A 60948-nucleotide genomic window follows, 5' to 3' on the forward strand; every position below is an offset into this window, starting at 1 on the left:
GAGAGAAACCGGTGCTCTCTGGATGATTTGCTCATAGGACGAATCACCCACCAGCTCGCAGCCAGTTGCTGGTGCACGTGTGGCCCTTTGCCAATCCATTGAATGTCAGACGCTGTCTCCCCGACAGACCTGGTCTTCACCTGAGGACGGCTGTTTGCGCTGTGGCCGAAACGTCGTGAGAATTTAATTTTATTACGTTTTATTTTTTATTATTTCATTATTTCCCTTCTACGTGACTTTACCGATAGAACCAAGAAGATGAATCCCTGCAGTCACGAAAGCTTTAAATCGAAATTTAATGGTGTTTCGCCTTTAATAAATGCTGTGTGCGTAATCATGGAGCATTATGACTCAGAATGCACCTGGCAAGAGCCAGCAGGCACTCGTGAGTGGTAAATCACACACTGAGCGCCCCTCCTCGGTACAGCGGAGGCTCACCGCCAGGTGTGATGCATGTAAGTATCTACGTTGAACTTCTTTCGCACCGTACGTAGCCAACCGTGCAAAATGCAGCGAATGCAGTCAGAGCATTAGCGGTGGCTTCCAATGCAACATTGCAACTTCCACTCCCCTCCTCTTTCACAGTCCACATGTGCACATCCTTACGAATATGAACACGCACAAAAGAACCCTGCATTTGGCCTTTATGGCACGGCTCACGACATGGCTTGGACTGACCGCCACCATTGCTAATCAGCCTCATCACTTCGACTCTCCTCCTCAACTCACTCACAATCCACATGAGCACATCCTCGTGAAAATAAACAAACAGAGAATCCCCATGTGGTCTTCACAGAGGAGCGATGTTAGAAGAGTGCTGGCACAGCGCACGTGGGGGTGGTGTGGTCAGAACCATGCCCGGCCACCTTTCATCTCCACAGCATTTATGTTTACGCACCACACCAAGCGATGATGTAAGGATGAGCCAACTTACGGGGGGAGGCTCAAGGCCAATTATGATATCATTCACCACTGATGTTATCCGTCACTAAAACCCTCCCCTACTTGACATCTGTGAAAAAGAGCTAAATATCTCATCGGATGCATTCAGGATAAATATAAAGATGATTCTGAATGGAACTTAGGTTGCTGGATTTATAGTGCAGTGTGCTAACCATTGCCCCACCACTGCTCACACGTCTAAAAAACGACCAATCAACAATGACCACAGTCGCGATTCGCCACGATGCTTGTGCCAGGCTAGGTGCACTTTGAGACCACGTGAAGCGTCAAAGGCTTGCTGGCAGGAGATCATGGGACAGAGGCAGGTGCTGTGGGTTAATTGACTGAGATAACTACCAAAATACTACCAAGACTACCAAATACTCATATTACCAAACATTCATACGACTAAATGTACGCACGCACACACAATGCTGCTGTCAGGCTCGATTGACTGATGCCGTGCGTTTCTGCGGCGTCGCGAGACGCACAGGTCACCGAACTGAGCACACAAAGGGTTATTGCATCCATCCGCTGCGGTTTGAAAAAAAAAAGTCATTTTACCCAAAAGTGTGTCACGGGAGGTGACCTGGAAAGGCATCAACCCTGACAGCCACGATTTGTGAAAGGGTCCTCCACGCCTCCCCTCCCCTCCACCACTGCCCCCACCCTCACAAGGCGGTGGCCATGCTCAATAAGCGTCAAGACACTTTTTGGGTTTGATACGCTCAGAAGAATCTGCGTTTATTTCCGTCAAAGCTTTCGCTTAATTTCCAACCCTCGCAAATGTCATCGAACATATCATTTTAAAACATTTCCTTTTTTTAAATCGAATTCACTGCAACAAGATGCTACGCGTGCTTTCTGGTCATCCATACCATTCACCTTGTTGCTTTAAATTGGATTATCAGTGCAAAGAGACCGGCAGATTTTGTCCAAAACTCTAAAGTCGAGCAAGTGCATTATTATTTTGAAGTGCAAAATGTGAAATATATGTATATACATATGTGAATTATTTAAACCTTTTTCAAAGTAGGACCTGCTACGTTGGGGTGGCACAAAGAGACCAGCGTTAAACAAATTGTGAGCCATGCGAGGTGATGTGCTCCCACCAAGGCTATTCACGAAAGCATAATTTGAGACAGCGTTAGCCATTTCAAGTTAGACGGTCCATTACAGAAAAAAAAGCGGGATTCAATTAGTGACAGGAAATTATTTGAGAATTGAACAACATACGGAAATCGGAAAAGTTTGCACTGAAAAATGAATACGAGCGACACAAAGGGCACGGGCAGCAAATGTACCTCCACCAAATGAATCGGCGGACAGGCGCCACTGGGAAGACACGAGAGAATGAGTCTCCCTCCACCTGCGGCAATGATTGTGAACGGAGCAGGGTGGGATGCTTTTGTTTAAAAAAAAGAAATCTAGATTAATAATCAAGAGCTACATCGCGTAAATATAAAAATGTGTCGTTAAATCCGCCACCACCCGACACAACCAATTAGTAAGGGTTGTCACGTAAACAGAACATGCCAATTTTTTACTAGTACAGCACTAACTGGTGTGTTGGAGAGCCACTCCACAACATTTACAATTAAAGTACGACGTTTCGCCAGTAAATACAACTAGCATCATCAGGTTGACAGCCAGATTTGTGGATAATTCCTCCTGTTATGGGGAAGAGCTACATACCGATGTGCTGTAAGAATAACGATTATAATTGGCGGAAGCTACCTGCTGTGACATGTGGTTCATACACATGGACACTGACAGGAAACTGGAATGAAATACAATTTCAAAAAGACATAAAATTGCATGTAGAAGTGCATGCATGCTTTGCAAATTACACTAAAAGACAGAAAGAAGAACACAATTCAAATCAGATACTTATTGACTGTTAACGCCAAGTGGGCTTGGACAGGGCACATTACGACATCCAGTGCATGCTACCTCGTGTGGCGATAATAGCGATGGAAATGCAGCGATGAGATCAGTTGATGTCCAGGAGTGAGATGGATTCCTGAATAACGGGAGGGTGAGGCATGGGGGAGGCCTTCATCCAGCGGAGGATAGACAATGGCTGATGATGATATTGATGACGATGATACCATGTCCGCTAAACCCTTAGCCTTGAGCTCAAGATTAAAAGGCACTGAATACATTTTTTACTTAAAAATACATCTGGCCAAATCCGTTTAACGCTCAATTGAAAAGCCTAATGCACTCTACTGATCAGTGAAACCGGACTCTGCATTAGTGAGCAAGAGAGCACCACAAACAATGTAATTATGCTCATATGGGTAAGAGATACAAGCTCGCTGACACAGTGAGAGGTGTAATTGGACTCTGGAGGTGGCGTGCACACACGCTGGTCCGCTACGGGTTCTCTAGCCCACTTGCTGGAGCCTCTTGGAGCCAATGTACTCAATTGTTGGCTCCCTACCAGCAACATTTGCATTCATTTTAATGACTGCACCTGACACAAAAAAGTACATATTTGTGTTTAAGATTGATGCGTCTTTCTTTGTTGCCAGACTAAATATTGGTCAGTTCTTGTTTGTTACCTAGCAAACAAGCCTATGCAAATGCTCTATCGATCAAATGTGCAGTCACATTAGAGCTGCCTCTGCTAAAGGCAGAGCCGGTATGAGTGATATGGCGTCGTTTAATGTGTACGGCATCACTCTAAAGAACACTGCCTGGAAGCTTCACGTTGTCTGCATGAACACATTTTTGAAGTCGTCCTGTTATGCTTGTAGCCGGGCGTGGTAACAAATGCGGCTCATCCAACACTTTGTAAGCAATAATTGTTGGATCAGCCAAATTTGTGAAACTCCCACAAACCCATTGAGCTGTTGAGTTGGCCAGGAGATGTCAGCACAACAAGTGGAGTTGAGTCCAACTGTGTGTAGACTTGAATATCATCCCTTCGTTTGCGTGAGTTTTCCCTGACGTGCCAAGAGGATGAAGCGATGAAATCAGCTCGTGTCCAGTATCGCTGAGCCATCATTTGTGGCCAGGTCGCTTCTGAAAAAGAGCTGAATGGCTCAGTAGGCCTTACCTGGTGAAAAATTAACCCGTAAAAACAAAGTTTTTCACTATAAATCCTTTATATGCGTGGCGGCTAGAGTCCTCTCATCCTCTGGCTTGAGATGGCTGCCACCTATGGGTCAGATGATTGCCTGCCACCATTAAGCAATTGGTAATTAAATATAATTTACTTTTTCCTAAAAAGTGTAACATTTTGGAAAACATTTTTTCACGAAAATAAATTGTCACGCACAACGAGTCTGTGTGCAAAATGTCAGCTTGATTGGATCACGGGAAGTGGGTTAAAAAACGACCGAAAGATTTGCACGGTCGTAAGTGTGCAAGCAAGCAAGCAAGTGAACTTAATATAAAGGATTTAAAAATAAAAATAGTGGTTTATAGTTAGAGGTGATGGTGGTATGGGGAGGCCTTCATCCAGCAGTGGATTGCCCGTGGCTGCTGTTGACGATGCTACATTCCTTCCACAACGCAAACACTCCTCACGCTGCGAGGTGGCCATGAGATGCCAGCACAGACATGGATTTGTGAATTTCTCTGTGTGGAGATTTCAATGGGAAAGAGTCAATCTTTTGTCAGGAAATAATCTTCTTCATTTGGGAGATTAATATAGCACTTTGCTACTTGGCTTAACAGCTTCATGCTTAAATTTCTGCCAAATGAACCAGACGTGGGGCAAGATCATGCACGCGGTTGTCTTCAGCCAAAGGATGTGAACCAGTGCCATTCCTGACTCCAAATTGTAAAGTGTTGTTAAACAATATAACTTTCATAAAAAAAAAATCTAATTTCACCCCAGTGGTATTTCATTTAAAGTGCAAAATTAACTGAAGGGTTTACCGAATTTTGCCATGATTGGTTTCTCAATGAATATCTACTTTAAATGGCTATAACGAAGGGGGGGGGGGCAGAAAAGCTTTATGACGATTTAATGACTAAATAATGCAAGCAGACGCACGAGTTGAGAAGCATTTAAAATCAATTAACGTGAAGCTGCAGCCGGTGAAGGGATGAATTTGGTCACGGCGATTTGTGCTGAGTTAGTCCAGTAGGTGTAGCTAAAGGCATTCGCCGCAAAGCTTCGAAGCCAATTGGCCATGAACCAGGACAGAGGATCGGTTTCATTTCAGATTCGATCACGGTTCCTTCACATCCTTGCAAACCTTTGTCATGTTTTTGTTTTAATCAGACCGTGTTTGGTTTAATGTATTGCGGCTGCCCGAAGCAGGTTTTGTTCATATATATATATTTTTTTAAATTACATGTTGTGAACATTTCACCATTGCCTCCTAAGCGCCACATGTAGTTGCCTTCCTTTACAGAAATTCTAAGAATGTACTTCTCGCATTTTTAAAATGTTGAGGCGCACATCACCTATTGTCATTAGCCCTCCCCAGATTTTAGACATAAATAAAAACACTTTTATAAACTAGTCAACGTTTGTTCAATTTAAAACGCTTTAAATACATATATATTGTGCACTTTAAATGTCGTGATGTAACACAGGGTTGCCCTTGGATAAGAAGTGATACTTCACGCGGATCTCAACGGGTTTATTTCATCTCCTCGTCAAACAAAGGAGACTGCCCAGGGCCAAATGAATGTCGGGGCTTCGAGGACTGCTACCCGGGACTTTGGTTCATGATCCCCCCCCCTCCACCCCCCCAAAATAGACAAAGTCAATACACAATACTGTACTGTAGCACTGGGATACATCCTATAGGTAATTGGGTACTTAAAGTCACGGCATCAGAGTATGTGCTACTTCCAGTAATGGCTGAAATTAAATAGTTGTGTTCACTTCATCTTTGATTTAGATTTACGGTGTGTATGCATGCGTGTGTGTTGAACTTCTTTTGCACCCTACGTAGCCAGCCGTGCTAATCGGAGGTGCGGGGGAATAACAACAACATACTAAACACAAAAAGCAGTTCTAAAGAAATGAGTTTTCAATCGAAATTTAAAAGTGCATAGCTCTAGTGGCTTCATAATATCGGAAAGGAAGAGCGTTCCAGACGGCCGCAAAAAGAACATCTGAAAGCGTGCGTTGCAGCGACGGTTTTTGTTCGATGGCTTCGCCAAAAGCGGCTGCGAGGATGAGTTCGCGTGATGGTTTATTCCCCCTGACGAGATCACCAAACGTACCGTGGTTCGTTTGTGGCAATCACTTTGTGCGTAATGAGAATCGCATACCAAACCGAAGCTGTAATTGGGGTGTGGGTGGCCGTGAAACAGTCAAAGGAAGGAGTTGGATGTACAGAGAGGGGGCCGCCAACACTCGAATGGCTCTCGTGTACCCATCAAACGTAATTCCAGCCCTGTTCATGGCACTCGCATCGCCAGTTATAAACAAGTGTGAAATGAAATACGTTATCGCTGCATTCACGTTACGATTTATATTCTTCATGTATTTCATCAGTGCTGTGAATTAGTATATACAAAGACAAATATCTCCCGAATAGCCTTAACAGACTGTTGGGGCAAGTGCTGTTAGCGAGCACCTATGAAGGCCGGAACGGTACACGAGGTGGTGGGTGACCAGCACCACGCCCGACAACCTTTGTCTCCCTAGTGGCGATGTTTACACATCACTCTAGGTACTCATTTGTGGCTGAGTCTACCTAGTGGAGGCCCAGGACTGGTTCAAATAATCGTCACCGGTGATGGCTGTGAGTGGGAATAGCGCAGCGCACCCACAACTACACTAACGCTCCCCACATATATATATACACGCACACACAGTGTGTCTGTAATGTTCCCATGAGATTTTAATTGTGCATAGAAAAAACCATTACTCTCCAACGCAATGGAACTTAACGTTTTTGATCGAAGTGGCGCATTGAAAACAAGATGCACGCATTGCGCGGCGTGTGTGGTACATACATACAGGGGGTTACTTTGTGCATTGTAACAATAATAATAATAATATACAGCCCTTTGTCAACCCACTGCTGTGTCAAGGCCTCCTCATGCTGAGTCAGTCACAGGGGTTGTGTGAACATGCTTCACCACTCTGCTCAGTGCAAGTTGGTGACGGACGTGGAGCTTGAACCGGTTCAGATAACGCTCGCCGCTCACATTGGCCGATGTCGAGAATAAATCTCTGGTTGCCGGAGGATGCACACAATGCGTCAATCAGTGCACCACCACTCCACCGCTATGTGCGTACATGTGCTTGCGATTTTACTACTCCCTGCCAGAATAAATATGTGCCTTGAGAATGTTTTTTTTCTTTACATTGTCCCAGCAAACAATTGCTTGTTACGTTCCCAAGCGACCGTGACGTGTTTCTGAGTTCAGAACGAACGCTGCTGCGTGCACAGCAGGTAGCCCGGCTGTGCGTGATGGCTACATTTATTTATAAATTGTGGGAATTAAGTGTCGGTTCTTCACGCGCTCGATTGCTAAGCTGCTGCTAAACTTCAGCTAAACACAATGTACCATGATGGCCAAGTCGAGCAGCGTTCAATTTGCACGTCGCGTCACGCACCAAAATCCATGTGCTCACCTGGGTTACTTGACGTCAAGACAAGAGTGTGTTTGTGAGTTTGCATAGGTCGGTATGGTACCACTCCACTCACCTTGAATACGTTTTGACTTTACAACTGCTTATTTAATTGTATTGTATTCATTGGCATGAGTGGCCCAGTGTCTCAGGGGTTAGATCACTGAGCCATTGCTGCTGAGAGCCTGGGATCGAATCCTATTTTCAGCCTCGATGGACCACTCTGGTCTGTGCTCCTTCAATAGAGGATCACCAAAACGACACAAACCCTCTCCTGAAGCCCTCTCCTGGCTAGCACACGTCCCACATTTGGCATTAAATTCCTGAACATATTGCCATATGCAAGGATAGAATGGCCACTTGTGATTCAACTGGGGTTGCAAGTGTTGTGAGTTGGTAGCTTCAGTCCATTAACCAAAGATTCCGAAAAAAAAACGCAATAGATTTCATTTATATTGCAAAGTCCCAGCTCTGTGAATATAAAATGTCAGTTTGACTGACATGCGAATCATATTTTTGTCTCTAGTAGGATGTGTGGGGGATTGTAATGCCCCCTAGTGCTGATAAAACATGTTTAAACTCGCCTTTTGCCCGTCCAAGGACGGGTGTATTGCAATAAATCTGAAACTTGCAAGCGAAAAGCAGACCGCGACGTGATATTCATTGTATTAATTCGTGTGCAATTTGTAAGGGCGCGGTGACACAGACTTATTTCATTTAAAGGTTATAATCCCTTGTTCATCATGACGTCCTTTTTACTTTGATGTCTCCATAGCGTCACGGAGATCGCGTGACGTGAGGGTTCTGCCTTTGTGGTGAGGGTTGTGAGTTGACGCCGAGGAGGGGGGAGGAGGCGCCTCGCCCCCCCCCCCATGTGGAGTGACGTCACCCACTAATTATTATGAATGGGGGGGGGGGGTGTCCATTTGGAGGACGTCACCTTATAATGATTATTAATGAGGGGGGCTGTTCGATGTGGAGTGACGTCACCTGCTTATGAGTATTAATGAGGCGGGGAGGATGCTCCATGTTGAGTGACGTCACCTGCTCACGAGTATTAATGATGGGAGGGGGGGGGGGTCCATCTGGAGGACGTAGCCTGTTCATGATTAATAATGAGGGGGGCTGTTGGATGTGGATTGATGTCACCTGTTCATGATTATTAATGAGGGGGGCTGGCCGACGTGGAGTGACGTCACGCGCGGGACACACGGACATTCTTGGCTCATTATGTAGTAACTCACTGGCGTTCTGCTGACTGGTGGGGCTGGTGCAGTAGCTGTTCATTGGCACCTACTTGTACTTGCATGTGAATAATAATAATACATGGTAGTGGTGGTAGTTGTGATGCTGGTTTTAGTGAATTTGTGGATAGTTTTAGGATGGTAGCATTAGAGAATGGGGTGTTTTAAGTGCGTAATGCATCACTCTACAAAAGGGCTGAGAATACAATGTTTAAATCAGGACATAACGCCAATAACAAAATTGGAGTAACATTGAGAACGAAGACAAACAATAATTCGAATAGATATTAAACATATTGTCACGTGTAGAGTGTGTGGACCAGAGGTCACTTGAAGGGATCTCACAGGGAGTTCTGCGACATCCGCTTGTGTGGTCCGTTCTCGAACACTGCGAGAGATCCCAATGGGTACATCATCTCGTGATAGTGCCGCCGAACGCACAATCTGAAAAAATTTTGAGATAAAAAAGTCAAATCGTAATCATTCGCAAGTCAAAATTTACGACTCCTGGTTTTGGAAACCCTGCTGCAATCGTCACTGTGTCGTTTGTTGTTATTAATTGGAAGTTGCAGGAATTTTTAATTAAAATGTGGGTTTTTGGTATTTGCTTGGTATTTGTTTCATTTAGCCAGGCATGGCAGATATGATAATTAAAACATGTGCCAGCCAGCAATGAATTCTAATCTCGACGGTGTTGCATAATATAATTAGAAGGAATATTCTTCACGTTAAGTTATGTGTTCTTGTACACTCCAAAATGTTGGCTCTAAGCATTGCTTATGATTAATTTTATCTGATAAGAAATGTGAAATGTTTAAAACATGAATACACATTGAAGTGAGCGTTTCATGAATCACCTAATTAGGCAATAATCCTATTTTAATTAATGTATCCCCATAACACGGTTAGTTTATGTTTTGTCATTTTTCTTATTAAGAATTCTGGTGGCAAGTGCACCGCACTCTGACCAAGGCGACTCGAATTCGATTCCTGGCCACGGTTAACAGCCACTGGCGAATGACGCTTGGACTTGTTCTGGGCTGCCTCTTCATCAGAGGTCGCAAACGGGTTTTGATTCCGTACCCGGCCGCACCAGGGTCGCAAATGGGTACCCGTACCCGTACCCTAGCCGAAATGAGTGACAAACGGTGACTCACCAGTGACTCACGGCCTACCCGGACCCGTACCCGGCCGCACCAGGGTCGCAAACGGGTACCCGTACCCGGCCGCTAAGCACTTTGAAATAATGAAGCAGTAATAGTAATAAGAATGCATTTTACTTCTGGGAGCCTCCGTGAGTTTCAGGACTCATTTTCAGGAGGGTCCTGCTATGTTGGGATGTTTGGCTCATTCCATTCATCAAAGTTTGGCTTGTTGTGGGGGGAGAAAGAGACGGAAACACCCCACCACACATAGGATGGGGTGACACCCAATAATCCAATGTAGAGGCAGACCGAAACTGAATTTCTGGTTTCGGATGAATAACCGAAGTTACCGAACACAAGATTGATTAAATATGTCATGATGCAATGCTACTTTAATATAAAAAAAAATCTAGAACTAATCATTCAGAGCCTGCAGTAAGAGTTGCTAAATATCAAATCTTTGGGTGTTACTTACTTAGTAATTATATCCAAACAAACGAATGTTATAGTTAAGGAACAGCAGTTTTTTCCGCATTCTCGCCCAGCAGGTTGATGCTGCGCCTTGCTGGCACCAGAATCGACTTTAGTGACGTCATCCCAGACCGCGTGTTTCGACATTCTTCACGGTGATTAACTGCTCCGTTTATTAACTTTAATTTTCTACTTCACTCAGATTCGTAATTTCGTTATCACTCATTCAATACGGAACTATTAACTAACTGAATATAAATATTGTCAGATTTCGAATCTCAGTACCAACACGCGTGTAGACTGAAGCGAACGCAACACATCAAGCCAAGGCAGGCAGGCGGCTGGGCACAGACAACAGAGGCACTTTGTTGTCGTCCCGCCAAAGAGGCTCCACCCACGGATGGAAATGCAGGCTGGTCGTATATACAATAGCAGACCATGGTTGCGGCTGTAACCTCGCTCCCAAGCTGCTGCTGCTGACGTGCGTGTGTTTGCAGCCTATCGCATAGGATTGCCTAGTGCCGACTCACCGGCCGATAGGCAGAGTGATAGACGTAGCACTAGCGTTATATTCCAAAAATTGATCTTCGGTTGACGACCGAAAGTCAATATCAGTTTCGGCCGAAACCGAAAGTTAAAAATTGACTTTCGGCCGAAACAGAAAGTATGCCGAAAAAGGCCATTTGCCAACTTTCGGCGCCGAAACCGAATTTCGGTCGGCCTCTAATCCAATGACTGTACTTCCATTTCGAGGCCACCACGCACCCAGCCCAAACCCCACAGCACCTGGCTAACCATCGAACATTTTGGCCAACTATCGAACAAAGACGGTCACTGCGGTTCTGTGGCCGTCTGGAACGCTCTTCCTTCCGATAATAGAAAACCACTGCAGCTGTGCACTTTTAAATTGAAATTGAAAACGAATTTCTTAAGAAGTGCTTTTTGCGTTTAGTTTGTTGTCTTTTTCCCCGCACCTCGGATCTCGGATTAGCACGGTTGGCTACGTACTGTGCGAAAGAAGTTCAACATACATACCTGGTATTACTCCCAAGGAGTTTCCCATTCAACTACTAAGCAGGCTTAACTCTCCCATTGTAAATTGAAAATCTTGTTATCCGGTGGTGGGGATAAATGAATCACCCCAACAACCAAACTCCCCCCAAAAAACTAAAACCATCAAATTAAATCACACGCTGTGATCAAACAACCGCCGCCAGCGATGTGGTGTCTTTGTCCAGGAACGGATTGACAAGGGCTGGCTGCACGTCCAACTGAGAAAACGACTTTTAAACAACGGTGGCATGGTTACTTTCAAATATTGCGCACATACATGACAGCATGAAAGAAACGGCGCGACTCTATGCCATGCGACTTCAACTGTGGACCGTGCCTTGTCGTAGTCCGCGCTTGTGCGTGGTTATTTTTGTTGCTGGTGACTTTGTGTTTCGTATCGAAATCGCCTCCAGTGCTGTTGCTGCTGGCGGCAATACAAGTTGTCTAAAAAGTCAAAAGTCTTTCAATGCAGAAGGGGGAACAGCAAAGCTACACGAACGCCGCTCTCGTCATGGCGAGCAGATCTCGACATCGGTGGCACTTTGCCTCTGAACGTATTGCTGCCATACGCCAAAACACACTCGAATATAAGACGCATTATCATGTTGCACGTCTGTACGTTCACTGAAAACGAGCCTCCAGAAGCTGTCGGTAACAATATCAGCGGTTGAAAAGAGGCTCAAAGCAGGGGAAGCGGGGGTGGATGTTGTGAAAGGTGCCATTGTTATTGCTCGCTGAGAACACAGTAAGCAAAACCCACTTCCCAGATTGTTTGCAATTAGGTTGAGCCAAGAAGAGGCCCCTTCGACATTGCGTGCATTGTTCCATCCCCGCCTCCTGTGCACCATCTCGGCAGAGCGGCGGAATGACGACAGGAGGTGCCGTGCTTGCGACGCGCCCTGCCCGAGGTCTCTCCGTGTGTCGCGGGTCTCTCGAATCCGGTTTAGTCACTTTAATAAGCACTGTAAATTATGAGCCTCCTTGACTGAACGTGTGGTTGTTCGCGGCGTTTATGAATTGCCATTTGGCCTTATGATGATGCCACTCGTGTGAGATGTCTCGGGTCAGGGCTAAGATTGAGTAGGTAGTGATTTTTTGTGGTGATTTATGCTATGTTTTTTTTTATCATATCGAACACACACACACACACTTGTGTTAACATGTTTACTTAAGTTGTGCTTCTTAATCGTTTGTTTTGTTTTTGAGTGTGCTTTATTGCGATGGCGTGTGCACTCATGCGTGCTCTAAACTTCGCGGATTACGATCGACTAAGGGGTTAGGTATGTTTGGAATTGTTCGTCAAAAAAAGGCATGCGGCAATTGTGAATAATATTTCCTGCATTCTATCGCACCCACAAACACCCCCCCCCGACCCACCCCGAGCGCACCCTCATCACACACGTGTACACTTAGCCGAGTGCAAAGAGTTGCGCCTGTCGCCTCGGAGTAGGCAGCTCGCTGGTCTCACGCACCGTGCCTTGTCACAGACGCGTCTCTGGGTGAGAGAGAGGAGGAGGAGGACACAGCAACGCTGCTGCTGCTGCTACTCAAAGTTCCTCCAGAGCGTTTGAAAGTGATGGCGAGCCAGGGCAAGAGCTGAGCTGAGCTGAAACGTGCTGGCAGATTTCATTTCAACTATCATCGTCCAAAAGTAACGAAGCCGTTGTTTAAGTAGTGCCTGCTTGTGTTCACTCCTCCACGCTCATCGTCGTATTGGCAAATGCCCTTCTATTTAAAGTTCACACACGCGCGTCTGCAAGAAAACATAGTAACGAAGCAGGTTTAGCAGGCTACATTTAAGTTCTAATATTCACTTTACTTCGCTTTTGGTTATCGACGTCTGCACTGAGTGAAGAAGAGCGATGGCACCGGTGGAGCTGACGGGCGTCTCGGCAGCGCCGCTCCTTCTGTGCCTCCTGCTTCTTGGGATGCTTCTGGGGATGCTTCTCCTCGCTTCTGCGAAGACTCCGGGGAGCGAGCTTCTCCGCGAGGAAAAGGAAGGTTCGCTCGGCCGCTGCATGCAAGGATTCGTCTCTGGTGAGAGGCGTTCGTCATGCACCTGTTTGCTTGTCAACTTTGAGTTTTGGCAGGTGAGAGGTGGCCCTCTGCCAGCCCCTCTCTGCGTGTGTCGTGTGTGGCCGGAGAGCTACACAATGTTTAGACATCGCTTAGAGACACCCACACAATGTTTTTTATGGCTGAGTGACACCCGCAAGAATTTCGACAACAATGAACGTGTTTTTCAATGCTGCATTTTTTTCCCTCTAATCAGGTGATATAACTGTGATTATTCTGATAACAGATATTTTGCATACACACAAGTTTAGTAATAATCATAATCATCATAGGCAACATCCGATTAATTTTCATGTACATCATTATCATCATCCACTATAAAGTGTTCACTCATCATCCATTGTTATCATTCGTCATCATCCATAAATCATGCATCATTGTCCACTATAAACCAGCATCCGTCACCCATCCGTCAATCATCATCACTCGTTGTAATCATCCATCAATCATAAATCACCATCTGCCATACACGAGTCACTAATCACTACCACCACCACCACCATGCATCATCATCCATGATTATCAATATTGTTCATGCCCACTGCTAGATGGAGGCATCTGAATGTTCACATCATCACCACCGCTTCGTGCGGCTGCATCGTTAATTCCACTGCAAAGACAACGCTGGTTGCAATGTGGCAACTCCGACGATGAGTAATGGCAGCCTTTTTGCACGGTGCAAAATACAATTAACACGTTTAACCTGAAATTTACGCGATTCGTCAAATAGCTGCAGGGATATTTTAACACCGTGACATGGAAACGTTCGGACCGTGACGAGTGTCAAAAATATGCCATCTTATGACAGCAAACAGAAGATATACGATCAGACCTCACCTGGCCCGTGTCTCCACATATGAATACAAATATGTTTTAGTCCACCCTCCAATTGGCTTTCCAGACCCATATTATCCAAATATGTGTTCATGTAAGAAGACTGTGGACAAGGTGTCGGCCTTGTGCATCAGTGTCATGTTCCTTCCGTTCGCTCTTGCTCCGTTGTGGGTGGGTAATGCAATCTCTGTTGCCCACGTCCAAGGGCTGAATGGAATCGCATGCACTCTGACATAGCGGACGTGTACCGATGACTTGCGATGTGTGTGCATTTGTTGAAAGGATGGACGACCCATGCTAATGATATCCAGACAACCTCAATATTTCACGTTGTATGCCTCGACATACAAGCATTACATAAATGACGGTAATACTGTGCACACAGGTAACGTGTATAGACTGCTGGTGGTGTATTTGTGTCTGGAGGTAGTGATGGTATAAGCACTTGTGCACTGCGCTAGAAGCCTCGCTACCTGGGTCCGATCCCTCGCCACGAATACTATTAGTAGCAAGCGGTATCTTAACACGTCTTGGGCTCCCATAGGTAGACTCAGCCTTAAATCAGTATCCAGTGGGGTGTGTCAACATCGGCACTGAGGGAACAAAGGTGGTTGTCCTTGATCCTGGTCACGCCACCCCTTAAAACTAAACTATTATATTTTATTTAACAGGTAAGGCCTCGTGAGTAGCTCTTTATCAGAAGTGACCTGGCCACAAATGGGAACTCTGCAAAGTGGCTTCTAGTGTGGAAATGTATAGCAGCCGAATACTCTAAAGGCCCGTCTATAGATGTCGAGAAAACCGGAGGAGGTGGAGAAAAATCCATGCAACCACGGGGAGAGAGACATGCAAATTCCAAACATACAGGCCTCAGGGTTCGCCATTGAACCCACGACCTCCTGTATACCAAGCGAGGTAGTTAACGTCTCACCACTCCTTCGTTGGGACACTTTGGCCTTAATAGGTGCTTGCAAACAGCACTTGCCAAAACAAGGCTGTACGACTATATGGATGATCACTTTCTCAGATGTGTGTTTGTGTCACCAATTTAATGTGCTGCTGTGTGCATACATGAGAGAAGTTCAAAAGCATGGGTATATTTTTGCAATTATCCTCTGAATACTTAAACGTTAGAAGATGTGAATGTTTAATATGGGCAGATCATCACAATGTCCCGTCCTATGTAGTCCTCTCGTAAATAAAATAAAAAGCGCTCAAGCATTAATTATACATTTTATTGCTTTAATTAAAAACAGTCTTGTGGGGTTGAGGAAATTGCTTGGATTGTGCAAAATTAGAATTTCAAATGAGTTTGAGAATATTTAAAAAAGAAAAGATAAACAATGCTTAAAGATGTAATGTATCGAATGTTTCTATTTTTTTAGTTTTTCATAAATTCCACTGAGGGCTTAATTTCGCACTGAATATTTCCAGATCGTCGATATGAATTGGAGTCGGCAGGTTATCGCCACAGGCAGAGGAGGGACGTCTCCTGCGTTTTGTGTGCCGAGTGTGGAATTATTTGCCGACGACCCGGGCAGACCTGGTCGAAATGAATCCCTGATTGTACTGGTACATCGCCATGGGTTTTTATGACCTTCTTTATATTTTCATTAGCCCACCAGCATGATAGCGATCTTCACGGCGAACTACACTACTCATATCCCCTGAAATCAATGATGAAGTTCCCAATGAAATATACCGCAAAATAGAAAATGCCACTTACAAAAAAAATTGAAGCAAAGAAGAGAGATTATGGATACTGCGTGATACATTTCAGGCAGTGTCATCCAAAAATAGTGTCCCTGTAATAACAAACAATACAACACTGTATGTGCACGTATACAGGCACGTAGATTGTATACCAAGGGATATTTGAACTCGTTCCGTAACTCCACCCACCCACCCACCACCACCGTTACCCTCTCACTCATCAACCTTCACTCGCCAACCTGAGTGAAGTATGATCAAACAACCCCCATAACCGACATGGTATGGGGAGGCCTTCATCCAGCAGTAGATTGACAAATGGTTGTAAATAAATAAATATCTAACATCATTTTCTGGAATTACCATTTGGGTAAATAAATTGAAAAAAATTGAATCGAGTTTTCCCCTTTCAAAGGAGCAAATTCCTAACCCTAATGGCGTTGGTCATCAGGAGAGAATCCGCAATCACTGCAGTGTTAGGCAGCAAAATGCAACATGTGCATCAATAGAAAATGTGTAAAGCAGCGATTCACTCAATCACAGCTGCTGACTAATGTGGCTTATATGAAGGCGTGCATGCTATGTAGTTGAGCTTGCTATGGTAACATTTAATGGTTTTTTGGTGGTTGTGGCCAGTGATGGTTGTGATCTTGGTGGGGCTGTTTCTTGTTTTTGATGGCAGTGGCGTTGATGTCCCTCACCGCCGTGTCACTGTTGCCATTCAGGTCCCTTGTGCTGGTGTCACTGGGGACTGCCATGGTACAAACACCATGGCAGATACGGATACCTGATGCACAAATGGAAAATTAAAAACTCTCCAGTGTGTGACTGTGGTCATCCAGAACAGACCGTACAACGTATAACGATGCAATGCCCCGATCCACAAATACGAAGGAGACATCACAGCGATGCACTCTGCTGCTCCTTGACCACCTGAATGTGAAATTTTAGTTGTTGATCTGCGTCCGCATCAGCCATATGAAAGAAGAAGATTGCTCATGCTTTTGGCAGTGTTGGTGGTGATGTTGCTGGCACTCAATGGCATTAACATGACTCACTCTACTGCGGTGCCCAGCAGCGATCATTTAGTTTGTGTTTTATTTCAGTTTGTCTCGTACAGTATATGACAACTTGTGGAATTTTAGTCACATCTTTTTGTGTTTAGTTCATTGTCCTTCCCCGCACCTCCGATTAGTCCGGTTGGCTACGTACGGTGTGAAATACGTTCAATATACATATTAGTCTCTGGATTCCATCTGTCATTCCACTCCTCTATTTGACTATGGCAGTCAAAAATATGGTCCACTCTAAATGTAATTCAATTGCACGGGGGTACAATTAACCTGTACCCTGCCCAATATTATCAGGCCAGTCAATCGTTGAACTCATTCACTTATTTTTTTGTACGAATATAGGTAACTACTACGTTTCATCTTCCTCAAGTTCAAGTTCATTTATTAGGTATAGCCCTGTGAGCCATTCGGCTCTTGAATCGGGTGCAACCGCAACAAACAAAAACAAAAACATGAACAAAAAAAACATCTTAAAGTGAACATGTGGCTGAGTGCAAACAGAAAATCCAAGAAAAGACAGCAAAATATTGCAGAAAAAAAACACCGTACACCAACGCTGTGTGCAAAAATCCCAGTGGGATGCAAGTCAAACAACCAACAACTCAGTGCACTGCTGTCTCTTCTAACGTTCCTGAATGATCTCAGTCCCCATATTCCGCTCAGACGCGTTAGTGACGTCCCGTCGGGGTCGGTCGCGATTGTGTCTTAGGCGGGCGTGGGTCACAGCCATCCTCACACGTGATGATTGCCGTTCACTCATAGCTATTGTTGACTCAAGTTAAATACAATTTGACTGTGCTTACGGACATGTATCCCACCACGTTCGCATAAACACAATTAATACCGGTGTCTGTGTGAAGCTCGGATGTGAAGTGGCATGCAATGTCAATTATTTAGTTCTCTCGAAATCCCTCAACGTGGGTCTATCCCTTCAACACAAAAACAAAACCCGTGTAGCCTTCACAGACTGTTGAGGAAAGTGCTGTTAGCGAGCACCTATGAAGGCCGGCACGACACACGAGGGGGGTGGGTGGCCAACACCACGCCTGTCCGCCTTTGTCTCCCTGGTGGCGATGCTCATACATCACACCAGGTACTCATTGAGGCTGAGCCCACCTAGGGGAGGCCCAGGGTCGCCAGGTTCGTAGCGCAGCGCGCGACCTGCAACACTACCGCTCCCCACTATCCTTTCAACACAAGCACTACCCACACACACACACACAAAGCACACTTTGTTTACAACTATTTTCGTAACTAATTTTCATTCACAAAATGAATACTGGTGCTGATGTGATGCTGCTGCTGCTGATGCTGTCGTGGTGACAATCCTGTGCTAGTGACGACGCTGACGACCCCGCGGCTCTGATAGCGCTGGCTCTGATAGCGCTGGCTCTGAAAGCGCTGGCTCTGATATCGCTGGCTCTGATAGCGCGGCTCTGATAGCGCGGCTCTGATAGCGCGGCTCTGATATCGCTGGCTCTGATAGCGCGGCTCTGATAGCGCGGCTCTGATAGCGCTGGCTCTGATAGCGCGGCTCTGATATCGCTGGCTCTGATAGCGCGGCTCTGATATCGCTGGCTCTGATATCGCTGGCTCTGATAGCGCGGCTCTGATAGCGCTGGCTCTGATAGCGCGGCTCTGATAGCGCTGGCTCTGATAGCGCTGGCTCTGATAGCTCTGGCTCTGATAGCGCTGGCTCTGATAGCGCTGGCTCTGATAGCGCTGGCTCTGATAGCGCTGCTCTGATAGCGCGGCTCTGATATCGCTGGCTCTGATAGCGCGGCTCTGATAGCGCTGGCTCTGAAAGCGCTGGCTCTGATATCGCTGGCTCTGATAGCGCGGCTCTGATAGCGCGGCTCTGATAGCGCGGCTCTGATATCGCTGGCTCTGATAGCGCGGCTCTGATAGCGCGGCTCTGATAGCGCGGCTCTGATATCGCTGGCTCTGATAGCGCGGCTCTGATAGCGCTGGCTCTGAAAGCGCTGGCTTTGATAGCGCTGCTCTGATAGCGCGGCTCTGATATCGCTGGCTCTGATAGCGCGGCTCTGATAGCGCTGGCTCTGAAAGCGCTGCTCTGATATCGCTGGCTCTGATAGCGCGGCTCTGATAGCGCGGCTCTGATAGCGCGGCTCTGATAGCGCGGCTCTGATAGCGCGGCTCTGATAGCGCGGCTCTGATAGCGCGGCTCTGATAGCGCGGCTCTGATAGCGCGGCTTTGATCGCGCGGCTCTGATAGCGCGGCTCTGATAGCGCGGCTCTGATAGCGCGGCTCTGATAGCGCTGGCTCTGAAAGCGCTGCTCTGATAGCGCTGGCTCTGAAAGCGCTGCTCTGATATCGCTGGCTCTGATAGCGCGGCTCTGATATCGCTGGCTCTGATAGCGCGGCTCAGATAGCGCTGGCTCTGAAAGCGCGGCTCTGATAGCGCTGGCTCTGAAAGCGCGGCTCTGATAGCGCTGGCTCTGAAAGCGCTGCTCTGATATCGCTGGCTCTGATAGCGCGGCTCTGATATCGCTGGCTCTGATAGCGCGGCTCTGATAGTGCTGGCTCTGAAAGCGCTGCTCTGATAGCGCTGGCTCTGAAAGCGCTGCTCTGATATCGCTGGCTCTGATAGCGCGGCTCTGATATCGCTGGCTCTGATAGCGCGGCTCTGATAGCGCTGGCTCTGAAAGCGCAGCTCTGATATCGCTGGCTCTGATAGCGCGGCTCTGATATCGCTGGCTCTGAAAGCGCTGCTCTGATATCGCTGGCTCTGATAGCGCGGCTCTGATAGCGCTGGCTCTGAAAGCGCTGCTCTGATATCGCTGGCTCTGATAGCGCGGCTCTGATATCGCTGGCTCTGATAGCGCGGCTCTGATAGCGCTGGCTCTGAAAGCGCGGCTCTGATAGCGCTGGCTCTGATAGCGCGGCTCTGATATCGCTGGCTCTGATAGCGCGGCTCTGATAGCGCGGCTCTGATAGCGCGGCTCTGATAGCGCGGCTCTGATAGCGCTGGCTCTGATAGCGCTGGCTCTGATAGCGCTGGCTCTGATAGCGCTGGCTCTGATAGCGCTGGCTCTGATAGCGCTGGCTCTGATAGCGCGGCTCTGATAGCGCTGGCTCTGATAGCGCTGGCTCTGATAGCGCGGCTCTGATAGCGCTGGCTCTGATAGCGCTGGCTCTGATAGCGCTGGCTCTGATAGCGCGGCTCTGATAGCGCGGCTCTGATAGCGCTGGCTCTGATAGCGCTAGCTCTGATAGCGCGGCTCTGATAGCGCGGCTCTGATAGCGCTGGCTCTGATGGCGCGGCTCTGATAGCGCTCTGTGTCCCAGGCATATCGTGGCTGCTGGAGATGGCGCGCTCGCACGTGAAGCGCTGCCTCTGCCCCAGCAAGGACGACAAGCGGACGCTGGTGGAGGCGCGGCCGCCCGACTACGTGGAGCGCAAGCTGTCCGTGGCCGGGAGCCGGCCCGTCGAGTTCGTGCTGCCCCAGCTGCCAACGCTCGCCATGCGCCAAGTGCACGTGCAGCAACAACAGCAGCATCATCAGCACCATCATCATCAGTATCAGGAGGTGCAGCAGGTGGAGGAAGCTGTGCTATTTGACCGAAGCAGGGATGAGAAAATGATGCGCATTGTTGATGGCAATGGTAAGCAGGGAAGAGAGTTTGGTTGAATACATCAGTGATTATTATTATTTGCGAATTGACATATTTTGAGTTAAATATATTGATTAATAAATGTATAATAGCTGGAAGCTGGTCAATAATCCATGTTTCCTCCCCCTATATTGATTCGTATAAACATGCTTTCATTATTGAGGGTGGTGCGGTGGTTAGTTAATGCACTGCACTCTATGACCCCAGCACTCTCTGTGTGATTCCCAGCCATTTTTAGACATCAGCAGAGAGTGATGTCTGACCAGCGCGATGAAGCTTGGGTCAAGCAACCAACATACTTTATAATTTTATCGTTATTCTTACTATTATTACAAAGGTACGCTTGCAACTTCAGAAGAAAACGTATGTCTGAAAATGTCTATTTTTGTACATTGTGTAGATCAACTTAGTTATCAAAACGTGCAAGCTGTTATATTTTTTTTATTGCAAACATTTTATTTGTGCATACAGCGGAACGGGGTAGGAAAAAAAAACTAATACCTCCGCTTTGTGTTATTTGTTGTGCTGTGCAGTGTCTCGTGAAGAGTGTTTTGGTTCGGTGGCACACTTGATTACACTCTTTATAGCTAATGACAGCCATAGCAAATCGCTCTCGCGCTCTCCCTGAATGGGAAACTTCATTTTGTGCGCTTCACTTCTTTACAAGTGCAGGGCACGAAATGAAAACATTACATCCAGTGTAAAAATGAGGTAACATTGTTCTTGGAAAGAGTCTTTGCACGCAAAGCAGTTTTTGTGATCGAGGGCTGTGCATCTAAAAAAAAATAATTGTACTTTACTATGCTCCAATAACGATGTTCCACACCTTCACCAACAAGCTGCTCTGATCAGAGTGGTGACGTACGACACGCACTGCATGGGAAGTCCCTGATCCACTCGCTGTGGATTGACAAAGGGCTGTTCCATGTACACGTGAGAGATCAAACATCACTGCGCCGCATGATGTGGCCTTCCAACTGTGAATCGGTGAACCATCCTGAACTCTTTCTGCTCTGGGGAAAGGCTACGACTTGAAATGCCTATTGAAAATGTTTTTTTCACCTGTTGAGGAGGAGTGTGCTTTACTTTTTTTTAAATGCCCTATCTGGCTGTCAAGACATCGATTTCGTTCCAACCCCATGTTGCGATACACCCAGTGGGAAGGGTTTGCCACCTTTTGAGGTACAAAACACAAGGACATATTATGGGAATAATAATAATATCTAATAATACCAGAATAGGGGTGAACTACATGCAAGTCCACGTTTTTGTTTATCCAGGTGAGAACTCGAGAACAGGATTAGTCTCATTTGCAAGAGTGACCTGGATCACCAAGATGATTTAAGCAAACAAAAAGTACAGCGATTAAAAAAATATACAGTGGTGTAGTAATTACGTGACTGACAAAACACTGGGACTTTGAATGTTCCGGGAAGATCCACAGGATTTCCAGGACAGCTACTATCGAAAAGGAGGGTATCCTGGTTAAACCAGGACATGTGATGATGGCAATGTTAATAATGAAACGCTGCTGTCTTTCCCCCCCCCCCTCACTCTCCTATCCAAATCAAACAGTGGTTGCACTGCCACTCTTTAGCCAAATGAAGCGTGAACTGGTGGCGGGGACACCAGGAGCTGCCACCATAGGGCCTGCCGGCCTAGGCCAAGATAACCCAAGGCGGCGGCCCAGCTCGCTGATCATCCCACCCATGGGCTCGGGCGCAGCGTCTCCGGGCTCCGTCTCCCGTGGCTCCTTCGCGAGGGCCGCCTCCGTGTGCACGTCCCCCTACAGCCCCAAGCCGCATTCGCCAAGCCCATCGTTTGGCAAACCAAGCCGCTCCTTCAGCATCCAAGGCTCAGGTACACAATGCCCGCAGATTGGTAGGGAATGTGCCTTAGTCCTTGAACATAGGTGGAATGCCAGTTTACAAGAAGAACGCATTTAAATTGAGATTTAAAGCTTTCGTGACTGCAGGGATTCATATTATTGGTTCTTTCGGTAAATTCACGTAGAAGGGAAACAATACGTGATGATTGCTTGTGTTGCAATCGAAACGTCGTGATAATTGTATTTTTGAGATTTGTATTATTTTATTGTTTCCCTTCTACGTGACTTTATCGAAAGAACCAAGAATAAGAACATACTTATCTCAATTCTTTACATCGGTATTGTACATACTAGACGTATACTTTGCTTCTAAGTGTGCATAAAAAAACGGGATAAAATTAAACACTGCTCTGTCGCGCTTCGTGCAGTTTCGGAGGTCGCCCACACGGCACAGAGTACGATGTCCAAGTTTTAGAGATTCAAAGTTTGTGATCACTACTGCATATATCTGTGAATTTGGTTTTATTAACATATATGCTGACCACAGCGAATGAAATGCCCATTGTAATGCTGTACTTTTGTTGTGATGTTTATGTAAAAGGAGATCTGAAAGTACTGAATGTTTTTGGATGTTTTGGAAACTTCAGACAATTTCACTTACTTCCTTCAAATGTTTGCACAAAAACTGTGCCTTCTGAATGTCACTGAATTGGTTATGCTCATAGCAATTCGTGCACTTTCCAGCTATTGCACTAAGAGGCAGAAGGAGGAATACATGGATCATAGAACATGCAAACTACGGACAACATATTGACTGTGAATACACATTTAGTGGGCTTGAGCAAGACACATCGCTAGATTGGATGGCAGCTGAGGAACGAGAATGGTGAAGGAATGGCAGCCAAAGAAGTGAACTCGCCTGAGGAGGACGATAATTGCAGAGGTGGAGCAATGCGATTAGCTCATGTAAAGCAGCAAGAGATGGAATGTTGCATTGCAGATCTGTGAGAGACGTGGTGAAGAAGTGGGGGCAGGCCTTCATGGAGAACAAATAAATGTACTTACGTCATGATTGTAACATGCAAACACGCACTCGCTTTGTTTACCGTTCCCACGCAGAGTGGAACCTGCGCATTGGCTCACCGGGTGCCTCCAGCAAGCGGCTGCTCAGCAGGCAACTCTCGGTGCCTCTCACGATGCATCCGCAGTCGCCCACGCTGGGGCAGCTCTCCCCTCTCGCAGAGGTAATGCGTCTCCAGCCAGTTCAACGTATGTAAGACAACATAGGCCAATTATATACACGTGTAGCTAATTTGTAATTTACTTATATACCAAATGCCTGTACCACCTAGCTGCAGTGGCCTGTGCCCCAAGCCCCCTCCCCACACCGACCCCCCTTTTGAAGGCTCAGCCCCCCCCTTTATTAATTGTTAAAGTCAAGTGAGAAAAAATGTTGGTGCAATGTTTAACACCGGTGGTGATTTTTATTTTTATTGTTCGATTTTTCTTTTCTCACAGCATGCGTAGTAATAAATTACATCTATAGATAGTATTTTTTTCTCTCATTGCGTAGAATTTTCCATGGTTATGCTTATGAGTATAGATTTGTGCAAGAAAGGCGCCGCGTGTTTAAGCAACAACAACACGACTTGACTTGACTTCCAGCAAGGTGCTCAAAAGTGTTGCACGTGACAAAAAATAATAACCCATTGGCCAAAGGGGAGAAACAACTAAGAAGCAGAGGAGCTCATTTTGACAACCAAATGCATCGTGTAGATAGACATATATGAGAGAAAATCTTTGCCATAGTAGGCGAATAACTAAATTCAATGCAATGTATTTTTAGCACAGTTATTGGAGATTGGGCTTAGGCCATCAACTCACTGCCACGGAGAACCCAGTTGCGTTTCCAGTGGCTATCAACAGGATCTCAGAGTTTAGTGCCCTGACCCCTGGCCCTCCGAGGATACCGTTGGAAGATGCATGTTTCAGAGAAGCCCTTTAATGCACTTCCTCTGCCTTCTCATCAATCTCTACACCTCCAATTGATATATATGAAATGTAATATATATCCATTATATATAAAATATTTTTTTGTATAATATATATAACTTTATTGTGATAAAAAATATAGAGCCTTGGGCACCATCGCGAACACAAGGCAAACCAAGCCAAATAAACGCCGCCGGTTGATTAATAAAGGCTCTGTGGGCCATTTTTAATACAGGCGACAAATGCATTCAATATTTCAGTCTGTGCGCAATGATTCGTAGCGTATAATTTGTCACACATCTGTGTATTTTGTGGAGAAACATTATAAGTGTTCGGAAATATGTAATCCTAATAAATTGTTCGTGGACGTTTGTCATTTTGCAAAGAATGTTTTAGCTCATTTATGATGGAATCGTTAATGTGGTGTTTCATTTTGTCCCGTCTTTTTATTATGCACACTTAGAAACAAAGTATACATATGTACAATACCGATATAAAGAATAGAGAGAAGTGTGTTCTTCTTGTAAACTGGCATTCCACTTATGTTCAAGGACTACGGGACATTCCCTACAAATATGGACACAACATACAAAACTGAAGACAGTTTCGACAGTGGGACATTGGAAGGTAACTTTATGATTTACTTGCATGTATTATTCACTGCATCATCTCTCTGGTTTCGCAAAACACGAGGTGGGAATCTCACGCGCCAAGCGTTGGGCTTTTGCGTTCAGAGTGAAACTGTCGTCGATGTGTCGCCGTAGACGTGATTGTCGAAGGGGGACAGCCAAGTGGCAAGCTTCATGTGCAGCTCCGATACGACCAGACCATGCAACACGTGTGGATAATGGTGGTGCAGGTAAGCCTCTCTATCTCTTTGGTCTTTCATTCACTCACTGATTGAGAGAAGTAAAACGTTTGGTGTGGTCGTATTTTTGAACGACACCCGAAGGGAGGCAGATGAGAGACTAGAGTAGCAGGTAAATGTATATAATTCAAATCTAGGTAGTACAGGTTTCCTGTATATAAATGACAAATTAACTACATACAATAAAACCTCGTTATTTCAGTATTTGATCATTATTCGTAATTTGGGATAATTGGGCATGGCTGCGCTTTCGGCATATATACGGTGTATTAGTAATTTGCCATAAGCCGAATGGCCGTACCAAATGGTCCAATTTCGGCATGACCAAAACAACGAATCGGTCTGGTGGCAGTGTGCGTGGTGAGCGTTAGTGCAGATCTGTTGCTTTGGACTTTTCCTTGTTCATGCACTCTGTGCAAGCCAACCCTCTCAGAAATGTCATCTACACCTAAATCAAGAAATAATAGAAAGGGACTCGCGTATAAATATCTTAGTCTGCGAGACAAATCCACAGTTTTGGATCAAATTGATGCAGGTGTGTCAATGCATATGGTGTGAAAATAAAATAGAAAAAAGCACATTATTGGGGCAGGAGGCACTAGGGAGTACTATTGTAGATAATTCGGAATATTGGATAATTCGGCAAGGCCAGAGCCTCATATGTGTCGAATTAACAAGGGTTTACCGTATGTATTTAATTGGCCTATTTTTTTAATTTGCATAGAACTGGTTGGGTTGAATTTTGCCGACATCTGACCCACAAGGGAGTGAGTTCAAATCCCAGATGAGGGTTGACCAAGCCAATAATTTCCTTGTGGTTGCTAACGATAAGTGACATTAACCTGAAGCCAACAATTGTTTTCCACTAGATTAAGTCTCCTCTTCCAAATGAATGTGGAATTTCCACCATTGGCTCAGGGCTGTAAAAAAGGAAATGAGCAGGAAACTGTTAAGCTAATGATATTTCACTGACCGAAAGAATGCAGACTTTGTAGATAGCCATGAGTGGCTATTTTACTGGTCCTGTCACAGTAACGTACAGTTTCCCATCACTGACTCATACCGCTGTTGGAGAGAAGCGCTATTCAATGCTCATTCGAGGAAGGCATACATTTGACTATTTATACGGTTCTTGAAATTAAATGTGCCAGGGTCATGTATCGAATGATGAGCCGTGTGTCAGTGTTGGGACGGGGTTAATGGGTGTGTGCTGAGCCAACATCCTCAGCGTACAGGTGTAAAGACATGGCGAAAATCAGTTTGACAAAAACACACACTGCTTGTTTGCTGGAGGTTACTCACGAGTAGGCAAGATTGACGTTATCCACAGGGCTTTGCTGAGCATCAGTGTCCACACTCACTGAGGTCATCCTTAGCTCTAAGAGCTTCCTATGGGTTTCTTCATTAAACACGAAGTTCATTTCTTGAGCCCTTGCCACGGGTAGACGCAGGACCCCAATTCTGCCCTGAGAATGTTCATTTATTATCTTGGAGAATCTAATTGTAGACAAAGTGACATATGGGATAATATTATGCACTACTGTGTGATGGAGTTGACAACACTTTTAAGTAGGGATGTAGGAATCACCATGCCTCGTTGGTCATGACATTCGTTTGACTTTAAACACCACACTGGTTCGCGTGGGTTGGTGGAAGGGGTACCCATAACTGCGGCAATTTGCACTCGCCACTGATGCTAGCAGTGGCTGCGAACGCAACTCAGGTTAACAGGTTCATAGCGCATTGCTCTTCTCACACACTACTGCCCCCCCCCCCCCCACTGTATGATACAATGGACATAATTATGTGACGTTCAATATTTAGCAAAGGGCAACATTAAATGTAGCCGAATATAACGCATGTAACATATGTACATATTTTATAATAAACCAAATGATATGTTTGAGAATGCCACGTCATTTTACCAGAGGTAAAAAAAACACCTATTATTTTCTGTTGGAATGTCAATTAAGAGGATTTGCAGGGTATATAGCATTGGTTAGGAAATCATTATTCTGACAAGAATATGGTTTTCACGACAACTTTTTTTTGCTGAAAGGCTTTGATGAGGATGATTGGAAAACATCGATTAGTGTTGACACAACCTTCATACGGATGGTTACTTTAAAGAAGTGTGGATGCAGAATAAGAACCCAGACCATAATGATTATGGCACCTATGTATGTGGTGAATTTCTTACTTAAATATGCTGAAAATTACACCCTCGCCCATGTTCAAGGCATAGTTTTGTTATAAATCGTAAGTTTGAATTGTATGCCCTGCAACTGAGACTTGATTGACAGTGAACCCTCTCAGCCCAATCAGACTTCATGAGGCTGACAGCAACCTTTCTGCGATGTTCAAAGCGAACCCCGAGGTTTTATATAATGGGCGGACTTTGCAAAAATACATATCTGGAGGGTATCCGTTTCATTTTTATTCTGGGTTACATTTAAAATGATCTGCAAACGCTGACCCTCCGTTGAAAGAGTCACCCAAAGGCATTTAAATAAAGGTTGCATTTTCAGGAGAACATTTTTTATTTATAACGTAAGGAAATATTGCACCTGAGGGGACATGCTGAAGTCACTCGTTGTACTGCAGACTCGCAGCTTTGTCGCTTGAATCCTTTCAACGTCCCCATGTTTGTTTTGTTCCACCCTTTCATCTTGTGAACTGGATATTTTGCGTTGCTGTTAAATATCGCGATTTTGCCCCGTAATTATCTCTGTCCCCTTTTTGGAATTGTTTAATATAACTTAAAAAGAGTAGAGACAATTGCTGTAGTGCTCTGACATTACAGTGGGCATGCAACTTGTGTAACTAACCTGTGACCACTTCCTGTCTTATATGTCATGGAGGACAGAGATATCTCTGGCGATCTGGAGTTTGTCTCTGAGAATCAAGTAAAAATCTAATTTTTTTATTTCTCCCTTTGGGCTCATCCACGACCATTGCCTCGACTCGTGTTTGAACAAGGTCTTTGTTATCTTCACTTTCCCTACCGGCCGCGAACCCTAACAGACGCCCTCGTCTCTCGCTCCATACTCCAAAACCAAATGCATAAATCATCGGCTCTCATCTATGCAACTCGCATCTGTCAACAGACACGAGGAGGTTTTGGAACACAATTTTGCCACGTTTTTCAGTGCAGTTTGGCGAAGGTAGCAGCTACCTGATGAGGGAATGGCATTGCAATCACGCAAGGCGCCTTTCGCCCACAGAAACACCCATAGCCACAATAACCGCAAACAATCACCTGCCATTGTAACCACCATAATAACACTACAACCACAGTTAACCACAGCGACACTCACCAACATTAAAACAACAAGTAATTGTGTAACGACTGTATAGGAATTAATTCCGATTCATGTAACATTCATTAATATGTAAAGCCTCCTTGGACTCCGTGATGGTCCCGTCTAGATGCTATATTCATGTACACTGCATTTGCCGTTATCACAAGCAATGCACCTTGCAGTGTGATGCCAGTGCGTAGGCAATATAGACACATGGTGTGCATCAATTAATGAAAGTGTGTAGTCTACATAGACACATGGTCTGCAGCGAAACCAGCATTTCAAATACATAGACACGTGGTCTGTAGTGTTCATACAACATTGACATAGACACGTGGTCTGCAGTGATGCCGACATTTATATTAGACAGATAGTGATATCAGCGTGTAGACCACACACGCATTGCGTGCAGGGATACCAGCATTTTAGACTTCGCCAACACATAGGTCTGTAGCGATACCATTGTTTATCTTACAGAGACTGATTGTCTGCAGTGCAATGACTGTGGAACACTGCCCTGCTCACCCACCCTCCCATTGCTCTTGCGCCAGCTGTCTGCCTTAAACAACAATGTTCCGCTGCCTCTGGAAAACGAGGCTTGGCCTTGGCTATTAAACGCATTCATAGGTTACTTCTTAGGTAGACATGGACGGTTGGACCTTAATGAGGTTGTACAGATTGGAGCCGAGAATTTGTTCAAGGCCATTAAGCGGTACAACATAGGGTTGTGCCTGAAGTCATATTGATGTTCTAAATAAATCAACATAATTGCAGATGGAATAACAGTTGCAGCTCTGGCCTGTGTGCTTATTTGTGTAAAGAATGCCCGTGTTGTTGCATACACTCAGTGATTGCACGCATGCCGCCGTTGTTGAGAATAATTACGGAGTTTTTGTTGTACACAAGAAAAAAAATTAATTTGTCAGCTGCAGCAGTGGATGCAGACATGCAGCGAATTTTTTTTTACCTCTGTGGTTAGAGATCCAATTACCTCGACTGAGCATATGGCATATGTAGGTCTCTAAGTTACAAGCAGATTCACGAGTCAATTACTTCACTAACTCCAGTATGTAGTAGGAGTAGAAATAATAGGCGCAATGTGACAGAGGCGCATTGCTCTCGCACCCCGTGTGATTTTCCCGGTCGCATTCTCGCCTCAGGTTCAAAACCTCGTGCTCAAGCCGAGCAAGGCCCCGCCGAGCATCTACGTGAAGGGCACGGTGCTCGCTGACAGGCGGTGGACGTTCAAGACCAACATGAAGCCCAACATCAGCGTAAGCGAGCCACGGTTTCCACGAAATCCGCTGGCAATCGTACTCGTCGGCCCAGTTGTCGGCTGGACATTCCATCAGTGGGGGTCAACTAAGGGCTCTGTAAATACTCGAGACCTGTCTCCTATGAGAGTATCAGCAGAGGATGTTTTTTGGGGTATATTTTTTCTCCCCCTTCCCCCCTCACTCAGGAGTTCATTGATTTAACTTTATACTCTATTACTTAATCCTCGTTCAATGGCGAGGGATGAGGGAGATCAAATATGGCGCCTCACTCAAGGCAGTCACAAGGTCGAATGGTAATCAACAGTGGCATAAACATGCCCGTTGTGTATTACACTGTTGTACAAAAATACTTTGTTTTAAGTGTTTCGCAGACTGCATTATGAACCTGCCAACCGGAGTTCGATTGTCGGCCACGGCCTTCATCAGGCGCGAGTGATATCCGAAACCGGTCGAGGCTTTCCATCCTTCACCAACTTGCACTGACCAGTGTGGCGAAGTATGGTCAAACAACTCCCACGGCCAACATGGCATGGGTAGGCCTACATACAGCAGTAGATTGACAACGGACTGTAAATTATATTACTTTCAACTTTGCTTTCATAACTGACAGCAACTGTTTATCTTTTTATAGATTCATAATTTAGCAGAGAGATCTTGCGGCCATTACTTTAACGGACATTTACATGCATGTTATTAGCCCTTACTAACATAGCCATGTAACATAGCATCAACAGTGGCAACCTGCTCTGATTTGGTTTTATTTCCCTCACTATTTTGCTTTATTCTCTTTTTTCGGTGACCCTGTTCACCCTGGCAAAATGAAACTGTCCTTGACTATGCTCGAGTTCTCACCTGGTTTAACAACAACAACAACAACCACAAATACACCAAAACGACTCGAACATAAAACTCCCTCAGCGCGAACGAGATGGTGGCACTTATCGCCTCGTTTCTCCCGCAGAACCCGAGGTACGACGAGATGTTTGTGTTCAACATTGAGCCCAAAGCGATGCAGACGGCCAAGCTGGAGTTACAAGTGGCCACCAGGAAGCCCCGCAAGGAGATCTTGGGGAAGACGACAATCAGCCTCCACAGCCTGGGAGAGGAGGCAACGGATCACTGGCTGGAGCTCTTCTTTCATCACGCCACTGTAAATAAGCTCATTAATAATTCATCCATAATACAGTTTTTTTGGGGTTAGATCGCGTAAATATAAATGTGTCGTTAAACCCGCCACCACCCGACGCAGCCATTTAGTATGGTTTGTCACGTAAATAGAACATGTACATTCGGTACGAGTATAGCACAATCTGAGTATGACGTTTCACCCGTAATTACGTGATGAAGCGATTTGTAACGTATTGATAGGAGGAAGACTTGATCCACGGGGAATCGGATTTTCCGCGGAGAGAGTTGAAGGATAATGGGAAGAGTAATTAGGTTTGCTCTGTCTGCTCAGTACAGGTGGATATTTAATGGGAATTGACACTTGAACCAACATTATTTTTTCTTGAGAATCGTTGAGCAATCCGCCCTGTTCAACTGTCAGAAACGTCTTCATCAATGTCAAGTCAACAGTCATTGTTACAGTGGCATGAATCTCAGGCCTGAATCTCCCATTGGCCGTTCCACTTGCATTTGGGCCAAACATTGGAATTAGGTGTGTGTTACAACTACGAGCGTAAGTCATTGCCACATGCTCATGGCAACTATAAGATTAATTATTAGTAATAATACGTGTTTTCTATCAGCTCACCCACCTCAACGTCAGTGCCCTTTGCCCACATGCATCCACAGCCCAGAGGGCATGAAGATTAAATAACTGCACACGTCTGCCCGATGTCTCTCTGCATCCCACCCGTTGGTGTCTGCCAACATGCTGAGTGGCAGTTCCCATTATGAATTCAGAAGACATTGAGAATGCACGTTAGCGTTCAGACCCGAGCATCCTGCACCTAACACATCGACACAGTGATGTACAGTACAGGCAAAAGCCATCAAAGTCAATCAACTTTAATTGGGGTGTTAAAACAATGTTGCAAGTCTCTTACATTTTCCGCACCCCCACCTCTTTCCACACAGCAGTGAAAATGGAAACACCACAAATAGTTAGTTAATCGGTAGGTCACATGTGGTGGGGGGTAAAGTGTGGATACTCCCACATATTTTTTGTGTTTAGTTCGTTGTCCTTCCCCCGCACCACATATGAGCACGGTTGGCTACGTACGGTACGAAAGAAGTTAACACACGTGCACACATCTTCAAAGTCGTCTGGCCAACACGGAAACGTTATGACCTCTAGATTGGCTCTGTAGAGTTTGTAGTGCAGGGAATTCCTCTAGCAGTGCTGTGAGCAAGACATTCCAGGGCTGCACCTTTACCACCAGCTTATGGGCCATCTGGATGAGTGAAAACACGTGAGTTTTCATGCACGCCAACTGTCACTCAATTACGATATTCCTTTAGTAATGCAGGCGCATCTGATCCACTACCAAGCATGTAAGGATCACAGCACTATCAGTATCATTGTGCAGCAGTGTAATAGGGAATCATGGTAGATTCGTAACATGGGGGCGCTGATACCAACACACATTGGGCCGTTAAACAACGTTGTTAGTGTCCGTTGACTTGGTGAGTGTATCCCCTTTGATGGCTCGTTGATATCTCAGAACAGATTAATTACTTTAATTTCAGCGCAATGAGCTCAGAATACAGAGCTGCATTTATTACACAAAATAACCATAAAGCCTGTAATTCTGTAGAGGTATCCTAGCTTATATCCATAGTATATATATGGCAAGATACATCATACTGTCTCGTTACGCAGATGCACGATACTCAGTTAATGATATTGCCAATATTTATAGCATTGTCAATTTGTAATTTGTTTATTTAAATAATATAAGCAACGATTCAGTTAACAATCTTTACTCCATAAACAGTCACTTGATTATATGAATGGCTTTTTAATGGACATAAGGCTCCCTCAAATGAATCACGAGCTACATTTATTGCCCTTTTATTGTTTTCGGGTAAAGGTTCATATTAACGGCCCATCACAATCTCTTATTCAGCAGATGCTTAATAACATATTTTCTCATTAGGGGGGAATTGAGTGATGGCACAGTGGTTAGCGCACTGCGCTGTGAACCTGGCAACCTGAGTTCGATTCCTGGCCGTGGCTGACATCAGTAGCCAGTGATATCTGAGTTCATCCTGGGTGCCATGGGCAATCAACCCCGCTGACTGACGCAGCATGGGATTGATTGTCGATCTATCCAGCAATTGTTTGGCAAAGGAATATAAAGAACGAAATCAATGGGTTTTCTCGTTCCATTTATTTCGTAAAATGCTGATGAGTGCATTCCGTGCCGCGGGTAACTTTGAAGTCTTATTGTGAGCGCCTGCATTGCAGATGGACAGAGGGGAGCTGTGTGTGTCCAGCTGTCTCGACTTGCAAAAGGACACCCTTACGCTGCACATTAAGGAGGCACGCGACCTCCGCAAGTCCTACTCGACCACCCCAGGCAGTGAGTCACCTTAAAGGAAACGGGCGTGCGTGCACGTATCCACACCCACGCGCGCATGCCTCCACATAACCAGAGCAGCGAGTCTGAGCCTACCCATGCCGTCAGGTGCGCAAGGCAGAGCCAAGAGATTTCCTCATCGAATCTATCCTGGGTCAAGGTGTTTCACATCTCGTATGTCAATATCAAGTGCTGTCGGTTTTGATGTTATGGAATGATGAAATGTCCTTTTCGCTGATTGCCCTGACGACAACCTCTTTAACTTCGAGTAGAAAACCTCTTTTTTTATTCTGTCGTTTTATATTTTGAGCATGTGACCCAAGCTGGTCCATCGTTAACATTGCGTTTCTGCAGAGGCTGCTGGTCTATTCCTTGCTCTTTTTTAACGGCACGTGTTGATACATAATCTGACTGTTTGACGAAAACAATAATTAATGGATTTCTTTAGTTTATTGAGGCGTATGCAACATCTCAATGAGACTATTGTCCGATTATTGTACTCTTGGCAAATAAATAATATGTAATTCAAAAATACTGCATTATTGTTTAGTCGTAATTGTATTACTGTTGTTCATTTATTGTCAGTTGTTCTTTCATGTTGTTTAATGCTGATATGGACATCCGATTTTTAATGATAGATGTTTTGATAGTTGGTTGAGATGTTTATTGTATTTGTGGCCCATATCTCCCTTGAAAAAGAGACTTTTGGTCTAAACGGGCTTGCCCCTGACTTAGAGGATACAAAATACGACGTGTGATGTCATAAACTGTGCTCTTGAGCATAATTTAAAATATCAACTCAGGGCAATTCAAATTTAATTAAATGGCTTTTGGTACTGCATTAGTTTAACAAAAATACTCGTCGATAACAACATTTTTTTCTCAATAATTTCGGCCCTTTGTTAATCCACTGCTGAATGAAGGCCTTCCAACAATGCCAGTGATGGGTGTCGTTTGGCCATACTTCACCACGCTGAGTCAGTGCGGCATATAAATCGGGGGCTCAGAACTTGTTCAAATATCATGGCTAGGAATCAAACTTCGGTGAACATTTCATCGCTCAAAGCGAACACCACTGCATCAACCCTCTGCCGTGAATTTGTTTGGTAATACTGCATATTACAAACTGACATTTAATCTAAACAATATTGGTTATTGATTAAATATGATTAGAATTGCTTTGGAAGTGAAGTAAACTTAGTACCTTGGACAGCCTGGGTAATTTTAATTTTTTACCTACGTGACTTTACCGAAAAAACCTAAGAATATGAATAAGGAGACAACGATTAAGCGTTTGTGCCCTCGCCTTCTCAAAGGAGCGTGACGTAGACTGTGTAATGCTACCGCAGCATAACACGGAGCCCCGCTGTTGGCTGGGCCAACTGAGAGTGCGCTGCGCTCTGAGGCTGGGTGCGGGGGGGTTACCTCCGCAGTAAATTGGATGGGAATGTTTGCCCGCAAGGCGCCGGCTCCGACGCACGAACGCTCGTGCGTGGCGAAGGATCGAGTCTCTCTCGTCGGCACAGGGGCGCGTGCTGCGTGCCCTGCGCCCTTCATCGTCACAGTCTTAGCTTTGAAGATTGCTCTCTTCTCATCATTGAACAGTAATTGATTTAAAAAAACAAGAAACCCGAGCTTTTCGTGTGCGCATGGGCAGAAGATGCATTTGAAACTTAATTTGGAGCTTTCGTGACTGCAGCAATTACTCTTTGGTTCTTTCGGTAAAGTCACGTATAAAGAAAACATAATACATTAAATAATAGCATACGACGTTTACCCACAGAGAGAGAGAGAGAAAACAAACTTTAAACTTCCCCGTAGAAGTGGTTCAAACTAACCACTGAACAAAGACGGTCACTGCATCGCGCACTTTCAGATGCGCTTCTGCGGCCGTCTGGACTGTTCTTCCTTCTGATATTATGAAGCCACTGTAACTAAGAACTTTTTAATATCAATTGAAAACTTATTTTAAAAACTGCTCTTTGTGTTTAGTTTGTTGCCCTTCCCCCACACCTTCGATGAGCATGGTTGGCTACATATGGTGCGAAAGAAGTTCAACATTACATATATAAAATTTACTTTTTAACAATGCGATGTAGCCCAATCAAAAATCGGTGACACGGTTGAACGACATTTTAAAGAAAATAATTGGTGGTTCGTCACAACTGGATGAGCTTCGTCAGTGGGTGATTTTAGTTCTCGTTTAATAACCTTCAAATGTAGCTAGTTTATTTCATTTGCAATGTGGCATGCATGGTTTATTCTTAGAGTTTCGGGCCTGTATCGCAATTGCGAAAGGAAATAGCTCAAGTAGATACAGTTTACAAATGCCTTATGGAAAAAAATGTGTGTTTTTGCATGAGTGTAAGTATTCACAGAGTTTATAATTGATCATCCTCAGCATCCATGATATAGGGCGCTTTTTTCTGGAAGATTTCCCTGTTTTTTCCTGGATGTTTCTGTTGCGCATCGTCACTTTAAGATGTTCTTTGTTCATGTTTTGTCTGTTGCGGTTGCACCCGAGGTAAGAGCCTCATGGCTCACAGGGCTATACCTAATAAATTAAACTGAAAACTCAAACTATCTACTGTTTGATGATGGCCACCTGAAGCCATCTCTCACAAGCTTGCGATGCAAAAATCCCCAGCAGATATAGTTTCCAAATGCCTTCGGGGCACAATGCGCATTTTATACTGGTGTGTATTTACACAGTATGTATTTGATAACGTGTTATACATTAATATTAATAACATTTAAAAATAATCATTTAGAATATCTGAGACAATTTGAATTTTCTTTACAAGAGTCAATAACAGCAAGTATGTAATGAAAATGCATTGATATTTGTTTGCACACATGCACACACTTGCACACACACGTGCACACACTTGCACACTTGTACGCACAATAGATGCATTCGTGAAAGCCACCATGCTCATCGCGGACAACAAGATGGAGAGGAGGCAGACGCCACTGAGTGCCGTGGTACGTGGCGGCGTCAGCTGGAACCACACCATCAGCCTCCCGGCCGAACACCGGCACCACAAGTTCCTCGGAGTGAGCATTGAGCTGCGGGTGTTCTACCGCGACTCGCTCCGCCGGGCACACCTCCTGGGCCAGGTATGTGTCTCTCTCCGTCTCCAGCTCTCTCTCTCTCTCTTTCTCTCTGTGTGTTTCTTATGCCCCAAACAACAATGAGCCCCAACCAAATGTGACCTTTTGCTGCACAATAGCCAAGCGCTGTTTTTTTTGTGACGTTCAAACCCATGTGCGCGTCGGTGAGTGATGTCAATTATATAATCTCAACAAATACTGTACAACTAAATATCCACCGCATCGCGCGCTTTCACATGCGTCACTGGAGCTATGCACTTTAAATCTAGATCGACAACTCATTTCTTTAGAACTGCTTTTTGTGTTCAGTTTGTTGTCTTTCCCCTGCACCCCCGATTAGCACAGTTAGCGACATACCGTACAAAAGAAGTTCAACATACATACATGTTCTAGAAGAGATAATAATCCGATATTTGGGACATAGTGATCAAGTCTATCCTTGTAAGTAGAAAAATCCTGAAACCGAAAATTGCAAATTTGGGCCCTCCATATAACAAAATGCAAACCGCAAGAGTGCAGCCCTGCCATTGCTTGCTAATGCCACTGCTGGCAGAAAGACCTCCACTAGAGCAGCTTTACAGAACTCATAGATATGGGTGGTGCTCACATTTTACCTCACCACACGCGATCCTGTAATAAACTGTGGTGAACCCACTTGTACTGCTGAGTGGACAGAGGTGAGAGATTTAAGAGAATCTTGCCCCATTGGTTCAACTGCCGCACCGGGAGATCGAACCTTTGACCTCTGTACTGCAAGTCACGTGTGCGGACCAACACACCATGGCAGCATCTCTCCCTTGGATAAAAGTTGAAAAAAAAGTGTTTTTTCAGTTTAACACATAGTAGGCAAACGTGACCAATATCATCCATAATATGGGTTTGTTTTTGTGTTAGATCGCGTAAATATAAATGTGTCGTTAAGCCCAAATCTGGCTGTCACCTGATGAAGCTAGTTGTAATTACTGGTGAAATGTCGTACTCAGATTGTAAATGTTGTGGATTTGCAATGTAACCCCAAAAAATTACCAATATTATGATTGATTTTCTCTTTTAAGCATGGGGCTGCGATATTTTTTTTTATCTGGAGGTTCGGTGTTTTTGAAAGTGTGTGATGCTAAAGCTGATAAAACGCAATCAAAGCAATCTTTTTTGAGTTAAACTTTCATGGATATATCTTTTCAACACTTTGCTGTGTATGGACACGTGTGTGTTGATACTCTGTTCATGTCTGTGTATGGGTATACATATAATCATATGTATATGTACTCGTGTGCCATGACGGCATTCATAGGCACTTGCTAACTAAACTTTCCCCAACAGTCTGTTCAGGCAATAGTTGTCTTTGTATTTATGTAATATGGACAATTTTTTCAGATTTTCGTATGAGCTAATACTGTTTTTCACATTTCTTTGTATTCATACGGTAGTTTTGTGTAAATAATTTATCACGTACCTTGTAAATATACGGCCAGTGTGTGAGTTTAAAGACTTTGTATGCAGTGAGTAAAGAACATTGAGTTACATCTGGGTTAAAAATAGGATCAGAATGTTCTCAATTGCCTGTCGCCTCTGATTATTGTTACCTTGCACTGGTCTTGCCAGGAGCAGTGAACTTGTAAATTGGACAACAAATCATTGCGAGAGTACAACAGGGATCTACTGCAGTAAAACTTTGCGCTCCAGTATGCCCTATGTCAGGGGTCGGCAACCTACGGCTCGGAGCCGCATGCGGCTCTTTACAGGCTGCTTCTTGACGATATGTACGTATGTACAGTATGTACTCAGATGCATTGCGGCTCTTGAAATACTGAATTTTGTACTGAATTGGAAAGAAATGGCTCTTCTTGTTATTTTGGTTGCCGACCCCTGCCCTATGTGGTAGTATATAGTATACCTTTGTGCACTCCATCATATCAATTACTGTGTGTGCATTTGTGAGAGCTTTTCATTGTTGTTCTTCCTCATATGGGCCGCCACGGTGGAGAGATGTTAACTACCTCGCCTGGTATACTGAAGGTCCTGGTTTTGATCCCAACCCTGACGCCTGTATATTTGGAGTTTGCATGTTCTCCCCGTGGTCGCGTGGAGTTGTATCTGTGTCCCCGGTTTGTTTCCTCCACATTTAGATACGTGTCTTTAGAGTATTGGGCTGCTATGAATGTCCACATCAGTCACTTCGCTGACCTCTCCTTTGCGTCGTCTTTGAAAGAGAGCTTCATAGCTCAGTTGGCCTTACCTGGTAAAATAAATGTAGTTCTCGCCACAGATAGTGTTTATTAATCTAAATGTGTTTTGCTTCCATTCAAGTTTGTAAGGCTCTATACTCTTAGTTTTTTCGGTAAAGTCACGTAGGTAAAAAATGAAATTAAAATTAATAAAAATAATTTTAATTTCATTTTTGACCTACGTGACTTTACCGAAAAAGACTAAGAGTATGAATCCTTGCAGTCGCAAAAGCTTCAAATCTAGAATTTGTAAGGCTCTGTCAATTTTGGTGCTGCAGTAGTTTTCGCATACTTTGCTTGGAATTCAGGCACCTGAGCTCGAGTCCCGACCCAGGGCTAACATGAGCCAGCGAGTGATAGTATGGTCACGTGGTGCTTGGCCGCCCCTCTTTCACTGTGGTGGTGAAGTATGGTCACGCAACTCCCTTGGCCAACACGGTGGGGGCATGCCTTCAACCAGCAGGAGATAAACAAAGGGCTTTAAATGGCGTTCTTTAATTGTCGCCATTTGCTTAAAAACGTGAGGGTTTATTTATAACATTTTACGTTACATTTCTTTGTAATGCAATCGTTTTTTTAAATATTCATATTTATTTGTGGGTTGTCTTTGTAGAGACTTGTTGTTCCTTTGGGCTCTCACCTGGTTATAAAGGACGGAAATAACTTCGGTCAACACCCAGGGTGTAAAAATAATAAATAATAACCCAACCAAGCGATACACTCGTTGTTCTGTTCTGACAGACAAATACATCACAGGGAATACCAGGTTAACGACGCATTTCTATTTACTCGATCTAACACAAAAACCTTTATTATAATTATTATGAAGGTTTCACACCTGCCTGTCATTTATCATGACGGTAAAAAAAAACAGGGAGGCATTCCTTTCAGTGCATTGAGATAAATAAAATCAGCCTCATGTTGTACATACCACATCAGCCTGTTTTAAAAGCAGCGTTGGTGCTCAAATTAAAATGAAACTTAAAGAACTTGTACTGGTAGTGATGTGGGTACAAAACAAAAACAATCGTCTTCTTGGTTCTTTCGGTAAAGTCACGTAGGATGGAAACAAAACAATAATAAAATAAAACATAATAAAATAATTCTCACGACGTTTCGGCCACAACGCAAGCAGGTGAAGACCAGGTCTTCACCTGCTTGCGTTGACCAGGTCTTCACCTGAGGACGGCTGCTTGCGTTGTGGCCGAAACGTCGTGAGAATTATTTTATTATGTTTTATTTTATTATTTTTATTGTTTCCATTCTACGTGACTTTACCGAAAGAACCAAGAAGATGAATCCCTGCAGTCACGAAAGCTTTAAATCGAAAAAAAAAAATCGTGTTCAGCCATTCATTCAATCCACTGCTGAACGAAGGCCCTCCCAATGCCATGTCAGTAATGGGGGTGGTTTGTCCATACTTCACCGTGATGGTCACTGGGTTTTGGTGACAGACGGAGAGGGTGCAGGATCGGTTCTGTGATATCACCCGCCACTGACTTTAGTTGTGGCCAGGAATCAAACCCAGACTGATGGGGGCCATCGTGCAGTTTGATAACCACCGCACCACCACTTCCTCCAGGGTCAAGGTGGACAACGCGGTATTAATAAAGGCTTGAGCAATGCAATTGAGTACGAAAGAATAATGCTAATTATTGCATTCAGCACTGAGAGAGACTGCACAGCCAATGCTTTGCAATTACAATTCCCGTGCGCAACTGCCGGTCGTTGAAATCCATACATCACATTGCGAGCGCGCGCGTGTGTGTGTGTGTATAATGTGTGTGTGTGGGTAGCAGTAGTGTAGCAGTTAATGCACTGCGCTATGAACCTGGCAACCCAAGTTCGATTCCCACTCGTGGTCAACGCCGGTGATGATTACGTGAACCGGTCCAGGACCTTTCCTTTCTCGACTCATCCTCAAATGAGCACCTGTTGCGGCGTGTAAACATCATCACTAGGAAGACAATGACGGCCGGGTGTGGTGTTGGGCACGCATCCCATCGCGTGCCGTGCCAGATTCCTTAGGCGCTCGCTAACAGCGCTTGCTCCAAAAGTTTGCTAACGCTATTAGGGGGATCTTTGTCTTTGTAATGCGTTTTTGACAGGCAGAGTGATTGATACATCTGACGCGCATGTGTGGTGTGGCCAATGCCGCGAGGTTGAAATTAATTGGGCTTTCATCAGTTAAATTGGCCAAAGTGAATGGTGCACGGATGCTGTCGTCCGTCGTGTCAATTATAAATAACGAGGCTCCGGAACGCAGCATATTAACCTGCCAGTTATCATTACTTCAGTATGAACTGGCAGTTCGGGAAGTGAAATTTATCATGGTAATTAAATTTATTTCAGCAGGAATGTCCCCGTTAGACGTAGATATCTAATTTGCGCGAGGGTTCTCGGGTACATGATTTAAAAATGTATGTTGAGTATAGAGTATAGTGTACGAATAATGTGTTGTGGCGCTCTCATACACTGTGGCTTTAGCGTCACACTCCACGGGATGTGGATGATTTGGCTCGCTGATTGTGAGCATCATATGTTTGTAAGAGTTAAGCACAATATCTCGTGGAGTGTCGAACTTTAGACTGACCCCGCTCTGAATAGACCAGTCGCGACCTCGAGGCTGTATTATTTGGGGGCTGAAATTCGTTTTTTGGCTTTTGATAGAACGAGTTATAAGTATGTACTCAACTGCTGTACAGTTGTGCAATATATACTCTGTCTAGCTCTTCTAGAACATCGTTAAACTTTGCATCAGTCACTGAGTCAACCACAATTGTGTATATTTAAAGTATGAGACCTGGGTGCCAGGCAGCTTTGTCTGTTGATGCTGTGTGCATTGCTTTGCTAACAGGGGTCAAGTCAAAGTGGTTTGCTACTCAAACGAGCATGGGGTGATGCTCGTCTTATGTTCACGGCACTGAACGAGTGGTGGAAAATCCACATTCCTACTTGAGTAGGGATTTAATCTACAGGACAAGAGTTGTTGATTCCCTACAAAGCGGTACTTATTTTAGCAGCAACAGAGACACGTTTTCCTCAGTCAAACCCCAACCGGTTATGGAATTCATGGCCTTCTGATTGCGAGCCACATGCTCGCACCGTTGCACCACCTGGCACAACGATATGTGGCTTAAAAGGGATGATCGATAAGTTAGTGTGATAATGCCACTATTAATATTCGTGCGTCGGGTGAAGCGGTGACAGATTGGTTACCCAAATGCACTCTGAACACGGTGACCTGAGTTTGATTCTTGGTGACGGCTAGCATCAGTGGCGAGTGATATCTGGTTCACCAACCCCGGCTGACTGGTGTGGTGACGTATGGTCAAGCAATCCTTTTGAATGGCATGGCGAGGCTTTAATCGATTAATTGATAAAGAGCTTAAGTATATTACTTATTATGTAATAATTGTATCGTGGGTGAAGCAATGGAGTACTGATATGATGATATTTCAGGAGTCTGGAATAATTAATTCTGTATTTCTTCATCTTCGCTTCTAAACTTAGTCGACACATAAAGAAGAATCCATCATGACACGAGTATTTCTATAATGAACCAATTACATAAGCATACTTTCTCGCAGCTCCCAGTTGAAGTTAAACATTTAAAAATATTTAATTGCCCATTAAATGAGTGCTCCATTTAACTTTTTTTTACCTTGAGCCGGGTCATGAGATGTGGATAAAACATAATCCAACAAATACATCAACGCCGCACACGTGAGTTAAGAAATAAATGCCCCCCCCCCCACCCTCTGAAAAGTGCCGAGTACCCGATCGTTGCTCCTACGTGAATAGGGCAGTGGCAGGATGTTAACTACCTCGTCTGGTATACAGGGGGTCGTGGGCTTGATCGATCCCGACCCTACCCAGAGGGCACCTGACCTCGGGCTTGTCGTTCTTGGAATATCTGTACCGGGTTGGTGTTTAATAATAATAATAATAAAACGTTCTAAATACTGCAAACGGGGTCTGTGTGGAATGCATCAAAACAGTTTTTATCGGACAGACATTGGCCTACAATGGTGCATTGAACTGAACTCTTACTTACAATGATTATTATGAATGTTATGGCACACGGGTGAAGACTCAGCGGGTAAGTGCGTGATGTTAAGAATGCGCCTTCACAGGGAAGGGCAATGATTATTGAGCACCAAGGTGTATTGAATAGGCGGGATGGTATTTTCCATTATTTTCCATCTGTACTTAAAGCGCCCTGAACCAGAGCCAAATGAAACGTGCAAGCCTGCAGGCATAGGCGTGCGATGGGCACTTTAAATCCGTGCTCGTGGCAGTTTGGGAAGGGATATTGATATTTCACTCTGAGCCTGGAACAATGAGAACACAGTGTGCTGTCGTCTTTCCCGAATGTCAAACGCTCTTGTTTATCAGTGGTTTATATATTTTTTAAACACCATATTAAGTAAAACTTTATTGTCTTGTTTTTCTGACGGTTATGTGGTCGTACATGCTCGTGTATGTATTATGTACTGTATGTTGAACTTCTTTCGCGCCGTACGTAGCCAACCGTGATAATCGGAGGTGCGGGGGAAGGTACAACGAACTAAAATACGAAAAAAGCAGTTCTCAAGAAATGAGTTTTCAATCTTGATGTAAAAGTGCACAGCCCCAGTGGCGCGTCTGAGAGCACGCGGTGCGGTGGATATTTAGTTGCTGGATATTTAGTCGGTGGATATTTAGTTGTGCAAATGTTATTGCACTGCCCTTGATCCCCGGTCTGCCTCTTCAGATTTCCCATCTCCGTTCCACGGCAATGTCGCTCTACGCCCAAGCGGCAAGGGAGGTCTGACTGTGGCGTCCTTTCCTCAGGGCAACCCCCTGGGGCCAGGGCATTGGTGATGGGGGTCCACCACCTTTGTCAAATCGATCACTGCGCCGCCTCCCGTATTCTCCAACAATGCAGCACTAGCTCCCGTGACGGAACAAAGAAGGCGCTTTTAACGAAGGGTACAGAATTTGCCCGGGGCTAGGAGAGTAACTTCAGACGCTGCCGGCTGCACACAGGTCCGTGCCTCCACGTCGCCCAGTAAACAGGCGCATTCCGTGCTCCCCACGGCACCCACCACCCACCCCAGTCAACAACAATGCCCCTTGCCCCCCCATATACATTTAATGTCATCATCATCGGCCATGATGTATCCACTGTTGAATGGAAGACTGGTAGGTTATACTCTCTTTCTGTTGTCTGAGACCACCTTCACATAAGCATCCATATGTTGGGCCTTTGCTATTTAAATGCGAGCGTATTGCTGCTGGAGGTCGTATATGTTGTGTGTGATTTATTCTGCTAAAATCAATTTGACTCCATCCGCCTTCTACGATCAGAGTCGTCTAAGCCGCACCTCAAGTCGACGGTTCGGTGGCTCAGCGTTCAAAACATCGCCGGGGAGATCCTGCCTCTAGAATCAGTCGGTTTCTGTTCTTCAATATATCTCTCCGCTGAGTCTTTACGGTGCCATAGTTTCGACATTCAGGCACATGACTGATTAGGTGACATTCAGGCACATGACTGATTGGGTGACATTGTTTAACCACGAGGTGTGAGGCACGCAGCCCCCCTGCAGGGCCAGGGTTGGAGGGAGACTGGGTCCCCTCAAGGCTCAACCCCCCCCCACTTCCACAATTTTAGTCAAGTCCAAAAATGTTGGTATTATGTGTAACGTCATCCTTTCCTCATGTACATAGGGGGGTGAAACGTCAGCCTTTCCTCGTATACCAAGTGCGTATGAGAACCGGGGTAGAATGGACGATAACCAATACAGACCGTACGTCGACTAATTATGTTCAGGGTGTAACATTTATTTTAAGTTTGTTTAACGTTGACTGTGTCGTAACCTCTCCCCCCATTTAGACAAGATCACGCTACAGGGTTGGAGTCACGTGGCACTTTAGAAGTCACCGTAGAGAAAGGGAAAAATGCTTAGCTTCACAAAATGCTCCCATAAACATCGCCTTATATATATGCATTTTATAACAGTGGTGTTGATGAATGTGTTGAGTTTTTCACTTTACAGTGAGATTCGTAGTACGTACAATAAATGAGTTTTGTAGCCTGTAGCATGATGACGGTTATGCGAAATACACATGTCCAAAATAACCCACATTCTAACTCACCCTATTGGTTAATCTATACAAAAACAAACATTATTCTGATAGGTACAGTATGTAAAATATCAAAGCTCCTACTGTCATCACATCTTTCTCTGTGTACTGTCACATCAAAATGTGCACTTTGTGCTCTGATATAACGATGCACATTCTGATTTAACTACGTACACTCTGTACTGTGACACCACAACTTGCTGTGGGATTTACTTCAGAAGTAGTGCTGTGATGTCAACTTCCCTGGACTGATCTCTGGTGCGAGTCGTAAGGGTGCCAAAAACATTTAAGTTAACTGTTGAGTCTATTTTAATGTGCAACACGGATTATCCCCGTTGAGCCAGTCGCCCAGCTATTTGACAAGGGAGATCCGTGGTGCGTGAGCACAGCAACAACAAAACAAGAACGTCAGTGTTGCAGAGAACGAGCACAGGGTCCTTGAGGAATATTGACGGTGGTACGCAAAACACATGCGAGTCGTCAAAAACAGTACAAATGTAATATGAAAAAGTTAGGTATAGGTCCACGTAAGCCATATATTTCAGTATAAGAGTGACATGGACACAGCGCAAGCACGTGGGAGCGAGAGGTGCGAGAAGACGTTAGGTACAGGTGCGTGCAGGTAAGCTGTGTGTTTTGGTCTAATTGGAAATGCCTTTGTCACGTGACATGAGACTGATGACGCAATTGGAGTGGAGTAGATGAATGTTGGTCGTGAGTGCTTCAGGTGCCTTCCACAAGCGAGCCAATGACAGCAGCGGAACGTACAGAGATGGGCGTGTGCTGTCGTGTGGCTCTCTCTGATAGGTTACCTTGGCATTTTGATTCTAGTTGACATCGACCCTGTCTGTGTGTGTGCGCATGTGTGTGTCTATGACGCGTGTGTGTGTGTGCCACGTGTGTGTGTGTGAAGTGTCGAGAATAGTGCATCCACTTGTAATTTTCAAGTTGGTGATAGTCGAGTAAGACATTTCAAAGCCAGAGTCCTTGGGTTAATAATGCATTTGCTTCCTAATGATATGTTGCGTGAAATGCACACACGCAGGCAGAGTAATAAAATGTTGTTTCTTATTGTAAATTGGAAATTGACCTTTCCATCAGGAATTTTTCATGAAAGAGTGATGGAGAAGGGACATTGCCCAAAATGTCACCTTTTATAAATTTGTTTACTTTCCTTGTAGGGCAGTGTAATTGACTAACGTGTTCGGTTTTTTTCCAGTTATTTGTGCTTTGTGCGCCACTGCCAATGCAGTATCGCAAATACAATAGCCACAAGGTGTTATTGTTTGGTGGATATGTTTTAGAAGATGTACAATATAGCACAGTCTCCCGTTTGCAATTCCGCCTATAAAACTTCACAACTTCCTAGAACTGTTCTCCGCAATGCGCTCGGAAATAAAAATAACCGCACGTTTTTACAATCGTCAAAAACACTCGCTTAAAAGTCGCATCATCTCTTCGATCAAGCACAATGAGCGGAGCAAGTGTTTTTTTTTGTCGTTGTTGTAACCAATAGAAAGTCTTGAGTTACAAACTAAACTAAACATAACAAAAAACTTTCCGGCTCTAAAGTTCATGCAATTTTCCGTTGCACCAAAGTGAATACGGTCGGAAGTGGGTTAATTAGCCATGACGCACATATGTAAGCGCCTTCATGCTTCCACAAGCATTCCTTCATGTCCGTCACATTTTGCTTGGTATTGATATGTGGGGCATGCTGAGATGACGTTTTTAAAATATATTTTGGTACCCAAGCCCAAGGTTGTGGGTGTGGAGCGCTGGCGCTGAATCGTGGGTTGCGAGTTCTCAGAAATGTTGTTAACTCGTTTGTAAACCTGTGATCAGAGCCGGCCCAGCCACTAGGCGACCCTTGCAATTGCAAAGGGCCCCGTGACCAGCAGAGGGCCCCCCTAGAGTCACTGCTAGCTAGTGGGTGAAAAAAATCATACATCAAAGGGGCCACCAACCAAATTTTGCTTAGGGCCCCCAAAGGTCTAGGGCCGGTTCTGCCTGTGATATCATCAAGGAGTACAATTCATCATGCAAACTCTGGTCATCCTCACAGCGGCGTTTGGCTAACCATCGAACGAAGACGGTCATTGCATCTCGCGCCTTCAGATGTTCTTCTGCGGCTGTCGAGAACGCTCTTCCGTCTAATATTATGGAAGCCACTGGAGCTTTGTACTGTTAAATCTCGATTGAAAACTATTTTCTTTAGAACTGATGTTTACGTTTAGTTTGTTGTCCTTTCCCCGCAACTCCGATTTGCATGGTTGGCTACAGACAGTGCGAAAGAAGTTCAACATACGCCCAAACAAATAGGCAGCAGACAGGCCAAGATGGGCGAGAAAGGGTCCCGGGACAGTAGTCTCCAAGACAAAATCAGAATCGGAATCTTTATTTATACTGGAGGAATCTGATGAGCTCTAAAGCTCTTTTCACAGATGTCCAGTAGCAGCGGGTCAGAACATGACAACAACACGCAATATAACATGATAGAATTGAAAAGTATATGAAAGGTAAGTAAATCACTCAAAAAGACACAAATAAAACTAAACTTTTTGATGTTACCAGGTAAAGTCCACTAAGCTATTATCGGAATCAGAATATTTAGTCATACTGGTCGAAACCGATTAGCTATAAAGTTATTTTTCACAGATGTCTAATAGGGGCAGGTTAGAACGTTACAACAACAAAAAATACAAAAACACGATGTTAGCTTATTTTATTCAGAAGCGACCTGGGAAGCTTCAACAAATGTAGATATATATATAAATTTAAATGTAGATATATAAATTTACTTCATTGCTGTATAACTTATAGATTGGATGTAGTATATTTTATTTTATTCAACCAATAACATGTAATAGTTACATACTTGGAGTAGACATTTTTTTTGAGAACACGTTTATTATTTAAATCATATATTTTAATGTAATGGCCATATATACTAAGTATGGGCGCCATGGTGGTGAGATGTTAACTACCTCGTCAGGGATACAGGAGGTCCTGGTTTTGATCCCAACGCTCAAGCCTGTATATTTGGAGTTTGCATGTTCTCCCCATGGTCGTGTGGATTTATCTCCGAGTCCTCCAGTTTTTCCCTCCACATTTAGAAACATGCGTATAGAGTATTTAGCTACAATACAATTCCACTTGATAAGCCACTTCGTTGGCCACGTTGCTTCTGAAAAATAGCTATATGGCTCAGTGGGCCTTACCTGGTAAAATACAACATAGTTTATTAAATAGTTTATTATATGATTATATTAGAAAATGTATGTACATACTGTAATGCACTGCGGACCAATATACTAGACGTGATTTGGCGATTCAATTGTGCGCCAAAGAATCAACTATTGTCAATATATTTACACTATACGCGAATGTGCGCAGTGATTAACGCACTGCGCTTTGAACTCTGTATCCTGAATTCAACTCGCAGCCGCGGTTCACATCAGTGGCGAGTGATATTTGAGCCAATTTTGGGTATCCCCCACCCCTCGCGCTTTTTTGACCGCACATTCAATGAGTACTCGGCGCAGTGTGTAAACATCAGCACTGTGGAGACAAAGGGGGGGGCGGGTGTGGTGCTGACTGTGCCACCCACCTCCCCCTCTACGTTGTGCTGGCCTTCATAGGCTCTCACGAAGAGCAATTGACCCAACAGCTACATTAAATCACGACGTTTCGGGCGCAACACATGCGTCCGTCATCAGGTGGGAAAGCATGGCCTCCTGCTGATGCAGACTGTTTTGGCAGTCTGCTGATGCAGACACCTGATGACGGACGCTTGTGTTGCGCCCGAAATGTCGTGATTTAATTTAGTTGTTTTCATTTATTTTATTTTCTACCTACGTGACTTTACCGAAAAAAACCAAAGAGTATGAATTCTTGCAGTCACGAAAACTTCAATTCTAGAATTGAACCAACAGCCTTTGTTGACGACACGGGGATCTTTTTTTCTGTGACCTGTGAGTGTGATTTCTCAATTGTTATTGTCTCTTGGTTCAAGTCCATATGAAACCCAAAGTGCTGTCATAATTGTAACCTATTGCAAAAACATTGTTAAAAGAAATTATATCTTTTTGAGACCACTTCACCTTTTTAGTTTCTAAAGTTACCCTTACAATAGGATGCAGTTATAGATTTAGACACACGCAATGATTATGATTAGCATCCGCTTACGAGCCCAGTTGATGGGCGATTTTAAGTTGCCTTCATTATAGATTTGTGAAACTGATGATCATAAAATAACAAAATCACCAGATTACTTTGAATTTGTCTTCTTGTTTGAAAATCGGATTTTTGTTTGATTCAATGTTAAGTTTTGTCTGTGAACAGCATGAGTTTAATACCAGTCACAGAAAACATTTGCCAACATATATTTTTTAAGCAAACAGACATTGATTAAATATGAAACTTACTTATCATGGCAGTTTTCCATGCTCGTAATGCATTTTTTTTTAACAGCACTGCACGAGACAATGCAATTCACAAATTTACACTTGTCTAAAAATAACTTTTAAGGAATATCTTGCGTGCAAAAACATACTATTGACGAACACCCCTTTAAATGTTACTTCTGTGCAGAGAGAGCAAACAATGACATGTGTGCCTTTGGGTGTACTGCATATGACATCATTGGGAAACTTTACAATAGTTATATTTCAACCTGTCATTTGACATGAATGAAAATTAGACCTTTACTCCGCTTGACTCCCTGATGTCTGTTTTTAGCCACTTGCCAACCAATAATTTCTGAGTTATAATTGGGGAGCCGACCTGAAAGCAAAACTAAATTGCTTTAGTTTAAATGCTGCATTCTACACCACGTGCACTGCATTTGTAAGGTGTGGGTGAAGAGGTGACGCGGGTTCGTGTGTTGCACGATATCCCAGCCACCTGAGTTTGATTACCAGCCAAGGCTAATTGAGTGGTGAGTGCGATCTGAACTAGCCCTGGGCAATACCCCCTTTACCTACTCACAGTGACCAGCATGGATAAGTATGGTCAAAGAATACACTGCAAAGGGAGGCCTTCATCCAGCAGTGGATGCGCATACTTATTTTCGTTTATTTTTCCTGAAGACCATTGCGTGTCTGTGCTATCTCTACCACACTCCCAAAAAGTGTATTTATATCCTACCTTAAACCCTGAAAAACTAGCAGGGTTTTCATTTCCATACGTTGCTGTGTGTACATTAATAGATGTCTTCGTTTCGCTCAAGGATATTTACAATCTGCAGCTGTATCCCCCGTGAGCCAAACATTGACTGAACTCAGACTCTGAGTCGGGTTGGGTCCGGTCAACACCTGGATGGGAGACCACTGAGAACACGACTTGGTTGTTTTAAGTGATGTCATTCCTCAGTGAAGGGCCAGAGATAAATCCAATGTTTTTTAGTCTTATTTTTACCATCCCATTTGTATTTTATTGGCTTTTTTTCTGTATCTTTTGTATCGCTTTGTCTGCTTCATGAGTCTAAATACAACATTGGCATACATAATGCGTATCTTTGCATGATTTGTAAATAATCAATGAATTGATGCTCTATTACATTCCACCTTGAATTATCAAGAGAACACATTACCGTATTACCAAGACATTAACAAATGATGGCATAAGTAAAGTAAATATTTTACGAGCCCAAAAGCTTTGTTTTGAAGAAAAAAATTGGGTTCTTTCTAGATATATTATTATTATTACTATTTCTTTTAGTCGTGGATAGCAGAGAGAGGTGCTGTATTTCTGTGCGTGTACGTCTATGCTGCCTTCCAGCCGAGTTTGAGCAGCCTGGTTGAAGTAAGGTCAAATAAATCCTCATGACCATGCATGGAGGAATGACACAAAGGGTATTACAAGTACTTTATTCCTTTGCTCGGCTGTGGTTGATGCCTGGGAGAATAAAAATATGTTAGTTTGCAGTCTGTTGGCATTCTCGACCCGAAATCTCTCGTTGGCATGCTGTGTAAAAGAATCCACCTTATACCAACATATTACGATGACATTACAAAGTGGTGAAATAAGCAAAGTAAATATTTGACAAGCCCAAGTATTGATGTATTTCTAAAATAAGTGTTTTAAAGATATATATTATTTGCATTACAGCATTTTGTTTAGCTTGTTTAAATCCAGGATTAATGGAACACTGTGTTATTGCATAGTACATAATTGCTGGCCTGACTGCTTTAAACAAAGCTTATTAAGAATAACAGAGGTTGTGCTTGTCCACTGAAGACACCTGCTAATCTTTTAGAAAAACATGTTTAAGAAAAGGTTTCTAGCCTGCGGGCAGGGTGTGATAATTTCATTTCAAGTCATCAACCATTCTCAAAGTGTTTGGCTTGGGTTGCTAGGTGCCTGGTATAAAGCGAGCGAAAATGTATAAATACAATGATACATATTTTCCAGTCTGTTGAAAATCCACTTCTAGATGAAGGCCTTCTAAATCCGTGTTTGTAATGTACATTGTTTGATCATACTTCACCATACTTAGCAATGTGGGTTGGTCAAGCTGGAGGGGAGGCCAGTCCTGGTAACAATAGACTCACAAAGAGTACTGAAAGGTACATAGAGACGAGCAGATTCACATCGAGACCCAGACTTACATAGAGATCCACAGATGTGCACATAGACAGAGTCACATAGATACCCACACATGTACATAGAGACACAGACTCTTATAGAGACCCACATACTTAGAGACACAGACTCGCATAGAACACTTGGCACTGATGTTAGCCATGAACAGAAATGGAATTCATGTCACAAGGTTCATAGAAAACCCCAAAGTGAAAAATGTAATTTATATTTCAGTGAGATTCATTTTAAATCAGGTACTTCCATTTATATTTAACAAGCAATGAGTAAAATGACACTTAAAAAATTGCTGGGAGGGAATAGTTTTAAATGCAATTTACGCTACTCTTTGAACTGTGCGGGAACAATGGTGGTGTAGGTGGTGGAATGCACACTTCGCTACAAACCCGGTGATCCGAGTCCATTTCTGCTCTTGGCTGACAGCAATGGCAATGATATCTGAACTGGTCCAGTGCCCCATCTCCTAAATCCACCAAGCCACACTGCTCAGCATCATATTGTATTGTGAAACAACTCATGACCAACACGGAGGGGGGTGGGCGAGTTTGCATTGGGCAGTGCATATCAAAATGACTTAAAATATATTGTTGTATTTATTGTTGATTTTATTGTGCAGTGAATACAGCTCTTTTTTTTCTTACAGGTGACCCTGAACTGGGATGCAGAAGGCTCATGTTTGGAACAGTGGAAGGAGACCATCAGAAACCCGGACAAAGTCTTAACCTACTGGCACAAGCTGAATGTGCCTGATTCACATAACATCAGATTTTGAAGGGAAAGAAAACGAATCTACGCCCCCCCCCCCCCCCCAGATAATAACACCATTGTTGGTTCACAGCAGATAAATTATGGAACTGGTCTCACAATAAAATATAATGCAACCATTGTGGCTAACCCACAAGTATTGCAAGAGGCAGCTCAAAAGAATGTGATGGACCATTCATCCTACCTGATCTGGAACCCAGCCAAACCACGAGATTCAGCCTTTCATTGGGTTCTCAATTGCCGGACTCTTCGTCCACGTCATCTAATCCCTCTTGCCAAATCACCCAGAATGCACCCGATCTTGTCAGATCTTGTGAGATCTCATTAGCTAAGCAGGTTGAGCCTGGATAGTTGCAACATTGGGAGACATCCTAAACAACTGTGCAATAATTACATGTAATTATGAAAGTTTAGAATGTGTAGGGTATGGCTATGACACGTGTAAGCCAAAGCACAGGGAGTGTAATCTGTATCTCCTTACGACTGATTTGAAGAATATTGTGACAGGCTTACATATCAGAGTAACTTGACTCGTCTCATATAGGAGCTGCAAAAGAATAATGTGCTGCTTGCAATCCCAAAAACTGCATGAAACATTGATGAATTTTACAAAGTACCTCGCAATGATTTTACAACGTGAGCCATGATATAGACACATTCAGACTAATTAGGAGTTGTACGGGGCTGATGAATGTGTTAATGCACGACTGTTATCTTTTTTTGCTGCTAATAATACTTTGCCTTTGTCAAATTCAATGTTATTATCTTCAAACACAAGTGTGTGTTAAGCATATATATTTATGATGACTAGGTTTCATTGGGTAAATTTTTATATTATATATCATTTTATGAATAGGTTATTCGAATTATGTACACATTTTCTGGTAACAGATGCAAGCAAAAAAAAGTGGTCTTTTTCAGGAAAATGTGTTTTAAGGGTTTTTATAAATTTTGCCTTCATCCAGTAGTGGATTGACCGTGACTGATGATGATTGGTGTTGTATTCGAGAAATACCTTTACATAGGTAAAGAACTTACTTATATCAGGCAAGTTGGGTCTACCCTTCCCTGCCGGCAACATAGGTTGGAAATGGTGGATATGCCCACACTTGGCCCAACTGCACTTTTACACTTTACCTTCCCAATTGTCGTCTAAACTGGTGCAATACCAGTTGGTGAAATGTGGCCAAACTTTTACAGGTGTTGGCCCAAAGAAATGCATCTTCAATAATGTATTAAGTGTTGTACGTTTTAGAAAAATTGCGTGTGCAAACAGCTGCATTTGCACACATATCAATGTATATGGGCGCGTTTTAAAAGTGGAGTTTAATTAATGTCTTCAGTCTATTAACATAAGATATTTTCTTCAGATTTTTTTCAGTAATTACATGAGGTGTAAATGTTTCGGCCAAAAATCATATCTGTCTGTCTCCTCGTGTATGAAGTTAAAATGTAAACCGTCAATTTCTGGAGGAACATGCAAAATGTGTTCATGCCCTAGCACCAGGGGCGGTTTCTTCATTAGGGCGATTGGGCGACGCACCACCAATGTCATTCAACCACAGAGTCACGCTAGCCGTCACTGTGCCTCTGGATATAGTCCAATCAGCGTCATGTCACGTTCTGTGGAGTACCGCCTCTTTTTGGGCGATTTCACTCCGGCTGAGAATCGCCCCGAGTGGCCCCATAGACTTACATTCAAAGATGTTTTTTTTCGAACGGGGGCGCTGCAAAGCATTCTCTATGGCTTCCGGGAGGGCTCGCCCTAACGTGCTTACGTCATCATACGTGCTTACGTCATCATACGTAAGCACGTTTCATCCAACAATATAATTTGTCGCCACCTAGTGGAATCTTTAATAAAATAAACTTGAGTGGATTGTATATTAATAGTGAGTATAGAAACAAACAAGATGTATTGTAAGTCACCTTATTTTTCATTAATATTAAAGAAGTGAAGTTGCCTTTACATGCTTAAGCTGTTAATTTATCCATTGCATGGGTGGACCTTATCCTTATCAATCATCCAGACATTTGCTCCCCCTGAGAGATTTTGCAGGAGCCGCCACTGCCTAGCACTAACAGTTTAATTACCTCGTTTAGTTTTGTATGGCTTTCAGAATGACAAAGGTATACTCTATATGTGAAAACGAAAATCTGGTCAATGTAAGTAAAAGGTCTTTCCCATAATGCCCTCATAGTGTTTTGTCTTTATTGATAACTTAAAAATGTCATAGACATAGCCATAAAACTTTGTTTATGATTAAAATGTGCTAAGATGGTACTATTTTGCATTAAATTATAATGTTTGTTCTGTCTATATGGACAGGACTGAGGCAAAATTCAGTCCTCATTCTATTATCCAACTTTCCCAGTCTATTACTCTTCTCTTAATATTTGTATTCTACCAGGTAAGGCCCACTGAGCTATACAGCTATTTTTTATAAGCGACCTGGTCACAATTGTTAGCTCAATAAAGTGGATTATCACGTGGAAATTTATAGCAACCAAATACTCTAAAAATCCACACGACCACGGGGAGAACATGCAAACTCCATCAGGGGATCGAACGCACAACCGGCATATCAGGCGAGGGAGTTAACATCTCACCACCCATCCAACAACAGCGTTCTTGATTCTTGTTTTCTACCCTTCCTTTTAATGTAAATGAAGCTTCTCCTTTCACAGCATGTCCAATACATTCCTTCTTTCAACTGCTGTATGAATGTATGTTGGAGTTTTTTCACATACGTACGTAGCCAACGTGCTAATTGTATAAACAAGTACTGTACAAAATTTGACACTACTGTATTGGCTTTCTTTGCTTACAAAATCCCCAAGTTTTTCTTCTCGTAACAAATTCCCAGTTCACACTTGCCTGCTTCTCTCCTACAACTACATTCCAATCTCCCATTATCGCTACGGGTTTTAATGAGTTCTTCTATTAATGCACCTCTCCTTCACGACTGTGCTATGAAGTTACATAGACACGTGGGTGATGACAATGTCCCTCGGTTTCGTATCGTTCTTCACCATCATCAATCTATCATTTGCTCAATTTCACTTTGGAAACAGACTTCCCTGTCCTCCCAAACAGGCTGAGTGTGACTACCCTTTGGCTTTCTCGTCCACCAGAGAATAGCACACTTAACACCATTGCTCTGAATATCTCTCGTCTCTCCATCTCACCTCACACAATCCACGCACGTTCAGCGTTTCTCTGTCCACTTCTCTCAACGTTTTCCAACTCGCTGCCTCTGAGCATTGTTCTTACATTCCACATTCTAATCTTAAATTGTCATTTGTGAGCATTTTGTTTGTTCATTACCAGATGTGGTTCCCTCCCATTCATTTGGAAGAGCCCCGTTAACGGCATTACTCCTTTATATATTAAACGTTAAGGTGGTTCTTCAAGGATTCATATGCAGTTGTTGAGTTGTATTTTTCATTATTATAATTCCCTATTATAATTTTTTTTAATATATACATCTTATGTTTTGAAAGAGTCGTGCTTAACACAACTAACATATGCCCATTTAGAATTGTCAATTTCAATAAATGCATACATTTTTGCTTAGTAACAGTGTACCATACTGGACTTGATTGTGTAGTGGCATTCTCGTCCACGTGGAGGTTTGCGAATGCATGCATTAAAATGCATGTCCCCAGGCAATGCGGTTTATATAGCACCATAAAAATGAATGCTACCACATTTCAGGTTTTATGTGATTGAACTGATGCGACACTTGTGGTACATTAAACCCCAAGTAAAAAAAATGCTTCACGCAGCATTATTGTCATCAGACGTTTAATGTCATACAATCCTTAAATGTAGGTATCCTGGCTTAACTGACGGTATTCCGTTTTTTTAATTATTGCTGGTAAAATATGTATTATACACTTTAATATTTGATAAATGAAATATTTTCTTTTACAGAAAATGGTATTGTTATATAATTTACGTTCACAAAGTCCAACATATAGGATAACTCTCCTTATCCGTTGTGATGTAGGGGATCAATTTTGGAGATTCTATTATCAGTGGGATTATTCATAATGTATTTTCCAGTTATCTGTTGTAAAACAAAATCTGGAAAATTGGAGAAAAAAAGCTACTCGACTCCAACTGGCCATGAAAATATCGTAGGTAACACTGGCCGATTGCCAAAATACTTCCGAAATAAATGTAGTTCAACTTTACTAATTGTGGGTCACTGATAATTAAAATGATGATTAATTGGCTCTAGTTTTAAAGATATGCTACTGGGTCAGTATATAGGACCCTTGACTTGGGAATGGTGGAGGATAAGAGAGTTATAAAGGGAAGGAATCTCAAATTTAACCAAAAATTACTAAAATTTATATTTGACTGGATCTATGAATAAATCTATGACTGAGTTTGGACAGTACTTGCTTTTTGAGCAAAACAATGAATGATGCAATCTGAACCTGGTATTGCATCATACATTATATAAATTGCATCATGTTATTCCTAGAAGTCATGGATGATGCAATCATAACTAGGCTTACATCCCTCTGCTGAACAAATTGCCCTATATCAGCTCTAGAAATCATACAGTGTCGTGCTCTCTTATTTGTCAGTGTTTGATTTTGCAAAGGGACACATTTCTGTTTAGCCAAAGTGAGCAGAGATGCCTCGTACTTGTGTGGACAAAGCAGATAGCGTCTGCTATGTTTGTGGTGAAGTGACTTTTGCATCACAAAAGCGCAGTATAACCACGATGGTTAAGAAAGCCTATCACCTTTATTTTGGCTGTAAAATTGGAGATCAGGACAAGATGTGGGCCTCACACATATGCTGAAACACTTGTGCAACAAATCTTCGCCAGTGGTCGAACAGGAAAAGGAAATCTATGCCTTTTGCAGTGCTAATGATTTGGAGAGAGTCAACAGATCATATCGGCAATTGTTACTTCTGAATGGCGCCTCCAGTTGAGAAAGGTGTGTTAAAGATGAAAAAGTGGACTGTGCATTATCCAAACATTCCATCAGCTATACGCCCAGCACCCCACGGAGAAGGAATGTCGGTTCCTCATGCACCATAATCATTCTCACTTGAGTCTGACGAGGAAGAGGATGGAACTTCTGGTCGTGAACCGTCAAGGTCACATGACCCAGATGTTCTCCCATCCTCCTCCTCTGAACCACACCTCGTAATACAAGGCGAACTGAAAGACATTGGCAGGGATTTGGAGCGACCCAAGAGTAAGGCAGAGCTGTTGGGCTCCAGGCTGCAGCAGTGGAAACTCCTGGCAGGTGATGTTAGGGTTTCCATGTTCCATGACCGTCAAAAGGATCTTGTCCCATTCTTCTTCATGGAAGGTGATCTTGTAGCCGGCAACAACATCGATGGTGTGATGGCAGCCCTCAACTTCGTTCATGATCCAGATGAGTGGAGACTGTTCATTGATTCATCGAAGATGAGTCTTAAAGCTGTTTTGCTGCATAATGGAAATGTTTTACCATCAATTCCAGTTGGTCATGCAGTCCACATGAAGGAAGCCTATGACAACATGAAACAACTTTTGAGGTGCATAAACTATGACCAACATCAGTGGCAGCTTTGTGGCGATTTGAAGGTTGTTGCTCTCTTGCTTGGTCTGCAGACTGGATATACAAAGTACTGCTGATTTCTCTGCAAATGGGAAGTCGTGCCAGAGAATCCCACTACATAAAGATAGATTGGCCACTCCGACAGTCATTGGAGCCTGGGAGGAAGTGTTCAGCATCCACCACTTGTTGAATCAAGGAAGATTTTGTTACCACCCTTACACATCAAGCTGGGTCTGATGAAGAACTTTGTCAAAGCCATGGACAAAACACAAGCAGCTTTCAAGTACCTCCGTGGAAAATTTCCAAAGTTAAGTGAAGCTAAGACAAAGGAAGGTGTCTTTGTTGGTCCTCAGATTCGTGAACTTCTTCGAGATGATGCATTTGACTGCACTGCGTGGCAAGGAAAAGACGGAATGAAAAGCCTCCTCAAGGCATACAAAAGCCATGATTGCAACATACATTATTTGCACCCTCCTCTAGATTTTTCCCACCAAACTATGGAGCAGTGAGCGACGAGCATTGCGAGCGATGTCACCAGGACATTGCAACAATGGAGAAACGATATCAGGGCAAATGGAGCCCATCAATGCTTGCAGACTATTGCTGGACAGTGACGAGAGATGCTCCATTTAATGAATGCAAGAGACAAGCCAAGAAGCGCCGAGTAGACACTGAATTAAGACTAAACTATGTAGTTATATTTACATAATAGTGTTTTGCCATTTGTTTCATAATACATTTTATTTATATAACCCTTTTGCTGATTATGATTAAAGTGTTACATGAACAGGACAGGTGACATTTTATCATGTAAAGCAACCATAAACACGTGAAAAGACCTAGGTTTGCAATTTATGAGTAAAACTCCACTATCTACACAATATACTTAGACATGAAATGTAAAAACTTAAATATCTTGTGAACAGTACCCAATCAGTTGTTTTAATTGTCATATTTGAATTCAGCACATCAAAATCCATAATAAACAGCACATTTCATCTCTGAAGCAAACGTCTAATTTTTTTTAGACCAGTGTAATTGCAAGCCATTCTCCATTGACTAATGGAAAAAGTCACAGATGATGGTGAATAGTTTGAAGATTAAGGCTGCATATAATAGGATTTTTTTGGGCCCTATAGCTACCGCAAATAATGAGTAGCGGGAAATAGGTTAACAAATAAGATATATCTTGTTGTCCTTGACTTAGTTTCTTATGGATATGATTGCGAATTATTATATTTGTTGCTGATGCATATCGTTATCAGGGAATGGTGTAATGATAATGAAGGCTTGTGAAAGCCTTGATCTAGCAGCGGATTGATTATGGCTGCTGATGTGACAATTCACCCCCAATGTGATTTCATGAAAAGTCACAATTGATACTCGATTCTTTGTTAACATAATGGTGAAAGTATTGGCCTCTATTTGGTGGAGTTTTTATGGGTAAGTTGCAAAACTACTGTCCTAGGAAAATTATTGGCCTCTCTCATTTACAGCATTGTACTCCTATGACCCGATTTCAATGTTTTGGTTTGTTACTTTTTGATTTTTTGTTTGGCTAAAATGCATTTCACCGACAATGGGGCACATCCTTAATATTGATGTTTGTAGCTATTTTATACTCTTTGGTTCTTTCGATAAAGTCAAGTAGGTACAAAATATGCATTTCAAAATATGCATTTCAAAATTTTAATTTCACCGACAATGGGGCACATCCTTAATATTGATGTTTGTAGCCATTTTATACGTCTTGATTTAATTTATTTTCTACCTACGTGACTTTACCGAAAGAACCAAAGAGTATGGATTCCTGCAGTCACGAAAACTTCAAATCAAGATTATAGCCATTTTGTCAAGGTATGCTGGTTGAATCGCAAAACCTCAGCTGTATTATATGTTTGGTTGTCATTATAATACATAAACGACACTGTGTGGAGTTGGTGTTATAGTACTTAAATTGCCCTGGATATTTGTGTTACGTCACTTTATTAATTTACCGTCTTAAAAAAAAGTTTTTTACTATCAAAAAAATCAACTCCATACTGTACACGGTTATTTAGTAAGGACTAGCTTGTTTGCCCGTCCAAGGACGGGTGTATATAGCAGTAAATCTGAAATATTCAATTGAAAAATTGTATGTCCTGCGTCGTCCTTGACACAAAAATGTCTTCGTTCATATTAACACAAAAATCCTCATACCCCTCAATAGTGTTTTTAGAAAACGAAAGTGTATTTCATTGCATTGCACATAATGCACATTATGTATGAGTTGACTATTTTAATGGAAAGCTGTATTTTGTTTTAGTGTAAGCTTTACAATCATTAATGCACCATGGTTGCACGACATTGCAGATACGGTACGTGTGATTACAATGCCATCTTGTGGAAGACTTTTGAATCAGCCATGACAAGCGCATGTGAAACTGAAATGAAGGTATTGCAAATTAGCATTCTTATTCATTAGAATTACAGTGAATAATAAGTTCCAGGTAAAATATACATTGTAAATGTAGTTATTATTCAAGCCTGTAAATTACATATCTTTACTCTGAGAAGTTTGAAAAACGCATGTGGTATACTGTCTTATTAAAAGCTTTTTGATTATAAATGACACATCAGTCATATTTAAAAAAAACTTATAAATATGCACGATGGATTGCGCTATTGATAAATCTTGTTATCCAAACTTATTAGCACATCTTATTCACTTGAATACATGTAATTGTATTCCTGCATATGTTCAGTCCTTCCAGGAAACGACTTCTTGGGCATTTTAGTCTGGCTAAATTTTAAGTTTGAAACAATGCGTAAAAAGACATCCAACCATTATGCAAAAAACACAATGCTCTACGTCAGAAAATTATTCTAGTTTTCACATAATGCACAAAGGTTGAATGCTTTTTACACATTTGTGTTGTTGTTTTCAACTGTTTGAAGCCTGCACTATTGTTCATGTTATAATGGGGGTTTCTTATAATCTACACATTATTAATGGGTATGGTT

The 60948-nt window shown here is 43.4% G+C and overlaps 1 protein-coding gene across 1 annotated transcript; it reads left to right on the forward strand.

Moving 5' to 3' along the window:
* The first annotated feature begins 12847 nt into the window (after positions 1–12847).
* TC2N (tandem C2 domains, nuclear) lies at positions 12848–54561 on the forward strand. The gene is made up of 11 exons (XM_078602268.1): positions 12848–13448; positions 20415–20732; positions 22317–22601; positions 23689–23813; positions 25113–25188; positions 25326–25420; positions 29892–30005; positions 30970–31158; positions 33424–33538; positions 36447–36655; positions 52250–54561. The coding sequence occupies exons 1-11, from the start codon at positions 13274–13276 to the stop codon at positions 52376–52378; spliced, it is 1830 nt and encodes a 609-aa protein (XP_078458394.1). The 5' UTR covers positions 12848–13273; the 3' UTR covers positions 52379–54561.
* Positions 54562–60948: the final 6387 nt, after the last annotated feature.

Source organism: Lampetra planeri, chromosome 18, assembly GCF_965212315.1.
Source record: "Lampetra planeri chromosome 18, kcLamPlan1.2.h2, whole genome shotgun sequence".
In the NCBI taxonomy this organism is placed as follows: Eukaryota; Metazoa; Chordata; class Hyperoartia; order Petromyzontiformes; family Petromyzontidae; genus Lampetra; species Lampetra planeri.

Excerpts from the sequence above, each read along its gene's own strand:
- TC2N (XM_078602268.1), top strand. The coding sequence starts at position 13,274 with ATGGCACCGGTGGAGCTGACGGGCGTCTCGGCAGCGCCGCTCCTTCTG. Across the intron at positions 33,539-36,446 it reads CTACTCGACCACCCCAGGCA|ATGCATTCGTGAAAGCCACC; the intron begins GTGAGTCACCTT and ends TACGCACAATAG. Across the intron at positions 36,656-52,249 it reads GGGCACACCTCCTGGGCCAG|GTGACCCTGAACTGGGATGC; the intron begins GTATGTGTCTCT and ends TTTTTCTTACAG.